Source organism: Chenopodium album, chromosome 17, assembly GCF_948465745.1.
Source record: "Chenopodium album chromosome 17, dcCheAlbu1.1, whole genome shotgun sequence".
NCBI lineage: Eukaryota > Viridiplantae > Streptophyta > Magnoliopsida > Caryophyllales > Amaranthaceae > Chenopodium > Chenopodium album.
In genome coordinates, this window is record NC_137850.1 from 21,182,798 (window position 1) to 21,254,886 (window position 72,089).

Consider the following 72,089-nt stretch of genomic DNA (forward strand, 5'->3'; position numbering starts at 1 on the left):
AGGGTTAGTGTTTATGAAGAGAGAAGAGTAAGTGTTCGTGAGGTAGGATGTAGGGAAATGAGGGAAAAAGAAAAGAAATAAGAAGAAGAATCCACGGCTGGGCTCGTGCGCTCTTGCGCACCCGGGCTGCGTGCCCACGCAGGTAGGCTGTGCCAGGCTGATGCGCGCCCCCGTTAACTGGCCTCTCCTCTTGGTGAGCTCGATTGTGGGCTCAAGCTTCAATACAACCCCGGGATTATTGAACCCATTAAACATTCCAGATTCAAAACGCCTTGACAGTGGGTTCAACATCCCAAATTAGTGAGAGCACCATAATGAACTCCCCAAGATCAAACTTCCTTCACTTTATAATAACTTCTTTTTCCATCTTAAACCAATGATTTAACTCTTACCTTCACAATTACCTTACCCATATGGCTCATAATTCGAGAACATCGAGCACACTCTCATCATGACACATATAACACCGCATCATAATGCTTATGCTCGCTCAAAGGAATCCAATTCCTATGAAAACACCCTACAAGTTCAAACACAAAACAAGTGAAAGAAAGGAAAACAAGATAAAAATATAGAAAGATAAAATAAAGAGAGAAATGTTAGAAGTCCGGGTTGCTTCCCGAAAAGCGCTTGATTTAGGTCCTAAGCTCGATCCTTCCTCTAAATAACGAAAGGTCAAAGAAAACCACTTTGTTCAAAGTGGTTGGGAGATCAAAATTCATGCCAATCTTTGGCAAATCCACTTCATAAAACGCATCTTCATGTTTGATAGACACTGGATCAAGCTTGTTTTCCTTCAACTTCATTTTCTTTTTCATGGGAATTCCCTTCTTCTTCTTTGACTTCCTACTCACCTTACTGGACGGTTTCACACCATCAACACATAGAGAGTCATCTTGAACATCCTTTGATGAGAGCTCAAACCATGAAGGTATTTCAATTATTTCCTCATCTTCAAGATTTGATGATTCCTTGACATCTTTGCTTTCAACTTTGTTACAACCATCATCACAAACTTCAGAAACATCATTAGAAGAAGGAACAACCATACAAACATTATTATTTGAGGGGAATCGACACACCTAATGCCTTTCACATATGACAAAAGTTAATGTATAAACTTAAGCTTAAAGCTCGACTTATCATCACCAACACGCAATGTTATAAGACCATCCCTCACATCAATCAAAGCTCCCGAAGTGGCTAAGAAAAGTCTCCCTAAAATGATAAGTATATTGTCATCTTCCGCTATTTCTAGAATAATGAAATCAACGGGGATAGTGAAATCTCCTATGTTAAGGGGAGCATCTTCAATCCTTTCCTTGGAGTGTCATGTCGGTTGAAAAGAGCTCTCCTAGCTTAAGTTTCTTGAAAATGGAGTAGGGCATAATGCTAATGCTAGCCCTAAGGTCACAAAGAGCATTTTGGAAAAGATTGTTGTTGATTTTGCAAGGGATAGAGAAATTTCCGGGATCTTTCATATTAGGAGGTAAATTATTATGAATCAAGGCACTACAACACTCCCCAACATCCACCGATTCCACTTCATTACACACTCTTTTTCCACTCAATATCTCCTTAAGAAATTTTGAATAATTGGGCATTTGAGTCAAAGAATCGGTAAAAGGGATGGAAAGATGAATCTCCTTAAGCATAGCTAGAAATCTACCAAATTGATCATCAATTTTGCTCCTCAAGAACTTTTGAGGGTATGGAACCTTGGGTTTGATCACATCCTCTTGCAAATTTTCTCGAATCTTCACTTTCTCCTTGGCATCCTTATTCTCTGTCTTTGACACATCATGCTCTTACTCCTTACACGAATCACTCACCTTTTCACCTTCCTCACTCTTCCTAGAAATGCTTTCTTCAAGGACCTTACCACTCCTAGTTGTGATAGAATAGACCGGTTTCTTAGGATCAATCCCTTGATAGGGTAAAGAGGAAGGACTAGCACTCTCCTTCAAGGTATTTGCTAATTGAGTGATTTGTGTCTCAAGCATTTTACTATGCGTCATCATCTCATTGAACATTTTGTCACTCACCGCCATGTATGTGTTCAAGATTTTAATTTGATTCTCAATGATTTCCTTCAAAGTAGCTCTAGAAGATGAAGGTTGGGCATAGGAATTATCACCATTACCTTGAGTTTTTGATTCAAAACCGGGTGGGGGTCCCCTTCTATTGTTGTTTAGAAAATTACCCCTATTTTATTTTCTCCAATTATCCCAGCCTTGATTTTGGTCATAGTTTTGGTGATGGTTACCATAACCTTGATTTTGGTTTTTGTTTCCATACCCTTAACCTTGATTTTTACCACTATAAACTTGATTGTGATAGTTGCCTCAGAAATTTTGATTTCCTTGGTTTCTACAACCTCCATTTGGGTTATAATTATCGAAGTTCCCTTGTTGGTGAAAGTTCCTATTCCCATTGTTCCTTTGGCCATCAAATCTTGGCCCATTGTTGTTGTTTGAAATAAAATTCACATGTTCACTCTCATTATTATCAACATCATTACAACTATCAATAAAGGCATGAGGACAATTGGAAGCATCATGTTCATATGACCCACAAATATCTTAAATTAGACAACCATTTGGCATATTATTTGAAATAGAAAGAGGAGTAGAGTTGGAAGATGTACCTTTCCCCTTATTGTGGGAGTGAAGAATTGGTGCTTGTGATGAAGCACTCTCAAGCTTTGCTTTGATCGAGGTCATCTCCTTCCCCAAATTTGAAATTTGTGAGGACAAATTGTTGATGGCATTAAGGTGGTCAATTGAGTACACCGTAGAACCGGTTTTGCTTGTTGGCTCCCTCTCACCTTCTTGCCAGTCCATGTAATGCCTTACTACATCTTCAATTATGTCCACCACCTCCTCTTTCGTCTTGTTTATGACAGGTCCTCCGGCTCCGGCATCAAGGCAAGATTTTCCTTGAGGGTTTAGGCTGCCATAGAAAATTTGGATCCAGCGAATTCAAACATCCTAAATCCACTAGATAGTTCTCTTCATCACCCAATAGTAGCACAGAGTACTTTTGCACCAAATCTCCAGCCATTGCCGGAGAAAAATCGCCTACAGCGGAGTGATGGCTTTTCTCTCGAAGGAGGAAAACCTTTTCTTTCAAGGGAGGTATAATCACCTCTTAGCTAAGTTTAACCATGCTTTAAAAATGGAAAAAGTAAATAATCTATTTAATTAATCTTATTAGTGTTACATACCCGTGCGTTATTTAATAACATATCGCGTTTTGCAATGTGTGCTATAGAATTATCGCTCTTTTATATTATTTATGAATTAATCCCAACAAACCCTAGTGACACAATATTTTATATTTTACTCCATTTAGTTACTTATCTTCCTAAAATCATGTATTGGTCAAATCGATGTACTTAATAAATACGAAGGGAGTGTCAAAGATCCATTCTTTATTTCAAGACTTGGTTTTTTTTCAAAAACATCATATAAGGATGAGGCATTAGAACACATCAAATTGATGATTTTATATAGAAAATGACATATATTGAAAAATACGACATGTTTAAATTCCAAAAAGTTAAATAATTTTTAATTTTTAAGATTCTTTTTTGGATAAATACTTTGATAGAAATTACAAATCACTTTCTCTGTTCCTTTAATATTGCAGCATGAAAAAGGGCATAGATTTTAAGAAGAAGAGAAAGATAGAGAGGAATAAATATAGGAATCCATGTGATGAGGAGATAGGAAGAAAGAGAAAAACATGTGCAAATAGGAAAACGTTGCAATATTTGTGAAACTTTTTAAAATTGTAATTGTTGCAATATTTGTGGAACGAAAGAAATATAAATTACATATTCTTCACTGCATCTTTGAGAATAAGGTCATGCGCTCAACCTAATCTTGATCAGCCTTCAAACTTGACAATATTCGAACTTAGAACCGGATAATTTTATTTGTCAAATGAGGCAGAGGTATCTAATATCACCCGAGCCATCCTATTAGAGTAAAATTTTAAGATATTTATTTCAACTACTATTGCAAGTACTTTCTTTGTTTTTAAATGTTTCTCTTATTTGATATCATTATAATCAAAATATCTTATGCTACGCATTACAAAACTTAAAACAATTGCATATTTGCAAAATAAAAATCAAGGCAAATCTAATAAGGTTTAAAATGACTATCTTTTGAAGCATATGAAACTTATTATGTTACTAGATTTCATTTCCCTTACAATCTCTCAAGATTTCAAATGGGACAAAAAAAATAAAATGGTGGAAGTCGTAAATTTATAGGATAAACTTTTAACTTTCCATATTTACTAATATAGTAAATTTATACTACGCATTATATATGCTATTACTTAGTTACCAACACTAAGTTAGTACGGCTAACGCGCGCAATGCATATGCCATAGTTGGTCATGTTCGAGAGATCTCTTTTGGTTTTGCCTTATGTCACAAACTTAATTAGTTGTTGGTAACATTAATGAGGAAAAGTATATAAATAAATATTTTAGGGGTATAATGTCTACACACTATCTTAAAAATTCAAATAAAAAAAAAGTGTTATGGTAAAAATACCCCTTCAATTAGACCAATGAAAGCCTGACACGTGTCCGCCAACTTAGTCTAGTCAAGCCAACCAGGGCAGGACACGTGGAAAGTAAGACCATTCCAAATAGGCCATGAGTCTGTCTTACCTAATTACTCCGTCAACAAATATAATTAAGGTAATTAGGGTAAAACACTAATTAAAGTGCATCTCCATGCACTATATAAACCCATCATTAATGATGCTAGTACTAGGAGGGGCATATTCGGTATCTCTACTTTCTTGTGGGACATCCAAAAAACCCTAAAACAAGAGACAATTAACATTAATGAGGGAAAGTAAGTAAATAAACATTTTAGATGGTGTGACAATCTAATCACTATTCATAAGAGTCGCCTCAAACTTTTAATAAGGCAAGGATGTGTATTCACATGAGTACAAAATTACAAACTATTCCTTCTGTTCCTAAATAATTGCCACGTTTAATTTTTTCAGTATTCATATATTAACTTTAATCATCATCTTATTAGTGACATATAAAAACAAATTTTATAGCACGAATTTTTATATGTTGCTAACAAAACCAGGTAATTAGCCATCACATGATTACTCTGTTAATATTATAGGAGTGACTTTGCTAGTGTTATTAAGGTTACTCCGCCAGTTTTATAGGAGTTATAGGGGGCTAAGGGCTACTTAATCAATGTTATAGGGGTTATTCTATACTTTTGCAAGTGGCCACATAAGTGTGGCCAGCCGCACAGACATGTGTGCTAAGTTTGTCTTAAAAAAATAAGACATGTGTCACTTATTTGGAAAGAAGGGAATAATTTTTTTTTTCTTTAATCAAAATTTTGTATTTTAACACCCCGAAAAAGGCCAAAATTGGTTTTTAATACCTCTAACACCAGGAAATTTTTTAAAAAATTGGATTTTACCACCATTAACGATCTCCGTCCAAAATATCCATTAAGTAGGGTCCATAGTGACACGTGAAACCATGCCATAACCATGTCATTGGTTTGAAGAAAAAAAGAAAAATACAAAAAAGAAAAAATTAAAAAAAAAAGAATTCCTAAAAACTACCTAGCCACCCAGCTCCACCATCTTCTTCTTCAACCTTACCCAACATAGCTGCCGACGCATTCACTCCACCTCCCTTTACTCAACCCACCTAAACCTTCCCCCGACCCTAAACCAACCCAACACCTCTAGACGCCCAAACCGCAACCCTCCGTCCCTAAAATCGGCCACGAATTCGGCCACTAATGGCTGAAATCGACCGGTTTTGGGGCTAATCGACCAATTTCGACCATTAATGGCCGAATTCATTGCTGTTTTTTTTTTTGGAAGGACGACTACGGATTGGTGGTTTTGGGTCTAGGGATGGGGGAAAGGGAAGGGGAGGGTTCAGCTGGGTCAAGTTTAGGCTGAGGTAGGGGATCTGCCGGCGGTTGACCGAGGGGCGGCGATTGTGATCGGTCGAAGTGGAGAAGAGGGTGGCAGTGGTGAGGCTGGGTAGTTTTAGGTTTTTTATAAATATTTTTCTTCTTTTGGCCAATAACAAAGCGACGCCTGGCTTTATGGCCCCACTTAACAGATTTTCGGACAAAATCTATTAAGTGGTGGTAAGATCAAATTTTTAAAATTTTTTTTGGTGTAAAACTAATTTTTTTTTTTTCAAGGGTGTTAAAAACCATTTTCAGTCTTTTTTTCAGTATTAAAATACAAAATTCCCTTGATTTTATGTTATAAAAGAGGGAGTAGTTAACAATTAATAATAAAAGTCACGACAATTGTCTTTTAAGAAATAAGTAATGATTCAAAAAAATTTGCGTGGACCTGGTCCATAATAATATTATTGTGAACTCAAGGTCTATACGTACGCAATTTACATTGTATTGAACGCCATAATAACCCTTATTTTAACATAGTAACCTTATTTTTAACTTAGTAACCTTGAATAAAACTTGTGTGACATTTAATATTATTGTGAACCTGATGTATGACATTATGTTAAACATAGTGACCCTACTTTTAACATAGTAACCTTTATTATTTATATTGAACATTATATAAAAAAAATTCATTAAAAAAAACTAACCTCTTATAACTTTTATAATATCGCAATGATATTTATTTCCATAAAATAACCTTTATATTAATACAGTCACTTTTTATTTTTTATTTATTTTTAATTAAACAACTATAGTGTCTCTAATATTAGTGTCCACAATAAATAATTAGTGTGGACAAAGTCCATTTAAGAGTTTGTAATTATTTAGATGTCAAATTTAGCCTCTTATCTTACAAATTAGTTAAGGCAAGTTTGGTGTAATAATAATAAGACAACACAATAGAGTGTAAAAGAAAATGATAGCTAAACTATATTATTGCGCATCAAAGAAAAACAAAGTCAATCACTCCCAAATCTTATTGCTTTTTTAAATTCATTTAGAAAAACTTTTTCCTTTCTTATTTCTTTGACAACTATGGTAGAGAGGAGAATTTTTGCACATGAAGGCAAGTGCTTGATGATGAAACAATGAACCGTTTGTAACAATTTATGCTTTATTTTTCAAGGAACCAATTTTTTGCTAATCGTTAAAAAAAAAAAAAAAAAAAAAAAAGGATTCATGAAAGACTAAGGTCTTGTTTTTTTGAATAAAACTGAATTTTTATTCTTCTTTTTATTAATAATTATATAATAATAATAAATAATAATAATAATAATTTCTCCATTTTTGTAAATATCTCAAGCACATACTACAAAATATTAAATATAAATTACATATTTGAAACCTAAAACTCAAGACGAATTAAGCAATACTTTACTTGACTATATTTTTAAATTATAAAAATTTGTGCCCATGCAAATACAAAATTTTTAAAAAAAATAAAATATGATAAATTTAAATTAAAATTAATCAAATTCAAAGAAACGAGCTAATAAATTTATTGTTTAATTTATAATAGTGATGATTTATTTATGAAATTTAGAATTTATAATAGGAAAATTTAAAAATAACCACCTTTAAAAATTCATTGTTCGAAATTAACTACCTGTACCAAATCCCATCAATCGAATCACTTTTTCAAGAAATACGAGAACTTTTGATTGAAAAATCAAAATCAATTGTATTTTTTCATACCCTTCGCTCAATGAGTAAGTGGATCAGATTCTACACGATTAAAGCAATTGGATCCGAAAATAGAGGAATTCTAGTTGTTACTTATTATTTAGTTTTAACAACCTTTAAAAAAGAAAAAAAAATATATATCTTTGACCACCACATAATGGTTTTTGTTTCATCGCATGCAAAACGAGGCATTTGTTGTTTTTTTTCTTATACAATTTTGAGCTTGGTTTGGATTCTTTAGGGCCAAAATGGCCCCTAAAACCTTAATCGATCAATATTTCGGCTAAAAACAATAATGACATACAAATCAAAATATTTTTTAGCAAGCAAAATGAGGCATTTGTATTGTTATTTTGACGATTCTGACCTCACTTTGAACCTCTGGAGCTAAAATGCCTCCCAAACCTTAAAGGTAGGCCTCAGTGACGGAATCGTTATGTGGTGGTGAAATCTTTAATTTTTTCTTTTTAAAGGTGGTTAAAGAAAAAGAAAAGTAAGGTGATTTTTTACAAATACTGATTTGTTAAAGGTGATTATTTTCAAATTATATATTCTTTTTAATATTACCAAAAACAAAAAACCAACTTTTTATATTTATTTTTGACTCTTATTTATTCTTTTCGTAAGTTGAAATATTTGATAAAATAATATTTTTTGCATTTGTGTTTAGTTAACTTTTCTCTCTTTGTCATAATTATTTTTTTATTTGTTTTACATGACTACTGATTTATTGTTGGTTACCTACTTACCTTATTGTACGTAGACACCTAAAAATGTTTGCTCGACTGAAACTCGATGACGAGTAAAACCTTTCATCACCATTTGGTTTGAGTAGAGTATTTAAAGAAAGGAGCACTTGATTCTTGTTTATAATTCCATGCCATTTTCATATTCTATCAGTTCATAAACCATTCTAGCCGTTTCAATAGCCCTAACACTTTTCTTAGACCAAAATCCACATATCTTAGCACATTTTCCTCTTTTCATAACTACAGCATGAAACTGAGCAAATATGACATTCATGCCCCATAATTTCAATCTAAATCTTACATGGTTGGATATCCCTTAAAATAAGATTTCTAATAATATATCATAAGCTTAATTCAGAGAAATAGCGAAAAAGATATGATCGAAATACCAAACTCTATCCAAGACCGACACCCTTACACTGTTTTGAAAATATCATTGGATTTAAATAAGATATTAACCGGATTCTACTTGTGTTGAAAGGTAGACTTCCATAGATTTCCAATGATATATTATATGCCTTAATTCGAGTTCGGGATTAAAAGTTATTATAAAAACCACAAAAATTGGAATTATGTCACGTCGTGACAGAAATCCCCAAAAGTGGCGGTGGTTGACCTGGCGCGTTGGTTTTGTGGTGTTGGTGATGCAATTTTTATCTTTTTCCACTTTATTCCTATAAAATCGTAGTCTTTTGAGGGTTACGAGCACCGCTTTTGGCTCATCTTCTCCCTAATGTTCTTGTTTTCTTAATCTTCCATCCCTCTAAACCTTTCAAAATTCCTCTTTCAAGTGGTGTATTGGCGATCCACGACGTGAAAGGTTGATTATGAAACCTGAAGGTTTCAATCTAAACTCAATTTAATCTATTTTCTTTTAATTTAGTTTATTTGATTTATATATTCTTATTGAAGTTTACTAACGATTTAGTCATATGATATAGTTGCAAGGTTTCTCAATCAAAGTTAGTAGATTTAATAATTCTTTCTTTTATTAATTATAAAATATTTAATCTTGCTAGCATCATGTTTAAGATTGTTATTAATAATTATTAGTATCATGTTTAGGCGCTATATTAATATTGTTAGTATCATGCCTTGGATTTTATTAATGATTATTTAGTATCATGTTTAGGATGCTGTAATTTGTTCCTTTAATTATTATCAAGTTGCTTCCTATATTTTTACATGATTATTTAGTTAATTTGATTTTTCTATTGTGTTGATCACTAATATTACATGTTTAATTAGGAATATGTAATTGAAAATCATGGCTAATAAGATAATTTGGACAACCGGTTTAGGTTCATAGCTAGTAATCTTGTTGCTTAATCGAAGTGATCACAATAATTAGACTTATGTGTGCATTAAATATTCATCCAATTTATTAATTAATTAGTTTGGAGTAAATTGAATATTATTTGTATGTTTTCTGAGTTGCGATTAATACATGTCGCTATAAGAATCAAGTAGAGGCCAATACGAGCGGCATTGGGTTCATAACTCAATCCATACCATCATTCCCGAATATACACTTATGGTTCAAGACCACTATAAAGTTAGTAATCTCATGGATTATAAATGGGGTGTAACCTTCATGGATTGACTTATTATTGCTTTCAGTTTGTCCCTTTTCATGGTTGTCTTTAATGATCCATGAACAGTTTACAAGTTACTTAAAAACTTGTTGGCAACTCCCTACTTTATTTTTTGTCCCTATCGTTATATGTTATATCCAACTTCTGATTATTGTCAAGCGTATTCACCTATGCTCCACGTATGCGCAATTCGAGAAACGCCTACAATTTGGCAACTCCGATTCACTAGGGAGGATTCTTGATTACTTATCGATTTGAGTGACGGTATTTAATTACGATGAGTGGATGAGACTCAAAAAATTCTTATCATGTAACTTTTTTTAGATTAACAGGAATTATGATCAAAGTTAATTTTTGACCCAAATTTTAATCTAGCAAATAATGACAAGGCTTTTGGTAAGAGGGACAGGGATAAGAAAACTAAGTAGATGTAATAAGGATAGGAAATTGAGAGGTGCGATAAGAATAAAAATGATATTATCCTTTATTTGGTATGTATTGGGAATTAAATTAGGAAAAAATAATTAAACTACTTAAGTACCTTTATTAACTTTTCTCCTCCCCTCACTACTAGTGAACAAGCGATTTCCGATGGTATAATTCCGTCGGAAATACCCGATTTTCTGTCGGAAGCAGTTGTTGGAAACATTTTTTGTAGGAAAAAGGCCTTTAATTTCGTCGGAACCATTTTTTTGACATAATTTCAGGTGTCGGAGGAGATTTCCTAGCCTGGAAAGTCCGTCGGAATTTCCAACGGAAGTTCCGTCGAAAAATGCTATATATCCCCATTCCTCATATCACCTCTCCCTAGTTATTATTTTAGAGGGATAACTAGGGTTTTTTTCCATCTTTATTCCGACCCCTTTATTATCCTCATCCCTCTAAACAAATAAACAAAAAAAAAAAAAAAAAAAACACTCTAATTTGATCCATCTCATTCCCTACTTCCCCTCTTTTTTCCTCTAAACAAACAAGACATTAAGGAGAAGAACGGAGGAGTATACATATGGCAAGTAGTGTTGTATATGTGTGCCTAAACACATGGTGTGATCACATTTGTTTATAAAAGTAACTCTTATTCATTAATATGATCGAATAATCTCAAATATTATTTTGTCAATGAGAGTAAACCCAATTTATTATACGAGTAACATCTATACTTTATATACTCCCTCCGCTTCAGATTACTCGCAACAAAGTACAAGTTTGCGAAAACCTAGGCAAAAGATCTTAAGTGTAGTTATTGAAAAATAAGGGCATTTACTTAACTATTAATCCAACCCCCCCCCCCCCAAAAAAAAAAAAAAAAAAAAAAAACAAACAAATTTAACAATAACTAAAATAAATAACCCACCACCACCAAGCCACCACCCGCCACCAGCACTGCCACCACCCCCCACCACCACCACCACCGACACCACTAACACCACCACCACCAACCCAGCGAACCCACGAAAACCACGACCACGACCACCACCACCACCGAAACCACTAACACCACCACCACTAACCCAGCAAACCTCACTCACGCACAAACCCACAAAACCCTCAGATTTGGAAAAACCTTGAGAATGGTGTTGGATGAGGAGAGAGAAAAATAATGGGAATGAGGAAGAAGATGAAATTTGATGATGAAAGAAGAGAGTGAAAAATAATGGGGATGAGGAAGAAGATGAAGGATGATGAAGGTGGTTGAAGGAAGAAGGTGGCTGGGAATTGGGATGATAGATGAATTTAGATGGAAGAGGATTGATTTTGGTGGAAATAGTTAAGTTAATTAATGTTACAGTTTAAGTTAATAAGATAAAATAAGTTTTTTTTAATTAGGGTGTTTAAAAAAAGTAAGGGTAATTTTGTAAAATTATACAAAAAAACTTACTAAAAAAGGAAAGAAAATAAGTTGTTGTGAGTAATGTGAAGCGGCCGTTTTAGGAAACTGTTGCGAGTAATCTGAAGCGGAGGTAGTATTAAAAAAACGTTTCTATAAACATTTATGTGTCACAAAATTTGCATTAGCATTGTGTTACGTCATCATTTAACTAGCATTTTGCCATGTCAACACTAACATTGCAACACTTATTCTACGCTATTATTAACTAGAAAAAAAACATCCCACAAGTTTCAAACTTGAACCTCATGGATATAAAATCATCATTTCTTACCATCTTAAATAATAGTAACTTTATATTCTCAATTGTACACATAAATAAATATATCTTTAACTAATCTAAAAAAAGATTAAAAAAAATAATAATATGTAGTTTGAACAAAATGAATTAAGAACAATTCCAAGAGAATGGAGAGTTACTCTCTTTAAATCCTCTTTTTTACTAACATTATATTTTAAAGTAGCAACCTGGTACAACACTAGAGCCACTATTAGTTAATTAATTTAAAAAGTAACTACATTTATTCATTTAAGCAATCCTTCTTATGTTAATATTAGTGTAACCCCTTATATGTCAGGTAACCCTATTTAATTATTGTGGTAACCCCTATTACTCAATATATTGCTTATATGAAGTGGCCATAGCCACATATAAGAATTTGTGAATTGTGATATATGTAGTACAAAATTTTAATTTTTGTCAATTAATTTGAAACTAGAGTGGTAGATTTTAGGGTGCAAAGAAAATCTAAATACAATGATGTAAAGAGTCTAATAATTCCAATATTTTATCTCAAAACCGGAGTGGTTCTAGAATTCTAGCCTAAGTGTCTGTTCTCTTCATCTTAATTTCAGTTCAGTTCATTTTAGTTCAGTTCCTAATTTCCTTCTCTCATAAACAATTCATTTCAGTTCACTTCAATTCAGTTCAACTCCAATCAGTTTAGTTCACTTCAACTCAATAAATTAGAACAGGACCTAAGAATTTCATGGCAAAGCTTGTCGACATCCATAAAAGACCGAGATCAAGTTAATGAAGGGACCAAAATATATATTGTTGACCGGATCAAGTAATTAGTTGATTATCCGAACACTATTTTAGCTAGAGTGATAAACTGAAAACATGGAAGTACACAATGACACAAGAAGCCATGATTCACGATTCAAAATCTATTGGGCCTCAATAATAACCATAATGTAGAGTGCATGCAGCTTAATTTAAATAAAGGTTAATCATAATTAAAGGTTAATTTGTCACAAAAGCATGATTTAAGCATAATCAACATGAAGTGTCTTAGAGGACATGACAACCTTTAATCCTTAAGATATGTGTTGGTAAAAAGCCGCAACTGTCGGAGAAGAAGAATTAATATTAATCATGCATGTTGTATAATATAAGGTCACATGACACACTTAATAATTGCTCTCTAAAATAATACCAAAAATTGCAAGGAAATGACACGAGTGGCCATTAAAGCTAGAAAAGATCCATAGAATCATCAAGTCAATGTGATATTATCTTTGAATAATTCTAAATATCTAATAATGCAAAACAGTTACATGACCTATGGAAGTTGGGGTGTCGTTATTGCATAGAGAACATGATATGGAATGAGTGGTTAAATGATTATATCTTTCTTCCGAAATGAATTCTTTTATACAATTATTAAGTATCTACTCCAATCGTTTTATAATAATTGACATAGTTAAATTTAACAATTATGTCAATGGATGGAGTTTAACCATTGATACATATAATTAAACATTAATGCAATAATACGGCATGGTAACCTTAGCTTAATCCCTTTAAAGATAACTTTTAATTAGTTTGTTATGAGTTTGATTGTACTTCATAATCTAATTTTTAATGAATATATGTTATGAAGGCTAATATGATTACAGAATACATTATAAGTGTTTTTTAATGATCAATTTTTTGTAGGAAAATAGTAACTTTTGTAATATATAAAGGAAACTTTAAGGAAAATTGAAAACTAATAATCTTACCTTTATCTTTTCTACTCAAAACAATCCTACTTTTTCGAATTCCCAGAACAATCCCACTTTTGACCCTCATCTGCTCAAAATGAGCCTTTTAACCTACAAATTGTTTAACAGGTTAATTTTATTTTTTTTTTTACTTTTTTTTATTTTTTTCAATCTCTCATCTCCCACCTTAGTTACCCACCATAACCACCACCACCCTTCCATAAGCACCGCCACAGATCACCACCTAACCCCACCACCTTCTTTCTCTCTCCTAACCTCAACCACCCCACCACAACTAACCACGACCCCAACACCCCTGAAACCTGACGGCCCAACCACCCCCACAAAACCCCCTAACACCAACCACCCTAACCCTAAGTCAGCAACTAGCCCACCACGGGCCATCCTAACACATCTTACAATAAGTTAATGAAACTCCATCTTAATCAAGAATTTGTGAAAACCCATATTCATATATATTTAAAAACATTTTACATGTTACTAACTGTTTTTTGTACATTACTCAAAAGCTATATTCAAATTAACTTTATTAATAGTGAAAAAAAAAGGAAAAAAAAACACTTTAATAATCCCCACTTTGACGATTTACTTCTAATAATTCCAACTAAGGTTTATTTTTTTAATAATCCTAACTATGCTATGTGTTTTCCTCAAATTGTCCTAATGACCGGTAACTTGCTGAAAGAGTGTTTTTTTTTTTTTTTTGGGTTGTAATAGTCACGTGTCAACACGTGATTAACCCAAATTATAAAAAAATAATAAAAAAAACCCTAAAATCGTCCAACAAGTCAGCCAGTGTAACTCCCAAACCTTAACCTCCATCAGATTCCGGCCGGCCACCCCCATTCACCACCAAAACCGGTCAGTCGGCCCTCTACCACCCATTTAACTCACCTCAGACCTCCGAAACCACCAACACAGCCCACTCCGACCCCAAAAACCACCAACATACTACTTGAATCTGCCGCCAAAGCCCTCAAAACCCTAACTATTCCCCTAAACTTGTCGAAAACCGGTCAGCAGCCCCTAACAACCACTGAAACTTGCTAGCCGACTCTCTATGACCTCATGTGACCTATCCCCGACCCCCAAAACCACCTACCCAGCCATCCCGATCTCCAAAACCACCAACAAGTCCAACGATACCAGCCAGGCTAGGTTTTGGGGATCAAGGTGGTTGGGGCAGGTGGTTTTGGGGGTCGGGGCTAGGTCAATTGGGTTCGTAGAAGGCCAGCCGGCCGGTTTCGGTGGTTAGGGGGGTGGCTGGCCGGTTTCTGGCGAGGTTAGGGGTTCGAGGTGGGAGAAGGTGGCTGGGAATTTTTGGGGTTTTTTTTTTCTTCATTTTTTCATTTTTATATTTTTTTTTAATTTTGAACCAATCACGTGTTGACACGTGTCATGGTTACTTGTAATAACAAGTCGTTAACTTGGTGTTGACCGGTTGGGACCATTAGAAGTAAACACATAATATAGTTGGGATTATTGAAAAATAAACCTTAGTTAGGAATATTAGAAGTAAATTGCCCATAGTTGGGATTATTATAGTGTATTTTTCAAAAAAAAAAAAAAAAAGTCAGTGTATTATGAAACGAATAGAGTAATATTTTACATATTTATTTTAATTGGTGTGTCTTGATGCGGGAGCAATAGACCACTATGGGTATTCTTGAAAATTCATGGAATTTTAAGAAAGCCTACACTATCTTTTAGTTATTATTAATTATTAGGATTTTTGCCTATGGATTTTTACCTTTCACTTGAAAGGATTTTTCCTATTTTTAGGATTTAAGAGTTTTAGCCATTAGGATATTTATTTATTTAATTTATTTATGTTGGGATAGATTTTGTAGTTGGTTAAAATATGATTAGTAGATATATTAGGATTAGGATTCTTAATATTTTATCTTATTTTAGGATAAAATTATTAGTTTTCTATCTTATCATTGTACGATTTGTCACCCTATAAATATGGGTGTATATCAATAATAGTTTAAGAATGAGAGAGATTTGTTATGGGAATTAATCCTTTGAGCGTTGCTCGTTTGATTGTTAATCAAAAACATCACTTGTTGCGACTTGTGATCATCTTCTAGTTGCGACTAGGAAGAGAACCTCTATTCCTGCGAAAATTAGAGTACTATCCTTTAAATTTTCGTGTAATTTCTTTAGTCCTTATTAAAATCCGAAGATCCAATGTTATTATAGCTTGCGAGCCTTGTGAGAGTCTTGAGAGATCCACACCATCTTGTGTACAGCTGGCCACATCATGTGACTGTGGCCGCTTGTAAACAAAAATTTAACCCATATAACACTGATCGAATAGCCTCTATAATAATACTGACCAAGTAACATTTATAACACTCCCTTTGTCCCATTTTACTTGCAACATTTTGACTGGACACGCTTGTCGATGCATATATTTGATCCTCCATATATTTTAGGGAAATTCTCAACGGCGACCCTCAAGTTTTGTAACACTGAAATGGTGACCTCCCTTTTTTTTTATTTCATAAAATGACCCCAATTAAGAATTTGTTTTCACGTATAACCTTATTTCATTAAATGGTTAATTTTAATTAACTATAGTTAGGTTTTTTTTATAAAAAAGAAAAACTTACAAAATAAAAAAGAAAACAAAACCACCAAGGCACCAACAAACCACCCACATCACCACCTCCAAACTTGCCAGCCACCATCACCACTCCCCCCTTCACTTCCGACGCCGACCTATCCTCCCTGCCAGCGCCAAAGCTTCCCTTCCGTCCGACAGCGACGCTGTCCCAACCCCACGATGCTCTCTCTCTCTCCTCTCGCTCTTCTCCTACCACCGCAACTTCCCTCTCTTTCTTCTCCGCCTAGATCGAACCCAAACCACCGTGGTTAGGGTTTCGACTGAGGTGCGACGGCTCGGGTTAGGGTTTCGAACCACCACCACCTTTATCGAAACCCTAAATAGATGGTTTGGGTTGTGGATTTGGGTTCGATCTGGGCAGAGGTGAAAGAGAGTGAGGAGCGGCGTGCCTGGGAGTGACCTAGATCGTGGGTCAAAGAAGAGAGATAGGGAGGGTCTTGGGTCTGGTACGGGTGTCGGGTTAGGGTGAGGGGCTAGTGGCGGCGACTGGGTAAGACTGAGGTGGTGGCAGCGGCTAGGAGAGCGTGATGGTGAAGGTGGCTGGTGAAGGTGGCTTGGAGGTGGCTAGTGAAGGTGGTTTAATTTTTTTTAATTTCGTTTTTTTTTTCCAAAAAAAAAAAAATAATCTAACCATGGTTTAGGTTTTTTTAACCAAATAAGATTCATTAATATCATAACTAGGATAAATTTCTTAAAGAAGGTCATTTTGTATAATTGAAAAATAAGAGGTTATCATTTCAATGTTACAGAAGTTAAGGGTCGCCGTTGAGAATTTTCCTATATTTTATTATATATTTATAAAAGTTATAAAAAGTTTATATTAAGAGACTATACATTTAAATAGACCCAAGTCACCCAACATCTTACATGACTACATTGGCTTTCATATAATAGCTAAAAAAGATGGTCAAAGTGAGATGTGTGAATAATGCAAAAAGTCAAAATGTTGCGATTAATTTGAGACGAAAAGAGTACTACTGACCGAGTAGCCCTTGAGTAACCCGTATAATACTGGTGAAGTAATCCTTGTACCACTAAACGAGTAACCCATATAATACTAGCGAAGTAACCCCCATGATAGATGATCACAACATGTGACCAACCACATATAAAAATTTGTGTATTTAAAATTATATCTACCTATTTTCATGATCTTCAGCCAAGAGTAAGCTTATTCATTCAAACATCAAAGAATAAAATGGCATTTCGTCTTGAGTTGGGGGTGTATATGAGAACATGAACATTGGTACATTTAAAAAGTTATATATCCTTTGTCTACTGCTATAATCTCTTAACAAGATACGGTCAAGGGACCAACTAATAAAAACTTGTAACCATAGAGATGGTGAGCTCTTCAAAAGAGTACTACAAGACACACTAGTTGAGACATAATCTTTCCAAACAACTCATGCAAGTGTCGAGAAATGAGTACCCACTATCTGGGAGTGACAATACTACCAATATAAAAGATTATTTGTTTTTTCTTAAAAAGGAAAAAGAAATAGAAAATTGGAAAAAACAGAAAAAGGGGTAAAAACTGGCCACTCACTACACAACGCGCGAAATCCCTAAAATCCACTCAAGAGGAGCCGACCATCAGAAATCAGTCAAGACAAAGTATACTAAGGCCCCGTTATTTAGAGATGTTGTGCTCTGCTAAGCCCTGCTCTGCTCAAAAGAAATCTGCTCTGCTCTGTTCTGCCCTGCTCTGCTCTATTTTCAAATAATAATTAATAATAACAATAATAATTAATATTCAATAATAATAATTAATATTGTATTGATGATAATAATAATTAATTATTTTAAATAATTATAATAATTGTTAATATTAAAAATAATTATAATAATTATTAATATTAATAATAATTAATATTTATTAGTCATAATAATAATTATCAATAATAATATTTAATAATTCAAACTATTAAGAATTAATATTTAATAATATTATTAATTAATAATTTCCAATAATTATAACAATTGTTTCAAAAAAAATAAATAATAATAATAACAATTAATAATAATTTCTTTTTATAAACATTTGATATTAGAATCACAATGTATAGAAACATTTTATGTGAGTATTGATTGTTAGTTCATTGAGTTAAATTATTTTTCAAATCTTTCCATACAATTTAAGAATTAAAAAAAAGAGGTTGTTTTCAAGTAGTACGTTGTATATCATTATTATTTTGAGGGTTAAAAATATATGATTAAGACATATTTATAAGTAAAATCATTATTATTCATTAAATCATTTTATTTTAAAGAGAAATTCTCAATGGTAGCCCTCAACTATGGCTTATTTCCAATGGTAGCCAATTTTTTTTTATTCTCAATGGTAGCATTGTACTTTTTAAAAGTTACAACCGTAACCTTAATTATGTTTTTCTATTAAATCTAACTTTATTTTAAATCAAGGTTAATTAAAAAAAAAAGTAAATAAATAAAACCACCCTTCCCCTCAACTACCCAGCCACTCTTCCCCCTCACTGCCTAGCCACCCCCTCCCTCCACTGCCAAACCACTTTCCCCCTCCCCCTCCACGACTCCACCACCCACCGGTGATAGATTCTCCCTACACCCGACACCCCACACATCCTATTTTGGTGTTTCCCCTACCCCCTCTTTACATGGTTCAATTTGTTCTTCCTCTTCTTCTCCATCGCCCGTCGTCATTAAATTTGCACCATATGCGTCAATGTGGTCGCCAAAGTTAGGGATTGGAGGGAGAATAAACCGGAATTTTATTTGAATTCGATGTCGAACTTGTGCAAGAAGAATTGGAGATGATTTCTGAATTCTAGGGTTTTAATTGGGGATTTTTTTTTATGTTTGTGATTGAAAGGAATTGGGAATTCATCTACCTCCATTTTTGTTGAATTTTCGAGCAATTAGGGTGCGGCGCGAGGGCTGTGATTGTGGTGTTGGTGTGAAAGCTGTAATTTGCATGGTTGCTGTTGTGGGTTGGAGGCAAGAGAGGTGGCAAATGGTGGTTGCTACGGGCTACTTAGTTGTGTATAGTTGGGTGATCTGGTGGTGCAAAGGTGGAAGTGTTTGGTTGTTGTTTTTGTATATACTGATGTTGTTGTTGTTGTGGGCTGGTTAAGTTGACTTGAAGGGGTGGCCATTGCGTGCGGTGGAAAGAGAAAAGACAGGGGGTGGGTGTACCGTGGACAGTGGAGGATGTTATGGTGGAGGGTTTGTGGGTGGAGCCTTGGAGGTGGTTGCCATGGAAGTTGAATTAAGGGGATGAGAGAGAAAATGGTTAAGAGAGAGAAAAGTGTTGAAAATAGTTAAAGTTAACAGATAGTTAACGGTTTAGAGTTAATAAGGTTACGGTTGCAAGTTTTTAAAAGTAAAGTGCTATCATAAAGAATCCAAAAAAAAAATTGGCTAGCATTGAGAATAAGCAATAGTTGAGGGCTACCATTGAGAATTTCCCTATTTTAAACTTTTTGTGAAATGAATATAAGTAAACTATTGTTTATCTTTATACTATTAACATATGTTAAATACGGTACATATTTATTTATGTTTTCACTCACCTAAATCAATGGTATATGCACATAATAATAATAATAATAATAATAATAATAATAATAATAATAATATTATTATTATTATTATTATTAATGTTGAAATCTACTCTGCTCGGCACGGCTCTACTCTGCTATCCTGAAATCTGTTCTGCTTTGCTGAAATTTAATCTACTCTGCTCTGCCCAAAAGCTCAAATGAACAGGGTCTAAGCTAGTCAACTATGAAACCCATGAGCCAACCATAGTAAAATCACCAAAACTAAGCTACCATTACTAAGAGGAGATCTCGAGATGAATACGGGATCCCATGTGTAGCGAAATTAAGCGTAAAGCTCAGATATATCTCCTTTGAATTTGTAAACTTCTGTAAATATGCCGAATTTGGATATTTGGGGGGTTGAAGACAATGACGCAAATTATTTGTCGATGATAGTTATTGTTGATTTAATATGGTAATTGTTAATTTATATTTTGTTATTGTTGATTTGTATACAATTATCACTGATTTATATACGGTTGTTGGGTATCTGATTAGAGTTTATATGTTTTCTATTTTTGGAATTTTTGTATGTTTGATATAAATGTTATCATTTTAAAAAAAAAATATTTTTAGTTTGTAATTAATGTTATTTTTTTTATGAATGTACTACTAATATTATTGATTTTTATACGTCAAAAAAAGGTTTTTTTTTTTCAGCATAGTAATTACTCTCTAAGGTTTTGCGTGAAATTTCATTTTTTTTTTCCTTAGGTACCATTGCTCAGTTAACACTTTATAAGGCTATTGCCAAATGATTTTAGAATGAAACCTCTTTAGACTTATAAAGTCTGTCTTACTGACGGCAGTAGCCTAGACTTGTATTCAACAATGTATCAAAGCTAGGCTCACTGTTTGAGACCTTTAATGGCTTAAGTACACTAGGCCAACTTATCCACATGAGGGAGAGTTAAATCACCAAACCAAGAAAACTTTTAGCCAAGGGTTGGCTCAGCTCATAATCAAGTCTAATACACCCTCAACCATATATGTGAGTCAACGATGATTTTAACACACCTACTAAAACTATGTTTAGTTCACATTATTTTTGCTTATTAACATCAAAATGTATCACTTGTTAGATTGACACCCCCAATCTCATGCCATGAAGTGTGGAGTGTTTTACTTATTATTAACTCTCATAAAAGTTTCAAAATTCCTTTTCAACATTCATTTGTTTGCAAATAATTCTTAATAGATGACTGATGTGGAGTAAACCCGAATGTTTAGAGCTTTTATGACAATTGTATTCTATCTAAACAAGTTAGTGTCAATTTAACGAGCGATACAAGTTTGTATCAATACAAGTTGGTGTCAATAAATATAACTTTGCCCCTAATTTATCTCCTTAACAAAGGGTAAACTGTAAAAAAAAATTTGTATAAAATGAAGGATATTTTTGTAATTTGCAGTCTAGTCTTCATTTACAGTCATCTTCTTCCTCCTTCCCTCACCCACCTCCATCTTCTTCATCTGCTTCTCCCTTTAATCCCCACTCACCTTCGTCTCCTTCAAACTGCTTTAATGGAGACTTGCCAACATCAACACCAGCATTTCTAGCTTTACCTAAATTAAACGATAACCCTCAAAAATAGGAGAAAATGGTTAACTCTAAAGAGTATGTGAGCTTCTCTCCTCTATTGTTTTCTCCATTAAAGCTAAGCTTTCTCTTCTTGAATTGCTTGTGAGCTTTCGACCTCCATTAATGGTGAAGCAAGAAGCTCAAAAATTCATGCCAAGTTTACAAACAGTAAATTAATTGTTTTTTTTTTTTTGGCACGAATATAGCAATGTAATTACCTAATTGCCACTAAATATAGGTGAAAAACTTATATTTTCTTGTTCTTAGCTATGCATTCTAGATTCCTATTTGTGCGTATTGAATCTCAATAGCACACGGCCATAATTCTACAGTTTCAACATACTTAACAAATATCAAAACCTCAAGTCACAACCAATATGAGAAAGAGGTAACAGTAGCAAAACTTATATGCAAATTTAACAAAACTATAATGATGAGAAAGGATGAACACATATCCATCAATATACAAGTTATGCACTAATCCAGTATGTTCTGGTCAAACCTTTGAACTCATAAACTGGATCTGCAACATCCACAAGCAGTCACACTATCCACAAAATCTTGGCGATAGTGTGAAATGTACTTGGTATATAGAATTAACGACAAGATAGGAAATAAAAAATTACAAGTATAACAGAAAATGAAATGTACTTGGTATATAGAACAAGAGATGCAACTCCAAGAGGATAAACAAAAGTGTCGATGGTGCTAGAAGAAGCAACGTGTAGAGTGTGTTCAATGGCTGTCTTGGAGTTCCAAAAGACTCAAGAAGGATAGAGAAATACGAGAGCCATCTGTACCCCCAAATATGGGGATATTGGTTAGCTCTCTATAGAGAGCCACTTGAGGATGACTCTTCGCCAAGAGCAATTTAATTTTCTTTATAAAGCTAGTTCTCTATCTCATTGCATGAGACATTGAGACATGTTCCTGGCTCTCTAATTGTTTATTAGATAACCTTAAGTGTATCTAAATGGAAAGACAGAGAGCCCTTTGAAGAGCCATGTATCAATGTACATGCTAAAAGTGACACTGCAAAATCATTAATACTACGTAGTTTGTTTGGACTTTGGAAGAACAACGTTGAAGGAAATAGGAGGGAAAGGAAAGAATTTCCTTCCAAATCCTTTCCAGCTTTGGTAGAATTCAGCTCGACAAAGAGGGAAGGAAGATGGAAATATTTCTAAAACAATGCCAGATTAAAAAGGAGAAAAATAATCTCAATATGCATTGGTTACAAAGGTACTGTCAGCCTGAATGATTAATGCAGTTCAAAGACATTAATGGGAGAACAGTTACAGCAGTAGAGATTTTTAGGCTAAAGGTAGATGCCCTCTATTTCCCCAGAACTAAAACCCTATTTGGATGGTAATCTTGCAGAATTCAAACTAGCACCAGGGAAAATTGATACGCTCACCCAAACACAACTTCTACCAATATAAAGTGGGGCTGATTGAGAAAGACATGAAAGTGACCATCAAAAGAAAAGATGAAAACAAGAGCATACAAATTTACTGAACACTATAAGACTTATCACATGATTTAACACATGATTTAACACATGTTTTATGTCACTTCTTAGGCACATAGCGAGGGTCAACAACAAGATGAGACGGATCAGCAGAGTTTCTCAAAAGAGGACGCCTAGAAGCAGCATACGACTCCTCATCACTATCATAATATCTCTCTCTGTGTGGGCCCAGAGCTTTTAGCACAACAGAAAGAAGGAATGATAGTCCCTGGATATAATAGTTCAAAATCAGTAATTGGCAGGGAGAGAATACAACAGGAAAGCCAATAAATTTTTTTTTTTCTTTGGGGGGAGGCGGAGGGATGACCACCGTAGGTATGAGAAATATATTTCAAATTCAAATCCTTCGAACAAATTGGGAAAGTACGAAACCAGAGGAGTTTTTAGTCACAAAGACAAGGAGTGCAACTGTGCAAGGGATACATTTTGTGATAAACATATTTAACACTTTAGGATCTTCGTTTCAGTAGCTGTAAAAATAGTTAATAAAGACACAATTTATGTACATGATCCATATTTTTGTTTCAACACGAACTTTTGACAACCTTATCATCCTTAATCATGTCAAATTCAATGCATTGAAAAACAATCATTTGTTATTTTTCCAGCTCAATTCCTTCTGTTCCCTAATAAAAGTAAAATGGTCAGAAGAAATTTCATTTCCCAAGTCTCCTACTCTCCTTGCCATCCCGATTGCTATTGAAATATGATTGTATGGAGTAAGGAAAAAAACTGACAAGTCAAAGAGCTCCTTTACTTCTAAAACTCATTGCAGTTTCTTTCTCAATAAAGGAAATTAAGTTTCTAACCTTTCATGACAATTGGAATGAGAAGAGAAAATGCTTACTTTGTACAGTAAATCTCAAGGTTCAAATTGAACTAAGACAGAACCACAGCTATTTCCTATGCTGATGGTTTGTCAATGTTTAGTCGGGGTGATTTGTGTCTACTTGTTTACTGCTACAAGGGGTTCAGCTATTTTCTGACAACTGGTTTGATAGCTAATAAACAGAAATCTGCCTTGTATTATGTACAGACGTGTGTTGATGATGTGCAAAACAAAGTGATGTATTGGCTTCAGCCCTGATTGTCTTCCATTTTAGGTATTTATGTATTTCTATGAACACAAAGCAATAAAAAATGGCCAACTGTGAATGGCTAAGTGAGAAAATAACAGCAAATATCAGAATTTGGAAGACTAGTGATCTTTAATTTTTTTGGGAATCTTCAAGCAATATTTATTGTTTTAACGAGCATGAACATTTATTCGTCACGTATGTTCCTACACTTCCTTGTCCCTAAACTTTTCAGCAAGTGAATGGTAATTGCAGGAGTTTCCTGTGACAAGGTATAATCGTGAAACTAAAGCTGGGATTAAAAACTAGGACAGGGTTTGCTACACAAAGAAGAGTGGACTGTGGTCAGGATATGGTATATTGGAATAAAGTTGCAGTTGGGAAGCTAGTTTAGCATATCTTCTTCCCTAGTTTGGTCTGTAGGGTGTTACAAGCACATATGCAAGTTAAGCAGTATAGTGTAACAGGATATGCAGATGTGGGATTTTACAAAGGCTTACTCCATGAGTAAAACTTATAAAAAATAGTGAATAATACTGTATGATAGCTTGGGCTGGAATAGAGTTACTATACCGAAACACAGATTCATTTTCTGGCTAGCAATTCTTAGGGATATTGTAGAACGGTGAAAGATTTCAATGATTAGTATAGCACAACTGATCTATTTGCTTTGGGATCACTGTGAAACATGTCTGCACCTATTCTTTTAAGTGCAGATATATAGTAAGACATGCCCGCAGCAATTTAGGTGTTGGTGCGAGTGAAGTGACAAAAACAGCAAATCAACCAGACTTGCAAGAGACTGACAACAACAAAAACAACAACAACAAAGCCTAAATCCCTAAAGTATTTGGCGCAGCTAACATTAACCATCATGCGAAACTGTCCTTAAGAATTGGAGTAGGCAAAATCAGTTGAGAAAGTAAACAAAGTAGAGTGCGAAAAAGAATGTAGGGCAAGTTAGATTAGAGGGGTAAAAAAAAAGAAACAAGTAGTGATAACGAAAATAAATTTAAAGAGTAATTAAATGGAAAGAGAACAAATGTAAAGGTTTGGAAAAAATAAAGAGGAAAAAGTAACTATAAGTGATGTCTTCCAAAAAAAACAAGGAAAATTTGTCACGAACCATCTTTTAAAACACTTTATTTGTGAAAAACCACCTGATATATATATATATATATATATTGACATAAGCTTAAACAACACACTACATAAAAAAATTAAAAGTAAGACTAGAGTTTGCAATCGTGGCAAGGTTGTGAGCCTTCTGGACCACGTCCCGCTGCACTTTGTGAACGCTGCACCAATCAAAGTCTGGCTGACGGATTCGATCCACCGTCCATCTAAGAGTAATATCCCGACCCTTTAAATCCCCAAGCGAGTAAACCAAAGAAGATGAATCGGAATAATAGTAACAGCACGTAGCACCCGTTTGATAGCCCATTGAAGCCCCTCCAAGCAAGCATTCATTTCCGCGTGTAATGCTGATTGTGCCAACCCATGGGAAGCTCCACCCAATGACCCCTGTTCCTCGTACTCCCCAAACTGTACTACCCAAACTCTTGTGCCTATTCCAAGAACCATCGACTAGAATAACCGTGGACCTCAACCCTTCACCCGTGTCTTGTACAACAGCTCGTAGAAACCAGGGAGGGTGGTCCGTGATCTGTTCCGGCGGGTGTAAGGATCCCAGCATAGCATATTATCTGTCCTAGTAGAAAAAATAAAAATGCCCTGTTGGCGAAGACCCTCGCAAATAATGGCTAGTATAGAAATACTGAGTGTACCTGGGACATTAAAGACCCTATTATTCCTTGATATCCACAACCCCCACAGAGTTGCAATAAAAAAAAGGTGGTTTTATGACCATGGTAACCATCCTAGCATATGAAAAGCTAGATATAGTACAAGATCCAATCTTCAAAGGATTGGTCTGCATTAGATTGTGAGTGAATTCGTAAAATTCCACCACTCCAAGCATCTTGAGCAAAAGTGCAAAATTTGAACAAGTGTTGTAAATCCTTCTCCTGAGACCCACAAAGGCTGCACTGAATATTTAATCTCCAACCCTCTACCTCTTCTACCCATATTACACTGTGTTGCAATTCCATTCCTCAGTAGTTTCCACATTCCACATAAACAGTTTCCATTTTGGCATAATATCAAGTGACTGTAGAAGTTATAACAATTTACGAATTGCTAACTCAAGCAATAATAAGGATATATGAAGGAAATACAAATATGGGTTACAACCCAGAATATAAAATAAACTTCTTCTGAATATATATAATTTCAAAATATAAACTTCCTCTTATGTCTCCTTAATATCTCTCAAATATTCTTCCTTTTCTTTTTCCTTCTTCTGCTTGCTTTCAACAAAAACAATAACTATAGATATATAACATGTCCTTTTTCTAAACAATGAAAGGATGTCATTAGTTCTAATTCTAAACCACCTCTTAAATAAACAAATTCTAAAATCCACATTCTAATAATAAATCTTCCATAATTAAAGTTTGTGAATTACAACAGTGACCACAGTATTTATTATATATTCATAATATTGTCGTGCGTATGTGGTGCAATAGACGGTTGAAGGAACGCATACCCCGTTTTGACTGTATAACAACCACACTTTTGGCAACCCCAATACAAATAGTCATCAGCATCTTGGTCCGGTAATTCCAAACTAGCAATCAACGAAGCATCTTTCTACACAAAAGCAGTATGTAGTCTAGAAAGATTCCAACTGCTACTGGGGAGATGAAATGACTCACCTTCTAGTTCTTTGCCTGTTCCAAAGTGACTCCATAATGAAATTCAGGAACCTTGCCTGCTATCCACCTATTCTTCCAAGCCAGCACCAAACTCCCATTTCCTATCTTCTAACTACAACCCTAAGAGTATTCCTCGCATTCCCCAAGAGTAGTTCCTATTCTGCACCCTAGCCGGCAACCGGCAACTCCCTTAGTGAGCTGCACACACCTTTGAAAGCAAAAGCGGGGTTCTGCGATAATCTCCATGCCTGCTTCATCAATAACACTTTATTAAAACACCCCAAACTTCGAATCCCCACCCAACGAGTCAATTTTATTAGCAATATAAACAGGCATCTTAAAACAGTTTAGAATATGGGATGCTATTTCTATGAGGACTAAGTTGATAAGAACTATCTTCTGACTGTGATAGGCAAATCGCATTCCACCCCGAAATCCTTTTCTTAATATTGCCAACTATAAATTAAAAGAGCGTACCCTTCCGCACAACTAAGTCAATAAGGGCACCCAAATATGACTCAAATTGGGTAACCTGAGTCATTCCCAAAATACTTTTGAAGGAATTCTACACTGTGGTAGGAGTATTTGGGCTAACCTTGAAATGAGACTTACCAAGGTGAAGTTGCTGGCCTGAAATATATATATATATATATATATATATATATATATATATATATATATATATATATATATATTGTAAGAACACAACTTAGGCCTTTTTCGTAATTGGCTGTTTAACTTGGCTTGTTTGACTAGCTGTTAGTATTGATTGTTTGTAGTGGTTGTTTGACCATTTGTTGTATAGCTATAACTATGCAAAATTACCTTAAAGGATATTATTATTTGTTCTTATTCATTTATTATCAGTATTATTAATTACTAAGTACAAGTTATTAATTTTTAATTATTAATTACTAATAAAAAATACTAACTATTGACTATTAATTACTAATTATTAATTACTAACTACTAGTTATTAAGTACTAATTACTAATTACTAATTATTAATTAATGATTATTAATTATATATTACTAATTACTAACTGTTAATTACTAACTATTAATTATTGATTATTACTTCCTCCGTTTTTAAATACTTGCTCCACTTTCCTTTTTCGGCCGTTTTTAAATACTTGCTCCATTTCCTTATTTGAAAAGTTTTTACAATATTTAATTCATTTCTTTCACCTAGTGGACCCAACATAAATCATATTTTATTAATATTCTCTCTCCTCCAATTCTCTCCATTACTTTTGCTTTTTACAATTTTTTATTCTTCCACCTACCCCACTACCTCCATATTTTATTACTTTCTCCAATTTCTCCTAAAAAACTCCGCGCATGGAGAAATGGAGCAAGTATTTAAAAACGGAAGGAGTAATTACTAATTATTAATTATTTATTACTAATGACTAATTATTAATTGTTAATTATTAATTATTAATTACTAGTTACTAACTATTAGTTATTAATAACTAATTACTAATTTTTATTATTAATTACTAATTATTAATTACTAATTGTTAATTATTAATATTGGTTATTACTAATTAGTAATTAGTAATTATTAATAATTAATTATTAATTACTAATTATTAATTATTAATAATTAATTATTAATTACTAATTATTAATTATTAATATTGATTATTAGTTATTAATTAGTAAATAGTAATTTTTTTTTAAGGAATAGTAAATAGTAATTACTAATTATTGATTATTAGTTATTAATTTTTAATTATTAATTATTAATTACTAAGTATTAAGTAAGGTTAAAGAAGTAATTTGTTTAATGAAAAGTCAAAAGCCAAAAACAAAAAGCTAGTAAGACTAGCTTTTTGTTTTTGACGGAAAAGTCTAGCTGAAAAACTATTTACCAAACATGTATTTTGGCTGTTTCATCAAAAAAAAAAGCCAAAAGCCAATTAAAAAGCCGGCCAAAAGCCATTTATCAAACGCCTTAATTTAATTTATTTTTTTTCCAAGATCACACCTTAGGCCAGATTCCGGCATTGACTCTGTTTTTGAGGGTTGACCACCTCACGTGAGGGTCACATGCTACCACAAAACAACCTCCCTTTAATTTTTACCCTTTTTTCCTTCCAATTAACCTTTCTCTCTCCTCTCGTCTTCCTCTGCCCTCACAATCCTATCATTTTGTTACTCTTTAAGTCACCTAACTGGTGTATCACTCGATCTCTATTTTACATGACCAAACCACTTAAGCAATTCTCCCTCACCTATACTCAATAGACGTAAGTAGAGTTACCTATTTATGATACTCTCAAATACGCGTAAATTGTAATACGTTTGAGGTAATTTTGTAATACTCTTTTTTAGGGAATAGTATGTTATAAACAATACACTCTAATTAATATAAAAGGTCTTCTTTTGCTTGAACGCCTTAATTCCATAAGTGGAGTCGGCTACATGAAACAACCTCAGGTTTTCCTACTCTCAATCATTGTGGTTCATGTCAAGCGATGTGACAAAGTTTTACACAGACTATCAGTGGCGTACCGAAACCGTCCTTTATCAGCTTAGGAAAATTGGTATGAAAGACTTAAATTGGGTGTTCATTGGGGGGGGGGGGGGGGTATTAGGTAACCTTGTAAAAGAAACAAACAGGAAAGCAAAAGAAGGAACTCCCTCCCCCTCCTCCCCCCTAATAGCCTCTATGGTGTTTGGTTGAAGTAATAGAGACAAATAAACAAAGCCCAAAGAAGGAACCCCCTCCCCCTCCTCCCCCCTAATAGCCTCTATGGTGTTTGGTTGAAGTAATAGAGACAAATAAACAAAGCCCACCCTTAATGATTTATTCTTACTCTCCACCACCCCTACTTGTTAAATTCTATCTCCTTGAGAAATCAACTTACGCCAACAGAAGTATTAATACAAAATACGTTAGCGAGGAAGGGGAGTATTAGGTGACCCTCATGTAACCCCCCGCTCAATAAATATAGCCCAACCTTCTTCCTAATTCATGGTACTAAATCTCGGCCGCATCACTTGTAAAGAAATTCGAGCTCACTACGACCTACTTCCTCCGTTTTTTAATAGTTGCAACACACCCTTTTTCATGGTATTTAAGAAAAGTGGACCATGAGATTATAATAAGGGTAATAATACAATTAAAATGAAAGAGGGAGATTGTTAAGAGTATAATTTAGTGGATCATGAGATTATAATAAGGGTAATAATACAATTTTTGACATAAAATACTTTCCAATTATAGTGTGTTGCAACTATTGTGACATTTCCATTTTAGGGAAGTGTTGCAACTATACAGAAACGGAGGAAGTATATTTTAGGCCGCAACAGCCGCATTCCACTTTCAGTTCCGCAAAAGTAGTTACGTGTACCACAATCACAACTGCATCTTAGATTAAAACCATGTCCTGATTACGTCATTCCTTAACCAATCCTTTCTAGGATTTCCACACATCCATTGCAACATATGCATCAGCTTAATATTCAACTAATGAATATAACAACAGATTCACAAATACTCAATTCAGGAAAACAGTCTTGCGCCACGAAGGCTACTTGTATGTATATCAGACATGAAGAGCTAGAAGTAATGCTTATTGGAATGCTAATATTCATGCAGTAGAGCATACTGTTAAGATTGTAAAAAGTCTTAGAAAGTTGACAGCTTGAAATACAATAGGGCAAATAGTGAGTAGTATAGACGAGGGGATTGATCCTGTATGTTTAACTTGTATAGCATAAGTGTTATAACGGTTGTTTTTTACATTTCTGACCTACGGGATGACTCTGAAAGTTTTTTTTTTTTTGGGTTCTTTTTACAAGATGAATTTATACTGAAAGTTGTGATGGGTCATTGTAATCAATAAAATTCATATACTTACACTCCTCCCCCAATTCCAAAAAAAAATGAGGGGCGAAGGGAATGAGAAGAGAGGGAGCGCTGCATCTCAATATCTTGATTTGAGAAACACCACAGTTCATTATCAAAGGTTATATAACCTAATTTCTTGCGACATCCTCTGTACCCCTTCCCGCCCTTCTTCAGAATTCACTTCAACAACATTTTGCCATCCTTCTTGGGAATAAGACCTTTGTCAAAACGAGGACAAAAGAGACCACAACAGGTAATTATTGAGATACATCATTACTGGCAAAGGTAATGATTGCAATCAGACTTGTGTCAATACATGCAAAAGGTTAAACCCAGTTTAAAATATTCTTAACACATTATCTTTTCGAAATCTCTGAAAATTATTACCATAACAATCAACTCGATAAATGAAACTTCAAGCATCCCTATTCTAATGACGAGGAAATTCCTGAATCAAGACACTAGAATATGTCAAATCTTAACTGTATATACTAATACTTTAAGGAGAAAATAAAAATTGACACGTTAAAAGGTAATTTCCTAGAACAACTCAGATAAGCAGATTACAATTTACCGCTGCTTGCCATTATTTGTCTTTAAGCATCTACATATAGAAAGAAGTCATCTTGATTCATGCATAGCAAGAGGCAACCAATAACAAAGAGGGAGTATTAATGAATGACGGATACAGAATGATAAAAGAGAGAGAGAGAGAGAGAGAGAGAGAGAGAGAGAGACCTGTACTGCCAGAATTGACAAGCCAATCCATTTGCAGAAATCAAAATTTTGCCCAATGAAAACTTTCAATTCATGCAAATTTCCAGTTGCATCTTTTGGGAAGTCCTGTTACATAGAGATATTGAAGTACTTTCAGTATTTAATGCAACAATTTATGTAGATCAATATAGAAAAGGAAGGGTTTGAGATAAACACCTGCTCCCATTTACGGTTCAGGAACACATCTGCAGTTATAACACCTTCCAGCACAAGTAGTAAGAACATAAACATAATGTACTACGGTATTTTAAGGCATACAATGATCCATGACATACAATTTCACCATGAAAAAAAAAAATACGTTGTATTATATATTATAAACAGTCAATGTCACAGACAAAAAAATAATGCTTCAATAGTTAACCATAGCACAAGAAATTTCACAACATTTCACTTCACCACACATGACATAAATCATTACATAATTTGCACAAACATCAGCAATGCGATGATTTGGTAATCACAAAGAGTCAGATCCCTATTCATCATCAATAGTAAATTAAAATTAATAAACTAAAGTACAAAAGATCCTTGCTAAACAGAAATGAAATAGATAACCCCAATTTCAGGAAAAAGAATAGCTGATTCACCAAACAGAAATATAAGACACCAGCTCATTGATATAAAATTGTGTCAATAACCTCACGATAAAGCACCTATGGAAAAACAAGTAGAAAAAAAAATGGTGCATAAAGGTTAATTTCTTCTGTAGTGAAGAATATTGACACTAAAAAGGCTCTCAAGACAACAATAAGTGGTCAAAAGTAGGATTAAGCAATTTCAGTAAAAAGAAGACCCAATTGATCTTAAGAGTCAGTTAAACAGCTTACAGTGTAGATGGTATGGGATTCTAAACATTACCATGATTAACCCTTAATGTTGCCAAAAATGAATGTTATCCGAAAAAAATCTTTAACAATATGTAGTCTGTTAGTTATTAGTCTGTTACAGCCTTTCTATGAAAATAAATGCGCAATACCTCAAGTATATAGTTCTCAGTTCAGAATCCAACTACTGTTAGGAGGCAATAATTCGATACAATAAATTACCATTTAAGCAAACCACAGAGTAATTTCAGCAGGAAAAGAAAAGAGAAAGCTAGAAAATCCACTGCTCAAACTCATTAAATATAAATCAATATATATATTAGGATACTAGATATAAGCAACACCCATTCAAAGTCTCTGCAGCAATATGACCAGAGCATGCAACCACACAAAAGGTAACCCCAAGTCCCAGAAAGGTATAGATGAACCTGCAAAAAGTACGATAAATAAAAGGCATAAGTTTCACACTGCGAAATAAAAACACGATGCAAAAAAGGCATAACTAATTAGCATACAATCACATTAAGTCACTAGTAGATAGTGTGATCAATGTTTTAGTAAATCCTTGTTAATCCAGTATCATAGAACACGAAGACATCAACCGGTAGATAACGTGATCAATGTTCTGGCTAATCCCCATTAATCCAATATCATCAACAAGTAGAGATCAATTGATATGCATTCTCTTGGTCTATTTCAAAGCATTGCCACACTTCACTACTTCATAGCAACTTTTACATCCATGTTGCCAAATTCTAATATAAGTCTATGTTATTATACAACTTTGTCATATTTTATTCAGCTTTTCGAACTTGGCATACAAAATGTTCAAAAGAACAGCTAATCAAAATAAGCAATAAAAACCCAAAATATACTTGAAATATAGGGAGCGAGCATCTATCATGTACCCGGTACACCTAGACCTACATATCGATATCGTAAGTTAATGTTGACCCAAGAAAATATATGAGGACATTTATACTTCATAAAAATGCATCCCACAAAATGCAGAAATGTTTAAAAGGAATTGAAAGAGAAATAACCATGGAACTGGATAGTCCGAATCATCGAACGGAGATTGACCCGTTTGCCTCTGCCAAACCCGTATCATCCATAGACTATAAATAACCATAGCAATCCCAGCCATTCCGACAATTGCATTAAACATTTTCATCAATGATTGGAAAAAACTTCTGATTAAGCTTCCCATATCTTTTGCGCTAATTCTGAAAAGTGAAAACCCTAACTCTGCAATTAATTAGGAAAATTATGAATAAGTATCTTACAATTGATAAATAGATTTATCTTGTAGAGAAAACCTGAATCTCAATGTCAAGGATGAGCCTGAAATAGCTCGGAATAGTACTAAAGAAAAAGAGAAGTAATGTTAAAAGTTGGCATTTACTCTCATTTCCTGCTAATTATTGGGGAAGCGCCGTGCAACGGCTAAACAGGTGACCTCGCATTCTGGCAATCCAAAGTTCCATACCCACACCTGATGACCCAACTCGAATGATCTAACCCATGACCCAAAATTGAACCCAAAAACATCGACACGTAAGTGACCCAAAACCCAAACTTGACCCAACCCGATCCTAACCCGACACCCGAACTGATCTAACCTGAAATTGACCCGAAGTGTTTGGCCCAAACAAACCCGATAACCGAAATTGACCCGAACAGACCTGATATTCGACATGCCCTCAATTTAAGTTACTCTATAATTGAACTAAAAATGTCTGAAATAACTGAAATTGTTCATCTTCAACCGTAGTCAAGCTCATAAACCAAATTGATAATTCTTATTAAGTTATTATACAATAACAAAATATAAAATTATTGGTTTGAACTTGATCCACAAATGGAACAACCTGAACATCACCGGACCTGATTTTGACCCGACCGGAATATGACTCGAACATACTTGACCCAAAAATGGTCTGACCCGAACATACCCGATCCGAAATTGATCCAACCCAAACTCAACCCGATACTTGTCCCGAATCATTCTCAAAACCCGAAATGACCCGATTCGACCCGTATCCGACCCGAAATTACCCAACTCATACTCGACCCGAATGACCCATTTGCCAGGTCTAACCAGGCTAACAGTCTAACATGTGGATGTGGCACATCATTTTCAATTCTAGTTGATAGTTGGGTTGGATTAATAGGATAGCGGGTCGAGATGGATTAGTTAGAAACAAGTTTATTTAGATGGCAGGTTTATTTGGGCCGGATGTGAAAATTAGTGATTAAATTCAGCTATTTATTCGCGTGTTATTTTTCTAAACGAGTTGAGTCATATTCAAGTAGTGTTGTACATTTGTAGGTGATCAAGTTAAATCCGCTTTGGGTTAAAACAATATGGGTTGAATACGGGTTTAGTCGGGATGAAGAAGATTCAACTTCATACGGGGTTAGGTCTTAAATGAGTTGGGTTAATGGGGGTTGAGTTGAAATTGTTCATTTCGCTAGTGAATCGGGTCAAATCATCTGTACCGATTGGATTGTACATGGATTTAATCTAGTTACAGACTTACAGTTGTATATTATGTCAAATCTTATATATATTGGTCGGGTCATCTCAAGTATTGGCTTAGGCATTGTTCACTTTACCTTTTTTTTTTAACCGAAATTATTTTTTTTAAAAAAAATTTAATTGAAATTGAACTATTTTTGCAAAATTTAAATTATTTTTACCGAAATTATATTATTTTTACAAATTCACTACTATATATTTTTTCTAGAATTACTCATTTTTGTTGGTTAAAAATTAATTTTACTAAATCTCTATTATTTTTACTAGTTACTAAAAAAATAGGTGCTTTGATACAATAAATTGCAAAAAAACTGAGCCATTTTAATTCTGTAAAAGATAGCTTAGAATGTCACTTAGTTTCATAGAAGAATAGACCATATTTATTGACAAAAATTCATATGAAAGCATTACAAATCATGGCTAAAAAAGCAATACAATAGTTATCTGATGAACCTACTCTTGAGAGGCAACAGTCATATATGTGGAGGTGTCCTGACTATCAGAAGTAGCTGATGCAAAGCCAGTAGTTTCAGTTGTATACTGACTTGATGAGAATTCACTGAGAAATATAGGACTTTCTGCATTATTCCCAAACATTCGGAGAGATCGTGGGATTCTAGGCATATCAACATCCAAAAATCCTTCGAGAACCTGTATAGCCTGTCCCATTGATGGCCTCTCACTCTCCTCATCTTGGATGCACCAGCATGCAAGTTTGCAAATTCGTAACACTTCATCCTTTTCAGCATCTCCTTCTAACCTCGGGTCTAGAATGCTCAAAATATCTTCTCCTTCAGTTAGTTTTTCCATAGCCCAAGTCGGGAAGAAATCAAACCTTCCTTCACTTGCAAGTTGAATGTTTCTTCTGCCTGAAATAAGCTCAAAGAGCATCATCCCATAGCTAAAAACATCAGCTTTTGCTGTTATTGCGTCTCCTAAGATCCATTCTGGCGCTAAGTAGCCTCTTGTACCTCTGATTGTCGTCAGAACACGACTAAACTCCCTTCCTACTAGCTTTGCCAACCCAAAATCTGCAACTTTTGGACAAAACTCAGCATCCAACAGAATATTTTCTGGCTTAATGTCACAGTGTATAATACAATCCCTGCATTTTTCATGTAGATAAGCCAATCCCCTTGCTGTTCCGGTAGCTATTTGATATCTCATTCTCCAGCTCAGAATCTGCGAGCTTTCACTTTTGAAAAGATGAGTGTTCAGTGATCCATTAGGCATATATTCGTAAACCAATAACCTCTGAGAGCCTTCTGAGCAAAACCCACAAAGACGAACAAGATTAACGTGCTGTATTGTCCCAATTGCACTTACTTCTGCTCTAAATTGCTTCTCCCCTTGAGTATGATTGACACTTTCAAGTTTCTTTGCAGCTACAACTGTTGAGTCTGGCAAAATTCCTTTAAACACAGATCCAAAGCCTCCACTTCCGAGTTTCTGAGAGAAATTCTTGGTGGCAGATTGCAGATCTCTATACGCAAATCGTGCCAATGAGTGCTGCATATTTTTTGTAGCTATGAGCAAGCGCTGTCTCTTTCTCCAATAAACAGCATAAACCAGGCCAAATAGTGCTACCAACCCCATACCTAAGCCTACTAAAATACCAATGACTATTTTCTTACTCCTGCTTGTTTGGACATCTACATCTGAGGCTGCAAGCCTAATATGAAGATTTTTACCACTATTGTAAGAAAGTTGTCTCATGTTCAAGAGGTCCATAAACCAAATGAAACAACAATTATCATCGAATGCATAAGCAGTACAAGAGCAATTTCTTAAACAAATTGATTCACATTCTGTGACATTAGAAGCTGAGACAGAATGTGGATGTTCCGGTAATACTTTATTAGGACTTACCAAGAACTTGTCTCCATTTTGGCTACCATCACATGATAATTTTGTCTTCCGAGCACACCCACCAGAATAATCATTCAAATTCCACTCAGTTGCTGAATTTGGCTCAAAACCTTGCAAACAATGACAATATGGCAGAGATGATTGGTTACAAATAGCGAAAGTACCACAATACGAATATACATCACACTGCTGTCCGGGCTGTGACCAAAACAAAACCCATTGCTGGGAATTTTCCAGCCATGTAAGCTTCTTAAGCTGTCCTGAAACATCCATGACTAACCTTGTTACAATGGAAGGGTTATGAACAGAATAAGTTATGTAACTCTCATTCTCATTATCAACATAACTGAAGCTATACAGCTGTGTTTTCAGAAACCTGAGTTCCGGAACTAAGCTAAAAATCCTCTGTTCAGGATCCCACAGGCCACTAGTCCAATATTGCTCAGTTCTGTTCCACATCATAATAAACTGATTAGCATTAGGATCGCGCTCTACAGTAAAAAGACCTTTCCCAGGATCCTCCAAGTTCTTCCAAGATGTAAGAACTTGACTCGACTTTGAAAGTTTATTCAGTCCTAGCTTACCATCAGGCATAAGTGTATCAGTTGGATGATCAAAACTCTGCCAAAGAGAAGAACTTGAATTAGACCCGTCCCTTATAACAAGATTCCCATTATCTAGCAGGACAGCCTCTACAGGTTTAGAGCTGTTGTACTTCAAGTTTGTGGACCAGATTGGTGCCTTAAACCCTTCAGTAACAAGAACAATGTTACCATCACTCGAGATTCTTAGATTCGATGTATACTTGTCAGAAACCGGCTTATCTCTATTAGCAACCCAAATAACAGCTTTTCCAGGAATTTTGTTATACCATATGGCTATGTAATAGTTGGAAGTGTTATCTGGTTTGTGGAAGCCTAGCTCGAACAACCCTGTCGCAGAAACAATCGTTTGATCCCCGGTTAGATACCCGTTTCCAGCGATAGTGTCAGCTCCATAACATGAAAGAATAAGTAGATAGAAAACAGAAAAGACAATTAGTAATATGTTTTCAACATTCATGGTTGAATAACAAGTTTTACACTAAATGACTGAAGTTTATCAGTACAGTAGAGGCATTTTGTTCATACTGCAACTTCAGTCACTTACATAAGTGTAAAATGTTTCTCAAAGGGATTCTATATTTGCATGATTTTATTGTTGTGAATAAGACTTGAAAAGGTGATCATGTGATAGGGTCTAACAATGTACCTAATCAAACACTAATTTGGTTTAGCTGATCTTTTCGACCGCGTTAAGCTGTGATTACTTGCCTTTAAAAGTGTGTTATTAGCATATAATATTTGTGATTTTTGACTTACATAGCACAAAGTATTACCTAATCTTCCATAGATTGGATGTAAGTTTGACTACCTGAATATCTTGGCTGGACAAAAGGAGACCCCTGCCGCCCTGCGTAACCTTTTTTATATTGTAAGATGTGTGAAAAGGCATTAAAAAAGCACTACAGGAATTAAGCATAGTTTTTTTTTTTTAGTTTTGAATAATAAGTACACACTTCCGAGGGACGACTGACCTATCGGGAATTCCATATTAATATTCATGATTGACAAACTTTGTCAATCTAAGGGCATTTATGGTATTTCATCCTATTAATTTGAGGATATGATTGTAAAATCCACCTACTCAATTGGATTACTTCCCTTGACTATGCATCCACGTACGCATAGGCTTGCATAGTTGGACTACAAGGGTTATAACACCATGCCGTTAGTCAATGATAGTTTGAAAAAATTAAATGTTGCGATTTTGTTTTAGTAATGGGCACACACATGACATAATTTGATTTGGGACAAATTAGGCATTTGATTTAATGAAAACATCCATTAAGTAAAATTGAATTCAATATTATAGTGTAAATTTAGGAGTATTGTAGTTTAATTTGTGAATTGTGCACAACACAATTGACTTATATCTTGACGAAATGAAATATTATGTATGTGTTATGCAGGATGTTTCTCAGATCCTTGGTACACGATATTTGCTTATGAAATAAGTCTTTGAGGATACGACCTCCCAAATGTAGATGGTGATTTGAAAAAATAATCAAGCAATTGACTAACAAAAAAAAAAAAGAAAAAACACTTTGAATGTTTTGGTTTTTGTTTTGACCTGTTGGGCATTTGATATGCGATAATTTAGCAAGTGAAACTGAAAATTCTACAATGTCATTCTTTAAAAATGACACCATAATTTGCTGATGTGGCAAAATATAATTGGCCTATATTTTGTATTTTTATTTTGAATTATTTTTAATGTCCACAATGTATTAAAATTGTATTCTTTTTTGTATTATTTTTAATACATGTATTTTTTAAGAAATACATAATTATAAATTATGAAAATGTATTTTTATAATATAAATTAATTTTCAAATTTATAATTATAATTAGAAATCATCCTGATAAAAATTGTTCATCATCATCGTTCATCGTCATCATTGTTCGATCGTCATCGTTCGATCATATGGTTCATCATTGTTCGATCTTTGTTGGTCTGTGTTCATCATTGGTCGATCGTCATCGTTCATCATTGTTCGATCATATCGTTCATCATTGTTCTTCAACCATGTCATAGATTAGCCCCCTATTCCCAAATTCATTGCTAGTTGTTGATAAATTTGCAAATCCCAACTAAAATCGTGATAAAAATTCGAAAACAAATTGTGTGTGTTGCATTTTGCTTTTTTTTTTGGCAGTTTTTGATTTTAGGTTTTCGTTTGTAAAAAAATCTCAATAACAATCTCATTTATAAGTATTTGCAAAAGAAAAATTCCGCTTTAAATGGTTTGAAAATATGATTTATGTAGACTCAAATTGTGCAAATTTGTCAAAGAACAAGGAGGATCAAGTTTGTAGAAGATAAAGTGGGTCGAATTTTTTTACATACCGCAACGCCTGTTTGATCTTATAAATGTAATTAAGTTTTCTCGAAGTTGTTTGTGGGTTAGGTAATGACTTAAACTATGTTTGGTCATTACATAGGATTTGATAAAGAACAATATATAGCTAATAACAAAAAAAAAAAAAAAAAAAAAGAAATAAAAAGGTGAATAAAAGCTAATGACAAAAAAAAAAAAAAAATGGTGAACAGTAAAAGCTAATTTTTGAATTTTTTTGGTAAACTCTTATGCGTGAAGGTTTTTTGATTTTTTTAAAAATATTCTCTTAAATGTCATTAACGAATTTTTTTGAGAGAGAATATTCCTCTATAAAATTGCTAAATAAATGGGCAAATCATATAACAAAGCTATATTTGTATAATTTTGTAAACAAAGAAATAAATATATGATATATAAAAATGGCAAAAAAACGGATACGACATGTAATTGAACAATGATAAAAAGGATGGGTCATAAAATTATGGATGTAGATGTATACGGGCATACAACATGTAATTTAAGAAAGTTATCATTATTTAATATAAAGCTAAAAAAAAAAAGTGAGTAAAAGCAAATTAGGAATTTCCCAATATTATAACAACTAATTTATATGCCCAAGATTTCAAAAATACTTTTTCCAAAATATAATAAGATAATTATCCCATAAATATTTTTTGCTCAAATGATTTAGTAAAAATTCCAAAAATATTTTTTCCAAAATAAAATAAGATAATGATCCCAAAAACATTTTTTTGCTAAAATTATATGATAAAAATTCCATAAATCATTTTTTTGTAATACGATTAGCATACAAGTAGATTCCAACTACAAAATTAAAACTAAAATTTTAAGGTAATGACCTGACTAAATACAGATGATTACCTAACCACAAACAGAGTACAAAAATTGTAAAACAAGATTCCGGATCAAACAGTGCGGAAGAAGAAGAAAAAAAAACAACTTGGACTCTAAATCGATGAGCAAACCCTCGTTATCCATTCATCGTTTAAAAAAAAATGAAAGATCTGAATTTTACATCATCATAATACACGTTCCTAATGCTTTTTTCAATCTCAAAACTATCAAATAATGTGATTTTTACATTAATCAATATTATCAATCGAACCCTAAAACAAAATTTGTAAATGAATTTGGACGGGATTTTGGACGGAATTTTGGTCTGCGTTGCGAATAGATTATACAAGATTATGGGAGTGGTTAATTACTATCATGAATGAAGAACAATGATGAACAATGATGAATTTTTTAATTTCTAAATTTAAATTATAATTTAATTTTTGGAAATAATTTTAATAAGAGTAAAATAGATTTTAAAGATCTATAATTATATATTCTTTTAAAAAATACATATATTTACAATTATGCATACATGTATAGTATATTTAGGCTTTTAATAAAAAAATCAATAATGGACCAATCATAACATGACACATCATCATGTTATAGTGTTTGTAGGCGTCATTTGAAGGAGCTTGTTTAAAGGGAGTCCCGTTATGCAAGAACAATTGCATAACGAGGGGTAAGAGTGTAATTGCACTTAATTTATATTTTGATTTTAGAGTAGTACCATTGAGTGATCAATAGTATCATTGGGTAATAAAATAGTACCATTGAATATTTCAGTGGTACTATATATGCATTCAGTGGTACTAACTACGTGCAAATATAGTATCACTAAATAACTAATGATTTTATATAAACTTTCAGTGGTACAATTAGAAGTGGTCCCACACATCTTTCTCTTTCTTCCTTTCTTTGTTTTCCATATGTGACTTTTAATATTTTAGTATTTGTTATGCATTTGCAAATGCATAACAACACTACATTAGCACTTCCTCTCATTCAAAGCGCGCCTACGTAAGCATGTTGTGAATATGCTTGATGTTTTGGGTGTTTTTGTCCCATCGGGAGAGTTACAGCTCGAGGACTGATCCGTTTGCACCTGTACCTGCAAAACAACGGAGACTCCGGGTGGTAGGAGCTTCGCCTCCGACGATCAAGTTAGTACTTGAATGTGGGTAGGAAAAGGTGCGGAAAATGAAAAGTGAGATCTTCCCGGATTCCGAGATCTGGTGCTTCTCTAATGTAAGAGAATGTAGGGTCTGCTGTAATAATTAATTCCTGCCCCGAAAATGGGGGAATCTCCCTATTTATAGGGTCATGGGGAAACGTGCCCCTGATTAGGTCACTCTGACCTAACTCTGGTGGACTGCGCCGTATTACGGCTTTCTCGGGATTTGGGCCTTGAAGGTCGCTTTTTTCTCCCAAACTCTAGGAGGGACACGTGTCAAATAGAGACTGGTCCAATTCGGACCAACCAAAGTATGACACGTGTGAGGACTTGATTGGCCCACGTGGCATGGGTAAAATTACTCGAAACATTTGCCCCTAACAAATGTGACGTGACGTGCCACGTGGCATCTGTGACACATGTCACTCAGCCATAGGAAATAGTTTTTTTTTTTAACTGTGAAAATGTAACCTTTCACATTTCGGGGAAATTACCAGGATGCCCCTGTTTTTTACCCCTCTGTAAATCCACAATTTACCACCCTCATTTTGGACGTTTCCAAAACATTCTAGAGAGAGAAAATCACCAATCCTAGAGAGAGAAAATCTGTCGTCTGCCCGCGTGCACAAGTGTTGTTCATTTTCCGCCTGCATCAGCCGGTTTACGACCGCCTGTGCCCCAAGCAAGTAAAGTTGACTTCAGCAGCATCTCAGTCGGTCATCACCGTTTGCCCCCCTTTTAGAGATAAACGTAAGGTACCACCTCTACTCCCTTCAGCTCATTTACATTTGCTTCAATTCATTCAATAAATGGACTCATCACCAAAACCCCATGGCACGACCTAGGTTAGTAGTCAGCCGGTCTCCTGGTACGGCTGAGTCTAGGACTGGGAGTGCCGGCTCTGGGTGCATGGAGCAATTTTATACTCCTCAACCGACCATCTATGTGTTTGTGCAGGACACGATGGCTAGAACTAAATAGACAGCCACCAGACGGCGTTGAAGAGACGGTACTTTGGAAGTGCCGTCTGATGAAGTAACCCCGGTTGAGGGGTCAGAGAGCTATGAAGGCTTAGGGGAATGTTCCCCGTCTGGGATTCCTAGAACCCCAAGTGACACAATCCTATACGATGAGGGCAGAGACAGAGAGGGAGCCGTCTCCCAGATGGACCTTGATGAAGCTGGCCCCGAAGATAGAGACGGGGAAGAGTCTGCATCGGGGTTAGCCGGCGACACGGGAGACGATGAAAGCTCCGCCTCAGGGTCTAGCTCTGAGGATGATAGTGATGCCCCTCTTTCCCCGCTTGAGGATAGCGAGGCCGAAAAGAGGAAAAAATGGGAAGCAAAGAATGATCCCTTTCAGATCCATATCTCCGCTAAAGACAGGCGGGCAATGCTAAGAGGCATTCAAAGTTTTGTACAGAAACGACCTCTAGGAAATGGATATACTATCCAGGTGCCGCCTGAGCTAGGCACCATCTCCTGGAAAGATGACCAGGAGAACGCCAACGCCTACTTTGGATGCTATGAGGCGGCATTCCTGGCAGGCCTCCGGTTCCCGCTTCACCATGCTGTGAGAGCCATACTCAGGGGTTATGGCCTGGTAAACACAATCCCTTCAAATCTCCGACCGAGCTGGGATGGCCGTTGCGAGTGAAATCTCACTCTCAACAGACTTCTTCGTCCGATAGCCGGCATCAAGTTGGTGCCGCCTATATAACTCACTCACCCCCTTTCACATATGGTGCAGATCAATCCCCCCGATGGCCGGATGTCCAGGCGCATGCCCGGTCCATGCTGGCAGGCGTTCCCAAGAAGGAGAAGGATGTCATCTCGGGCATTGAGACGTTCAATGTTGAACGTATCACTGCACTCCTGTCTGAGGTATACCTTATTCCCCATTGCTGGAACTATGTATAATTTATCTCGCATGAATGACACCGTTTGTGTGTACTGGCCATGCTTAGGGTTGATGGACTCAAACGGCCATATGCCCGGAAGAGGGAGGAGGTAAAGAGAGCCACTAGATCAGCTAATATGCTCAGGGTTGATGGACTCAAACGGCCATGCTCAAGATGTTGCTGAATATCAATGTACAATTAATGAACTTGAAACTAAAGCCGAGTTGACGCAACAGGCGGAACAGATCAAGGGTCTTCAAAAAGCCCTGGATGAGGCTAAGGAAGAGGCTAACACGGCTGAAACCAGCCTCAAGAAGGTGGAGGAAGACCTCAAGGCCTTGCAGGGTGCCTCCCAGGAGAATGTAAAGCTTAAGGCGGAGGTTGAGAGGCTGAAGAAGGATGCGGAGCGAGTCCAAATGAATATCAAGGCAACAATCGAGGCGGAGCAAGACCGCCTGATTGCCGAAAATGAAGCGGACTCCGACGCCCGGATGAAGATTGCTAGGAAGCTCTCTACCCCAACAAGGACTATGGTTTGTGGGCTCTGGCTTTTCAATATGCTGAAAATGTAGTGTATTTAAGAGAGAAGGGGGAGCCGGAGCCCGAGTCCTTCGAGGCCTGGGCAAACGCTGAGCTTGAGGAACCTGCCAAGGAGCTCCCCAAAGAAGGTGAAGCCATTGAGCTTCAATCTGATGGGGAGAATCCCAAAGAGGAGAACCAGGCGGCCCAGCCTTGAATTTCCTGCGGCAGTATGCCAAATTTATGCTTTTCTGGCCTGCGTGCCGAGTACTTGTGTATTTTTACCGACAGAGGAGTCGGGTGACAATTTTTATTTTGTCCCGGATGCTTTCCTGTAAATATTAATATCCGGTTTTTACCGGCTTGAATAAAATTTGCCGACTGAGTCGGTTTGATGAATTTGTTATTTCGTTTCAATTTTCGAAATTTTGCCCAACTTTTTACAGCATGCGACAATTCAGAAAGTATACCGGCTGTGTGGTTGGTTTCAGTACTTTGATTGATTGACTTTGGAATGCTTGATACTTTAAAGAGTATGGAATATTCCTAAGTCAATCAATCACAGTAGTGATTGCCCCAAACCAAGTACACAACCGTCAACGACAGCCGTTTTACCCAACCGGGCATTCGTATATAACTTCTTTGTGAGCCAGACGGGATATCGCCGCCTGATAGTTAGTGGAGCAAGGAACATATTGTCCACCTGCCTGATGGACCCCAGACAGCTTAATAGCCATTTGGGATACCTGCAATCCATTGCACCCGATTCGTCTGCCCCATTGGGGTGACTGGTACAATTTCGTTAAACAGCGTAATCGAGAACTTCAGTAATTAACCGGCTGATGTCACTTGACATCCGGTGTTAAGCTTAATCATTCTTTTAGACTGTTTTGGTCAGACAGCTATGAGTTGACCAATTTGGTCGTTCAATCTCTGTCGTCTGCATATTCTTGTATAGCAAACGATAGGATGCCCTCTGCGACGATAACACCCAGAGGGGCGTCTCCAGACGCCATACACAAATAGGAGAAGACGAATTTATAAAATAAGTTTGCATCCGGCCATTGGCCTCGGTTTGAATGTTATTTTAGCCACTAAGTCTCTTAACTTAGCTTGGTTTACTTATTATAGGGGCCGTCTGTGCATTACACTGGTTGGTCCACCAATTTTTAAATATTAGATTAGCCGCTAGGTTTTTAACTAGCTCATTTATTCAATAGACCGTCTGTGTTTTCAACAGGCGATAGCATTATGGTTACGCATGTATATATACAAAGCAATTAACATTGAAAACAACAGGCAACTTTACATTTATAGGCTTTTTATTTACAAAAATTTACAAGTCTTAGAAGTAGTACTTTTTTAAGTTATCTACATTCCAAGTTCTAGGTAGCCGCCTGCCGTCTGGAGTTTCCAAGCGGTAGGTGCCGTTTCTTACTTCTTCATAGATCCGGTAGGGACCTTCCCAATTAGGAGTTAGCTTTCCATGCTCATTGGCCCTACCGGTTGCCTCCATTTTTCATAACACAAAGTCCCCAACTTTCAAGGGCCGTTTGTGCACTTTCTTGTTGTAGGCATGAGTCATTCTCAGACTGTAACACCCCAATAATTCTCCCTTTTTCAAACCACTTACTTTAAATAAAATAGTGGAGAACCATTGACGTGCTACCGCCACGTGTTAAAACGTTAAGGCTTTATCAAAGTATCGCAGCGGAAAAATCAAACTTAAGTATTTAAAATAACACAATTTAGAAAACGAATAAGTCAAAGCTTACAAATTGGAACCATATAAGGCCCTTATTTAAAACCAAACCAATATTAAAAATCCAAAACATAAACGAAATAGCAAAGCATAAATAAGTTCAACACAAGAATCGAATACTCTCAATCACACCAATCCCTTGACAATGCGTTTGTCAAATCCCTTAACTTCACATCATCAAGCTAACCTGTGCATACTGCTCCCCAATAATACAAGTGTAATAATTGGATCATCACAGGGTCATTGAAAGGCGAAGGCCATGACCAAAAGAAAACACACACAAAAGCACGCAATCAGCAAAGCTGAGTACATACAAGCTACAACGTACCAAACCTAGCATGATCAATTAATTAAAGTAATTAAACATACAACACGAATTCATTAATCAAGTCTCCACACTTAGACAATTCAATTGACTCAACATACTTACTAACCAATTCCAAACACTTGACTCATCATATTCAATTTAATAAATTTAATTTAGTTTGGAGTAAGCAATAGACCAGGTTGTCCAATCCAGGTCCCAAATGACCATTTGAAATAAAAGTTTAGCGCGATGCAAGAATGGGCGCGACTCCATTCTCACAAAGTTAGTCTAGGATCCCATCTAACTTTCATTATAAAATAAAATGTAAATACCAAAAGAGAAGAGGACATGTTGATCAAACAAGCCTCGAAAAGCCACGGGCTACCACCGTGTACCCCAACCCATAATTGTCAATACTCTAGAAGTGCACGCTTTCCAGAGTTTTATTGCTCATCCATGTTTCACTTTACGTGATTACAATTTTAATTAATAGCCGACTCAATCAAGAAGACCATACATAACAATCATACATCAATTCGTTTTTAATCTTATTTAAGACAATGGTGATCACATCACAAATTAACCTTTAATTCCATTAAACTTCCAAATTATCCAAAATTGTTGAACATAGTCAACTCACCTAGCCATTTCGGCTTAATCCACCTTTACTCAACATACTAACAAGTTATGATTGAGTAATAAATAAATAATAATAACCTTGTGGAATAATTAATAAATTCATTCCACTTAAACCATTCAATTCCAATCCTTTAATAAACCAAATGTGGTTAACAAACCAATCCAATAAAATTATGCTTGTATCAACATTCCATACAAACATTTTATCCAATATAATTCAACATGTTTGCATCCATAATTCCATACAAACATAATCAATTCACCAAAACATGTTTCATAAACATAAGCACATGAATTAAATCAATGTGTAACCAAACAATTTCCATCCAAGTGTTCCCTAATCATGAAACTAAGTTCTTTCCTTTTGGTACCTAAACATGATACTACTTATAACGAAGTAGACATGTACGTACCTCGTACAAACAATCCTTTGAGCCACTTTTAATCACTTAAAATTCTCCTAGGGAATAATCACTTCCTAGAAAACAACCAACAATTAATATTACTATCCCAAGTAATTTCCAACAATATAATATGATGAAAAACTTATTAAAATAAAAAAACACATATTTATATGCTTAATTAACTTTAAACATAATTAATTTTATTAATCAAACTCAAGGATAAAATTTTAAGCATAAAAAAAAACTTCGTTAAAAATGAAAAACTGCCCGAAAATCATATTTAGAGGCAGAATTTGGCCACGAGAGGGTGGTGCTCACTACCAATGATAGTGAGTCTTTCTTAAAACATCGTTTCCACATGGAAAACACTACTTTTTTGTCAAAATCGGATGAGTTCAGAACCTAACCGGGATTAAAACGGGATTAATATTAACGAACCGAAATCTAAACATTAAAACACGAATTTACGTGTTCAAAATAATCTGGAAACTAATTAGTAATATAATCACCAAAATTTCAAAACATCATTACTATAAAAGCCCTAAATCAATTGTTCATAAAAACCCTAAAATCATGATTTTCAATAAATTGAAACCCTAGGTTTATAATTCATAAAATATGAAATTTATAACATAAATATAATCTGAAATTTATAATCTTTATACCATTAAAATATAATTTAATACTAAAAATATAATCTTTATACTAAAATCAAAACCCAAAACAATTAAAATAACATTAAGCAAAATAATGAAACAAAGGAGGATGAAAATAAGACTAACCTTTTTGTGTGGGAAATTTTGGGGATGTATGGGGTATTTATAGGAGAGAGAGTGGTGTAGGGTTAGTTTTAAGATTGGGCCTCATAAAATTAATGGGCCAATTAAGAAAAGAAAGTGGGTTTGGTTTGTTTGCTGGATATAAATTAGTGAAGAAAGGTTCATAAAAAGTTCTTTGTAATAAAATCGTTCATCAAACCCAAAAATAATTTGAAACTTTTGAAATTAAATCCGAAAAAAATACAAATAAATATTATGAATAAAATATAATTTCATTAATAATATATTTAAAAATACGGGGGATTACAATCTACCCCTCTTAAAAGAAGTTTCGTCCCGAAACTTAGCACAAAATCCCATAAATTGCAAAACTTTTGCATAAAGCCATTTCAAAAATTACAAAATTATATCCCAATTGTGTCATAATATCGACACTAATACTTTATCACCATTCCAATTTACGCACTTCACTAGATGCGTAAACAAATAAAATCGCTATGAAAAGCATGAAAACACCATAAAATAGCATAAAATAGGGTAAAAAGCGTGAAATTATACGCATTCTACCCCCCTTAAAGAACAGGAGTTACGCCCTCGTAACTCACCTCATTAAATAATTTAAGTTATCTCTTATGTATCTTGGTGTACCTCACAACCTTACCAGTAGGCAAACTAATAAGTAAGTCAATAGGTGGCTCTAGAATCAAACAAAGCTTAAGCAGAAATAGAATAAATAGAAAAGTTACCAGTGTCAAAAGACCTTTCAGCTTCTGTTTTGCTCATCACAAACAAACGACCTTGAGTGACATTCTTTCCTTGATTCTCGGAGTTGTTGTTGTGAACATTTCCGTTCTTTCCATTCCCATTATGGCCATTCGAATTCCCTCCTTGGTTGCTTGTTGAAGTCAACTTGTTCCCATTCCCTTGTTGCTTTAATTTGGAGAAACACTCAAACTCCCTATGGCCCTTCTTATTACAGTATCTACACACAACCAAGTTCCCATCACAATCCTTTCCAGGATGATCCTTGCCATATCTCTTGCAGTTGTAATGCCTCTCAGCTTCGCCATTAGTTCTAGATGACCCTCCATTGTTCTGAACATTCCTATTCTGGAAATTCTCATTCCTTGGCTTCTTGGTGTTGCCTTGGTCACTCGAATTCCCAAAATCATTACGCTTTTCTCCAACACTTCCATTCTCAGGTGCACTCCTGGCATTCAGACAGTACAAGTGCGCTGCTCTCCCATAAACCTTATCTAGAGTCTTAAATGTCTTTCCAGCCAAGTTCTTCTGCAATTGTTTAGTCAAACCTTGCTCAAATCTTTGAGCCTTCAACTCCTCAGTAGGCACTACTTCAGGGGCAAACCTTGCCAAGTTCATAAACTTGTTATAGTACTCAGTAATCGACATATTGTTCATTTGGAGATTGATGAACTCCTGAGCCTTTTGTTTCCTTAAGAATGGTGGATAGAATTTCTCCCTAAGTTTGGTTTTGAAAGTCTCCCACCCAAAATTAGCCTCAGCACGAAGCACATCTCCATTATCCCTCCACCAAATATCTGCCTCTTCCTTCAAATACATGGCAGCTTGGTCTACTCTCATATTCTCAGGGCAATTCAAAGCAGCAAAAATCTTATCAAACTCCCTAATCCAATTCTCTAGAAAAGTTGGGTCTCCACCTCCCTCAAAGTATGGTGGCTTGACTTGAGCAAGTTTCTTAAACATCTCACCCGCGGGATCAGGATTATCATTGCGGTTTTGGTTCAAGTTCTCAGCTAGTAGCCTAATAGCAGCAGCTAAAGCATCGTTGTTAGCCATCCTCCTTCTCTGCCTAGAAAAGTAATACACTCTTAGGCCGACATCAACACGAAAGAACTCTACTTGTTCAATAAATCACATTCACAATCATCAAATATATATATTAAGGTAGAAAGGTGGACACGACCACACAATCGCCCCTAATAAGTCACTTTTAAAGGAAATGATTATTTAATTATAATCATTCCTACGCACGCGAAAAATAAAATAAAATAATTCCTTTGATTCAATTCCGTCAAAAATTCATGCATCAAGTGTATAGAATCATTAAATAAATACATATTAGTAGACACATAGTTACATGCTTCACACAAACAACTCATTTAAACATTTCACATTGCATAAAGAATCTCATTCCATTCTACATTACATGTTTTAATCTTAAACATGATACTAAGTGATCACTCAAGTTTGCACCATTACATAAACATACACAATTAAATAACTTGCATGATCACTTCATACAATAATAAAAGCATAAAGTAATTAATTACAATGCATAAAGAAATAAATAATCTATTCTATACGCCCTTTCTAATGCTACCCAAATCTCATCGATAAGCAAAATAAACACACAAGTTAGGAATAAAAATAAATAATTAAATTCATTTTATTTCAAAATAACAAAAATACTTTGAAAATATATAAAACAAATAAATAAACTTTTTTTTATTAAATGCCGAAATAAATATATTAGAATAGAATAATTTTTGAAAATCTAAGTTAACTTTAAATAAGGTAGTCGAATAAACTCATTAGATTTAAAACGTTAGGCGCCTAAAAACTTTAAATTAATTTTAGTGGTAATTAAATCGAACCTAAGCTCCCAGATACCACTTTGTAACACCCCAATAATTCTCCCTTTTTCAAACCACTTACTTTAAATAAAATAGTGGAGAACCATTGACGTGCTACCGCCACGTGTTAAAACGTTAAGGCTTTATCAAAGTATCGCAGCGGAAAAATCAAACTTAAGTATTTAAAATAACACAATTTAGAAAACGAATAAGTCAAAGCTTACAAATTGGAACCATATAAGGCCCTTATTTAAAACCAAACCAATATTAAAAATCCAAAACATAAACGAAATAGCAAAGCATAAATAAGTTCAACACAAGAATCGAATACTCTCAATCACACCAATCCCTTGACAATGCGTTTGTCAAATCCCTTAACTTCACATCATCAAGCTAACCTGTGCATACTGCTCCCCAATAATACAAGTGTAATAATTGGATCATCACAGGGTCATTGAAAGGCGAAGGCCATGACCAAAAGAAAACACACACAAAAGCACGCAATCAGCAAAGCTGAGTACATACAAGCTACAACGTACCAAACCTAGCATGATCAATTAATTAAAGTAATTAAACATACAACACGAATTCATTAATCAAGTCTCCACACTTAGACAATTCAATTGACTCAACATACTTACTAACCAATTCCAAACACTTGACTCATCATATTCAATTTAATAAATTTAATTTAGTTTGGAGTAAGCAATAGACCAGGTTGTCCAATCCAGGTCCCAAATGACCATTTGAAATAAAAGTTTAGCGCGATGCAAGAATGGGCGCGACTCCATTCTCACAAAGTTAGTCTAGGATCCCATCTAACTTTCATTATAAAATAAAATGTAAATACCAAAAGAGAAGAGGACATGTTGATCAAACAAGCCTCGAAAAGCCACGGGCTACCACCGTGTACCCCAACCCATAATTGTCAATACTCTAGAAGTGCACGCTTTCCAGAGTTTTATTGCTCATCCATGTTTCACTTTACGTGATTACAATTTTAATTAATAGCCGACTCAATCAAGAAGACCATACATAACAATCATACATCAATTCGTTTTTAATCTTATTTAAGACAATGGTGATCACATCACAAATTAACCTTTAATTCCATTAAACTTCCAAATTATCCAAAATTGTTGAACATAGTCAACTCACCTAGCCATTTCGGCTTAATCCACCTTTACTCAACATACTAACAAGTTATGATTGAGTAATAAATAAATAATAATAACCTTGTGGAATAATTAATAAATTCATTCCACTTAAACCATTCAATTCCAATCCTTTAATAAACCAAATGTGGTTAACAAACCAATCCAATAAAATTATGCTTGTATCAACATTCCATACAAACATTTTATCCAATATAATTCAACATGTTTGCATCCATAATTCCATACAAACATAATCAATTCACCAAAACATGTTTCATAAACATAAGCACATGAATTAAATCAATGTGTAACCAAACAATTTCCATCCAAGTGTTCCCTAATCATGAAACTAAGTTCTTTCCTTTTGGTACCTAAACATGATACTACTTATAACGAAGTAGACATGTACGTACCTCGTACAAACAATCCTTTGAGCCACTTTTAATCACTTAAAATTCTCCTAGGGAATAATCACTTCCTAGAAAACAACCAACAATTAATATTACTATCCCAAGTAATTTCCAACAATATAATATGATGAAAAACTTATTAAAATAAAAAAACACATATTTATATGCTTAATTAACTTTAAACATAATTAATTTTATTAATCAAACTCAAGGATAAAATTTTAAGCATAAAAAAAAACTTCGTTAAAAATGAAAAACTGCCCGAAAATCATATTTAGAGGCAGAATTTGGCCACGAGAGGGTGGTGCTCACTACCAATGATAGTGAGTCTTTCTTAAAACATCGTTTCCACATGGAAAACACTACTTTTTTGTCAAAATCGGATGAGTTCAGAACCTAACCGGGATTAAAACGGGATTAATATTAACGAACCGAAATCTAAACATTAAAACACGAATTTACGTGTTCAAAATAATCTGGAAACTAATTAGTAATATAATCACCAAAATTTCAAAACATCATTACTATAAAAGCCCTAAATCAATTGTTCATAAAAACCCTAAAATCATGATTTTCAATAAATTGAAACCCTAGGTTTATAATTCATAAAATATGAAATTTATAACATAAATATAATCTGAAATTTATAATCTTTATACCATTAAAATATAATTTAATACTAAAAATATAATCTTTATACTAAAATCAAAACCCAAAACAATTAAAATAACATTAAGCAAAATAATGAAACAAAGGAGGATGAAAATAAGACTAACCTTTTTGTGTGGGAAATTTTGGGGATGTATGGGGTATTTATAGGAGAGAGAGTGGTGTAGGGTTAGTTTTAAGATTGGGCCTCATAAAATTAATGGGCCAATTAAGAAAAGAAAGTGGGTTTGGTTTGTTTGCTGGATATAAATTAGTGAAGAAAGGTTCATAAAAAGTTCTTTGTAATAAAATCGTTCATCAAACCCAAAAATAATTTGAAACTTTTGAAATTAAATCCGAAAAAAATACAAATAAATATTATGAATAAAATATAATTTCATTAATAATATATTTAAAAATACGGGGGATTACAATCTACCCCTCTTAAAAGAAGTTTCGTCCCGAAACTTAGCACAAAATCCCATAAATTGCAAAACTTTTGCATAAAGCCATTTCAAAAATTACAAAATTATATCCCAATTGTGTCATAATATCGACACTAATACTTTATCACCATTCCAATTTACGCACTTCACTAGATGCGTAAACAAATAAAATCGCTATGAAAAGCATGAAAACACCATAAAATAGCATAAAATAGGGTAAAAAGCGTGAAATTATACGCATTCTACCCCCCTTAAAGAACAGGAGTTACGCCCTCGTAACTCACCTCATTAAATAATTTAAGTTATCTCTTATGTATCTTGGTGTACCTCACAACCTTACCAGTAGGCAAACTAATAAGTAAGTCAATAGGTGGCTCTAGAATCAAACAAAGCTTAAGCAGAAATAGAATAAATAGAAAAGTTACCAGTGTCAAAAGACCTTTCAGCTTCTGTTTTGCTCATCACAAACAAACGACCTTGAGTGACATTCTTTCCTTGATTCTCGGAGTTGTTGTTGTGAACATTTCCGTTCTTTCCATTCCCATTATGGCCATTCGAATTCCCTCCTTGGTTGCTTGTTGAAGTCAACTTGTTCCCATTCCCTTGTTGCTTTAATTTGGAGAAACACTCAAACTCCCTATGGCCCTTCTTATTACAGTATCTACACACAACCAAGTTCCCATCACAATCCTTTCCAGGATGATCCTTGCCATATCTCTTGCAGTTGTAATGCCTCTCAGCTTCGCCATTAGTTCTAGATGACCCTCCATTGTTCTGAACATTCCTATTCTGGAAATTCTCATTCCTTGGCTTCTTGGTGTTGCCTTGGTCACTCGAATTCCCAAAATCATTACGCTTTTCTCCAACACTTCCATTCTCAGGTGCACTCCTGGCATTCAGACAGTACAAGTGCGCTGCTCTCCCATAAACCTTATCTAGAGTCTTAAATGTCTTTCCAGCCAAGTTCTTCTGCAATTGTTTAGTCAAACCTTGCTCAAATCTTTGAGCCTTCAACTCCTCAGTAGGCACTACTTCAGGGGCAAACCTTGCCAAGTTCATAAACTTGTTATAGTACTCAGTAATCGACATATTGTTCATTTGGAGATTGATGAACTCCTGAGCCTTTTGTTTCCTTAAGAATGGTGGATAGAATTTCTCCCTAAGTTTGGTTTTGAAAGTCTCCCACCCAAAATTAGCCTCAGCACGAAGCACATCTCCATTATCCCTCCACCAAATATCTGCCTCTTCCTTCAAATACATGGCAGCTTGGTCTACTCTCATATTCTCAGGGCAATTCAAAGCAGCAAAAATCTTATCAAACTCCCTAATCCAATTCTCTAGAAAAGTTGGGTCTCCACCTCCCTCAAAGTATGGTGGCTTGACTTGAGCAAGTTTCTTAAACATCTCACCCGCGGGATCAGGATTATCATTGCGGTTTTGGTTCAAGTTCTCAGCTAGTAGCCTAATAGCAGCAGCTAAAGCATCGTTGTTAGCCATCCTCCTTCTCTGCCTAGAAAAGTAATACACTCTTAGGCCGACATCAACACGAAAGAACTCTACTTGTTCAATAAATCACATTCACAATCATCAAATATATATATTAAGGTAGAAAGGTGGACACGACCACACAATCGCCCCTAATAAGTCACTTTTAAAGGAAATGATTATTTAATTATAATCATTCCTACGCACGCGAAAAATAAAATAAAATAATTCCTTTGATTCAATTCCGTCAAAAATTCATGCATCAAGTGTATAGAATCATTAAATAAATACATATTAGTAGACACATAGTTACATGCTTCACACAAACAACTCATTTAAACATTTCACATTGCATAAAGAATCTCATTCCATTCTACATTACATGTTTTAATCTTAAACATGATACTAAGTGATCACTCAAGTTTGCACCATTACATAAACATACACAATTAAATAACTTGCATGATCACTTCATACAATAATAAAAGCATAAAGTAATTAATTACAATGCATAAAGAAATAAATAATCTATTCTATACGCCCTTTCTAATGCTACCCAAATCTCATCGATAAGCAAAATAAACACACAAGTTAGGAATAAAAATAAATAATTAAATTCATTTTATTTCAAAATAACAAAAATACTTTGAAAATATATAAAACAAATAAATAAACTTTTTTTTATTAAATGCCGAAATAAATATATTAGAATAGAATAATTTTTGAAAATCTAAGTTAACTTTAAATAAGGTAGTCGAATAAACTCATTAGATTTAAAACGTTAGGCGCCTAAAAACTTTAAATTAATTTTAGTGGTAATTAAATCGAACCTAAGCTCCCAGATACCACTTTGTAACACCCCAATAATTCTCCCTTTTTCAAACCACTTACTTTAAATAAAATAGTGGAGAACCATTGACGTGCTACCGCCACGTGTTAAAACGTTAAGGCTTTATCAAAGTATCGCAGCGGAAAAATCAAACTTAAGTATTTAAAATAACACAATTTAGAAAACGAATAAGTCAAAGCTTACAAATTGGAACCATATAAGGCCCTTATTTAAAACCAAACCAATATTAAAAATCCAAAACATAAACGAAATAGCAAAGCATAAATAAGTTCAACACAAGAATCGAATACTCTCAATCACACCAATCCCTTGACAATGCGTTTGTCAAATCCCTTAACTTCACATCATCAAGCTAACCTGTGCATACTGCTCCCCAATAATACAAGTGTAATAATTGGATCATCACAGGGTCATTGAAAGGCGAAGGCCATGACCAAAAGAAAACACACACAAAAGCACGCAATCAGCAAAGCTGAGTACATACAAGCTACAACGTACCAAACCTAGCATGATCAATTAATTAAAGTAATTAAACATACAACACGAATTCATTAATCAAGTCTCCACACTTAGACAATTCAATTGACTCAACATACTTACTAACCAATTCCAAACACTTGACTCATCATATTCAATTTAATAAATTTAATTTAGTTTGGAGTAAGCAATAGACCAGGTTGTCCAATCCAGGTCCCAAATGACCATTTGAAATAAAAGTTTAGCGCGATGCAAGAATGGGCGCGACTCCATTCTCACAAAGTTAGTCTAGGATCCCATCTAACTTTCATTATAAAATAAAATGTAAATACCAAAAGAGAAGAGGACATGTTGATCAAACAAGCCTCGAAAAGCCACGGGCTACCACCGTGTACCCCAACCCATAATTGTCAATACTCTAGAAGTGCACGCTTTCCAGAGTTTTATTGCTCATCCATGTTTCACTTTACGTGATTACAATTTTAATTAATAGCCGACTCAATCAAGAAGACCATACATAACAATCATACATCAATTCGTTTTTAATCTTATTTAAGACAATGGTGATCACATCACAAATTAACCTTTAATTCCATTAAACTTCCAAATTATCCAAAATTGTTGAACATAGTCAACTCACCTAGCCATTTCGGCTTAATCCACCTTTACTCAACATACTAACAAGTTATGATTGAGTAATAAATAAATAATAATAACCTTGTGGAATAATTAATAAATTCATTCCACTTAAACCATTCAATTCCAATCCTTTAATAAACCAAATGTGGTTAACAAACCAATCCAATAAAATTATGCTTGTATCAACATTCCATACAAACATTTTATCCAATATAATTCAACATGTTTGCATCCATAATTCCATACAAACATAATCAATTCACCAAAACATGTTTCATAAACATAAGCACATGAATTAAATCAATGTGTAACCAAACAATTTCCATCCAAGTGTTCCCTAATCATGAAACTAAGTTCTTTCCTTTTGGTACCTAAACATGATACTACTTATAACGAAGTAGACATGTACGTACCTCGTACAAACAATCCTTTGAGCCACTTTTAATCACTTAAAATTCTCCTAGGGAATAATCACTTCCTAGAAAACAACCAACAATTAATATTACTATCCCAAGTAATTTCCAACAATATAATATGATGAAAAACTTATTAAAATAAAAAAACACATATTTATATGCTTAATTAACTTTAAACATAATTAATTTTATTAATCAAACTCAAGGATAAAATTTTAAGCATAAAAAAAAACTTCGTTAAAAATGAAAAACTGCCCGAAAATCATATTTAGAGGCAGAATTTGGCCACGAGAGGGTGGTGCTCACTACCAATGATAGTGAGTCTTTCTTAAAACATCGTTTCCACATGGAAAACACTACTTTTTTGTCAAAATCGGATGAGTTCAGAACCTAACCGGGATTAAAACGGGATTAATATTAACGAACCGAAATCTAAACATTAAAACACGAATTTACGTGTTCAAAATAATCTGGAAACTAATTAGTAATATAATCACCAAAATTTCAAAACATCATTACTATAAAAGCCCTAAATCAATTGTTCATAAAAACCCTAAAATCATGATTTTCAATAAATTGAAACCCTAGGTTTATAATTCATAAAATATGAAATTTATAACATAAATATAATCTGAAATTTATAATCTTTATACCATTAAAATATAATTTAATACTAAAAATATAATCTTTATACTAAAATCAAAACCCAAAACAATTAAAATAACATTAAGCAAAATAATGAAACAAAGGAGGATGAAAATAAGACTAACCTTTTTGTGTGGGAAATTTTGGGGATGTATGGGGTATTTATAGGAGAGAGAGTGGTGTAGGGTTAGTTTTAAGATTGGGCCTCATAAAATTAATGGGCCAATTAAGAAAAGAAAGTGGGTTTGGTTTGTTTGCTGGATATAAATTAGTGAAGAAAGGTTCATAAAAAGTTCTTTGTAATAAAATCGTTCATCAAACCCAAAAATAATTTGAAACTTTTGAAATTAAATCCGAAAAAAATACAAATAAATATTATGAATAAAATATAATTTCATTAATAATATATTTAAAAATACGGGGGATTACACAGACGGTAAATCTCATGATGCAAGGCAGCATTGCCCCTGCGCTCCGAGAGTGAGTCTAATGCTAGCCGCATGACCTCCCAGTTTGCCTCTTCATCATTTAGCATGACTCGTAGAGTCGGCTCATAATGCTCGATGGGCAAGACGGCTTCAGCACCGTAAACCATGAGAAATGGGGTTATACTGGTTTCCCCTTTTTTAGTTGTCCGGATGGCCCATAGGACATGAATCAACTCTTCAGCCCACAAACCACCGGCTCTTTTAATTTTCTTCTTAATACCGTCTGAGATGAGTTTGTTGAAGGCTTCAACTTGGCCGTTTGCTTGTGGTCGGCCGACTGATGCAAAACAATGTGAGATCCCTTGATCTTCCAACCAAGTTTTGAGCTGAGAAGTCTCACATTGAGGTCCACTATCAAATACCATAGACATAGGTACCCTGAACCAGGTGATAATGTTCTTCCAGATGAAGGAAATGACATCTTTTGTCTTGATGCCTTTGACCGCCTCTACTTCCACCCACTTGGTGAAATAGTCCACAGCAACAAAAATATAGTGTTTTCCGCCTGGTGCAGGCGTATACGGACCTAGAATGTCCAAGCCCCATTTAGCAAACGGGACTGGGCTGTGGATTGCCGTCAGATCAGTAGCCGGGCGATGGATGAGCTTGCCAAATCTTTGACACTTGTTACACTTTTTAACAAATTCCATGGCATCTGACTCTAGAGTGGGCCAGAAATAATGCCGCCTTGCTCTAACGGCTAGGGATCTGCCGCCTGAGTGAGAGGCGCAGTATCCCGCATGCAACTCTTCGAGAACTTCTTTCCCCTTTTTCGGGGTAACACACTTCAGTAAGGGCTTCAGAAAACCCGCCTTGAAGAGCTCTCCTTCTCTTATCTCAAAGTTTGCTGCACGCTTTTTCAGCACGGCTGCCTCCTGGGGTGAATCAGGGAGCGTGCCGTCTGCGAGATACGCCCGGATGCCATCCATCCAAGTAGAACTTCGGTCCAGAATTCCAATGGGCTCGTCATCAGATATGCTTCGCTTTTCCATTACTTCCTAAAAGACTGACCGAGGTATATCGCAGGAGGCGGAGGATGCCAACTTAGACATAGCATCCGCCTGGTTGTTTTCGGACCGGGGCACTTGACTTAAATGAAATTGTTCAAGTGTCCCTACTTCAGCCTTGACTGCTTGCAAATATTTGATCATAGCCGGATGGGTGGCTTCATACTCACCATGGTATTGGCTAACGACCAAGTGAGAATCAGAGCAGGCGTCAATTTTTGTTGCCCCTGCCGCCTTACACATGCGGATACCGGCTAGCAGGGCTTCATATTCCGCGTCATTGTTTGAGGCCTGGAACTTGAACCATAGTGCATACTCATATTTGTCCCCTTTCGGGGATTCACAGATTATGCCTGCACCACAGCCGTTCATAGTAGAGCTCCCGTCTACATGCACCTTCCAAACCTGATCAAGTTTATCCGGAGCAACCAGCCTTGTCATTTCGACAATGAAGTCAGCAAACGCCTGACCCTTCACTGCCTTTCTTGGTTCGTAGGTGATTTCAAGACTTTGCATTTCAATGGCCCATTTGAGCATTCTTCCGGATAAATCCTGGGTTGTCATTGGCCGTTTGAGGGGCTAATCTGTGTAGATCACCACCGGATGTGCTAAGAAGTATGGTTTCAACTTCTTAACAGCCATGTAAAGAGCGAGGCCAAATTTTTCAACCATGGGGTACGGAGTTCGGCAGTTCTGAGCACATGGCTAATGAAATAGACTGGGAGCTGATTGTCATCCCTCTCAGCAAGGAGAACAACACTGAGGGCATGATCTAAGACGGCTAGGTACATGAAGAGCGTCTCCTTTGGCAGAGGGCTAACAAGCCTTGGCAGGGAGTGTAAATGTTCTTTCAATTTCTAAAAGGCCGCCTCAGCATCATCTCCCCATTCAAATCTAGTCTTCTTCCTGATTGCCTGGAAGAAGTAAAGACATTTGTCACCTGATCGGCTGAGGAATCTCCCAAGCGTAGCCAGGCAACCGGTGAGCCTTTGAGCTTCCTTGACAGAGCGAGGTGACTTCATGTCAATCACCGCCTGTATCTTCTTGGGGTTAGCCTCTATCCCCCTTTGGTCAATCAGGAATCCAAGAAACTTCCCAGACTCAAGGCCAAAAACACACTTTTTGGGATTTAACATGACCTTATGCCGCCTGAGTGTGGTGAAGGTTTCTCGGAGATCAGCAAGGTGATCCGTCTGTACCTTGGATTTGACTATCATGTCATCAATGTACGCCTCTACATTCCTTCCAATCTGATTAATGAAGACTGTATTAATCATCCGTTGGAAAGTAGCCGACGCGTTCTTCAAGCCAAACGGTATCACAGTATAACGGAATAACCCCTGATCAGTGACGAAGGCTGCTTCTCTTGATCTTTTTTCCACAGGGGTATCTGATGGAAGCCGGAGTAGGCATCCATAAAACTCGTCAAGGCATGCCCGGCTGTGGAGTCGATAAGGCTGTCGATCTTTGGAAGTGGGTAACAGTCCTTTGGACATACCTTGTTCAAGTCAGTGTAGTCAACACACATGCGCCAAGTTCCATTCGGCTTCTTAACAAGCACCACGTTCGCAACCCAATCAGGGAAGTTACATGGCTGAATGAACCCGGCGTCTAACAACTTCTTGACCTCGGCAGCTGCCGCCTGACTCCTTTCCTCGCCGTGATTTCTTTTCTTTTGCCGGATGGGCTTCTTTTTTGGATCCACGACGAGTCTGTGGACAGCGAGATCCGGGCTGATGCCTGGCATCCCTTCCACTTCAAAGGCAGAAATATCTTTGAATTGCTTCAGCAGAATCTGCACCAAGCTTTTCAAAGGCAGCCGTCCCCACCTTAACAGTCTGCTCTGGACGGCTGTCGTCCAGAGGAATATCAATGTGCTCACCAGCCAGTTGGGGACGGAGATCATCTGACCGTTCCCCGGTCAGTGATTGCTATTTCTTCTCCTTCTTCACCTCCACCAGCTGTTTAGTTTTTCTTTTCTTTGCGGCTGCTGGAGGGGGTGAATCAGGGTCCTTGACGTCGTCAAGGTCTATTGGCTCCTTCGGTTGACCGGCTGCAAGCAGCAGTCGGCTTGACGTCTGAGAGATAGCACTCCCTTGCCGTCTTCTGATCCCCATTGAGGGAGCCAACAGAGCCATTATCCTTTTCATACTTGAGGAGCATGAGGGCTGGGATGATGACGGCCTTGCACTCGTTCAGAGTGGGTCAGCCAAGAATGATGTTGTAGGCAGTCAGCTCTTTAACCACCAGGAATCGGACAACCATGTGCCGCCCTTGTCCCTTCTCCCCTAGCCGGATGGGAATGTCAATTTGTCCGACTGGGTGCACGACTCCTCCCCCAAATCCAACTAGTGGGTGAGAGACGTCGCGCAGACCGTCCCGCTTGTAGTTAAGCCGGGACAGACACTTGTAGCTGATGAGATCAGAGGAGCTACCCGTGTCTATGAGGATCTGACCAACCAGCTGGTTGGCGACCTTGCATTCAATGACGACTGGGTCGTCATGCGGTCGGCGAACTTTGCCCCAGTCCTTCTCAGTGATGAGGACGTCTGGGAATGTTCCACTTGAGGACGCCTGTCCATCATCAACCGAGTGAATCATCCTCTTCAGATGATCCTTGGTGCTCCTGATGGTCGGGCCACCGCATGCGAATCCGCCTACTATAGTGTAGACCGGATCCTTATCGGTATCCGAGCTACTAGTAGGCTGGACAGTTTTTGACGACTGCCCCGGATTCGTCTTAGAAGCCGCTTTGGACTTCAAGACATAGGACTTCAGCAAGCCCTTGTCAGCCAGACAGTCCAACGTCCGCTTGAGGCTATAGTAGTCGTTGGTGTCATGGTCCACCTCCTGATGGAAGTGACAGTATTTATTCTTGTTACGTGACTGAACAGAACTCTTCATGGGATTCAACTTCTCAATGGTCAGCCGGTCCTTCTTCTCTGTAAAGATGGTGTAACAGTCTTTATTGAATTCATACCGTGAGACATACGGTTTGAATTCCTTCTTCTTCTTTTTGGATAGATGATCAGGTTCCTTAACCGCCCAGACTTCTTTTCTCCTTTTGCTCTCTGCAGCTTTTTGAGCCGGCTGAGCAGACCGACTCTCCTTTTGTTTGTCGGACTTCTTTGAGTCCGACTGGTTGCTAGACGAGCAGAGGTCGGTGGCTTGAATAAAGCTCTCTGCCTTTATCAACGCCTCTTGAAGGGTGAAAACCCTCTTTCGGACAAGGTCGAACTTAAAGGTCGACCCGTCCTTCAGACCCTTGAAAAAGTCTGTATAGGCTACCTCGCCAGACAACCCCTGGATTTGAATTCTCACCAGGTTGAACCGCCTGACATAGGAGCGAAACCCTTCTCTATCTCCCTGTCAGATGGTACTCAAGTCAAGACTTGTTTTCTTGGCAGGGATGTTCATTGAGAAGTTGGAGGCAAACAGGAAGGCAAGCTTCCTGAAGCTGTCGATACATCCGGCTGGCAGGTTGCCAAACCATTGTTGGGCAATGCCCTTCAATGTAGCCGGGAAGCACCGGCACCACTTAGCATCCTCCAGCCCCTGCATGTGCATGAGGTTAGAGTAGGCCATGAGGTGGTCCTCCGGGTTGTGGTACCATCATAAGCACCAACCAACACATTCTTAACCTTGGCCGGCTGTGCCGCCTCGGTTATCTCCTTGGTGAACGCAGAAGTTTGTTCACCAAGTTTGAGCAGACGGAGTTTCCAGTCCAAAGGCTGGACGTTATATGCCGCCTGACCCCCAAAGAGGGCCGGCTGCATGAAGTGAGGAGAATACGGACCATAGACCATAGGGGGTACATACGGTGCATTCCCAATCATTTGAGGGCCAGAATGGACGGTGTTACCGCCTGTATGGCTCTCATGCAAGAATTGAATATTCCCTGCAGATGTGTTTTTGAAGCCGTCTGGAAAACTCGAAGTAGAGGCTGACTCAGACAGCTGCTGACTTCTTCTGCGCTCGATAATTTGTCGAGCGTCAGGGGTAGAATTTTTGTTACCCACCGGTTGTTTCTCCCGGCTGGGCTTTCTTGGACCCTTTTGGGGTAGAAGGATCTTGGACCAATCAAGGGTTGCGGCTGCCTTGTCCTTTGGATGTGGAGTTGGGTGCCTGTCCCTCACTGGCTTCTTCCTCGCAGTTCGAGGAGACTTCTTGGTCGGCTGTCTCTTGCTAGAGCCAGCCGTTTTCTTTTCGATCAGATCCTTGATCTCACCCTTGAAACTCGTCATGAATTTCATGAGCTCGTCTCTGGTGACTGGAGCCTGACCTCTTACCGACTGGGTTTCCCCTTCCGGCTGACCAACGGGCCTACTGGTACCCGCCTGGCTTTCACCGCGTTCCAGTGTCTCTCTGGGATAGATGCGCTTAGTGATGAGAGAGCCATCTTTGGCTATGTACGTTTCAACCTGAGGATCATTATCCTCATCATCTGTAAAGACCTCCGCCTGGACAACCTTGGGGTCAGGAGGCGGTATAGACTCTTGAACCATCCTTGAGGTACTCTCCCCACAGACGGCGCCAAATGTTTTGGGTGTTTTTGTCCCTCGGGAGAGTTACAGCTCGAGGACTAATCTGTTTGCGCCTGTACCTGCAAAACAACAGAGACTTCGGGTGGTAGGAGCTCCGCCTCCGACGATCAAGTTAGTACTTGAATGTGGGTAGGAAAAGGTGCGAAAAATGAAAAGTGAGATCTTCCCGGATTCCGAGATCTGGTGCTTCTCTGATGTAAGAGAATGTAGGGTCTGCTGTAATAATTAATTCGTGCCCCGAAAATGGGGGAATCTCCCTATTTATAGGGTCATGGGGAAACGTGCCCCTGATTAGGTCACTCTGACCTAGCTCTGCTGGGCTGCGCCGTATTACGACTTTCTCGGGATTTGGGCCCTTGAAGGCCGCTTTTTTCTCCCAAACTCTAGGAGGGACACGTGTCAAATGGAGACAGGTCCAATTCGGACCAACAAAGTATGACACGTGTCAGGACTTGATTGGCCCACCGTGGCATGGGTAAAATTACCCAAAACACTTGACACTCAATAGGAAGTGGAAATTGACATATACTATTAGGGACAAAGCAAAGTAGGGAGCCGCAAACAAGTTTTTAAGGAGCTTGTAAACCATTCATTGATCATTTAAGGCAACCACGATAAGGGACAACAATGGGCAACAACGATTGACCCGTGATGGTTACACCACATTCATAATCCATGAGATTACTAACTCCATATGGTTCGGAACCACGAAAGGAGGATCAGGGATGATTGTACGAAGTGAGTCATGGAGTCACATTCGCGCGTATTGAGCCTCTACTCGATTCTTATTATGAAAAGTATTTCCTGCGATCTCAAAGGCATGCAAACAAATATTCGATTCGCTCCAAACTATTATTAGGCTAAATTAGTTGAATATTAATGCACACATAATTCTAAAATATTAGTGGTCACTTGATTAAGCAACAAGATTAAAAACCTAAAACGGTTGTCTAAATTATCTTATTAAGCGTGATTTTCAATTGAATATTCCCTTTAAATATGCAATATAGTGATCAACAATAAACAATAGAATTAACATAAATATTGAATGCATTTTAACCATCAACGTTTCAAATCAAATCATAGTAATAACCCTAACACTAGTAGAAAATATCAATAGGGCACCGAGTAATGCCCACCGATTTTTAAAAATCGGTGGGAAAAAAATGGGCGGGATTAGGGGCAAGCATATTGCCATTGGTTCCATGTAAACCGGTGGAAATTTAATATAAGGCCACCGGTTCAAATCGGTGTCAATTTAAAAAAAAAATAAAAAAGCCGCCTTTTCTTTCCTTCTCTTTTCCCTTTCCTTCATTATTTTCATTTTCGTGCCCTTTGAATTTTTCGAGCTTCCGCCAATTCTCCCGAAACCCTCCACCACGTACTGCTGCAATGCCGGCCATCCTCCCAACACCAACGAGCACGAGCAACCCTCCAGCCCAAGGTTCGCCCACTCCACAGTACAGCCACCGTGCCAAGCCGCCGCCGCCCGGGGTTCCTCCCTCACCGACCACCGTCCTTTGCCCTCCATCTCACCTCCCCTTCCACCTCCACGTAAGGTTAATATTAATTTTTTTGGCAGTTTTTGTACAATTATTTTAAAATATCTACTTATATTATTTTCTTTTGCATTTTGAACTATTGTTAGGCAAATTAAAGTTAAGGTTTGAATATATTTTTACCCTAATTTTTTTGAATTTTAGGTTGTTTTATTGGGAAATTTTGAATAAATTAGAGATTAGCTAGTAACCTTGTTACTTAGTTGAATTTTGGTATGTTTTAATGGATAATTTTAGGTTGTTTTAATGTGTAATTCTGAATTAATTAGAGATTAGTAACCTTGTTACTTAATTAGTTTAATTTTGGTATGTTTTAATGGGTAATTTTAGGTTTTTTAATGTGTAATTTTGAATTAATTAGAGATTAGTAACCTTGTTACTTAATTAGTTGAATTTTGGTATGTTTTAATGTGTAATTTTAGGTTGTTTTAGTAGGGAATTTTGAATAAATTAGAGATTAGTGACCTTTTAGTTGAATTTTGGTATGTTTTATTGAGTAATTTTGAACAAATTAGTTAATAAATAGTTTAGCAATTGTTAGTTTGATGAATGATGTGTTTTAGCTTAGCAATGTATGTAGCTACTAATTAATTACTAACTTTTGTGTGTAATTGTTTTTTTTTATAGATTCGTATGTGAAGCACGAGTTTAGCTTGAAAACTACATATGTAGCTCAAGTGGGAAGTTAAAAAGTGTACATCCATTGTACTTGCTATATTGGTATGAGAAAGAAATAAATCATTTTATAAGAAATGTAGAACATGGGTAAAGTAGAAGTCATATAGGCCATATTTGGGTCATTTTGGATAAAATGCGTCTTAAAACTTAATAAAATGCTATTTTGATGTGATTTCAAGCCTTAGACACCTAAGACTAGGTAATATTGACATGCTATGAGAAAGAAATAGTTCATTTGATAAGAAATGTAGGAAATGGGCAAAGTAGAAGTCATATAGGCCATATTTGGGCCCATTTTGGATAAAATGCATCCTAAAACTTAGTAAAATGCTCTTTTGATGTCATTTCAAGCCTTAGACACCCAAGAATAGGTAATATTGACATGTTATGAGAAAAAAATAGTTCATACATAATGTTTAACCTAAGTAATTAATTATAACATAATTTTTATGTTTCCAAGTTTTGCAAGGTACATAAGGAAGGTCCGTTGACAAGCAAGGAGCTTAATGAAGTTCGAGACATGTTGGCGTCTTTCATCACCTTTAATAAGCAAGGAGCTGCCCTGGGTTGCTGCAGGGGAGCAGCTGCTGCAGCCAGGGCAACTGCTGCCTTGGCTGCTACGGCCAGGGCAGCTCCTGCCTCGACTGCTAGGCCTAAGAAGCTGCTACTTGGGCTGTTGTAGCCTCGGCAGGTCCTGCCTTGGCTACGGCGGCCTCGGCAGCTGCTTCTTGATGTTTTTTTTTTCTTTTTTTTAACGCTCACTCGTGATTGTTTGATCAGATTTCGAATCAAAGCCAAACTTTAAAGAGAAGGCGGGTGGAGAAGCCTAAAAGCATTGATCAACCTACAAAGAAGATGAGTGAACAACGGTCCAAGAGTGAACAAGTCTCGAAGAAGAACTCTTCGAGAGGTTCACCCATGCAACCTACTCCACTTTTTAAAGACATTGTACTTCAATTGCTCTCTAAGGATTTAGCATTTCTACACAATCGTGTTAGTCATTTGGTCGATCCCATTGAAGTTGCACTTCCTAAGGCAATGTTCCACTATGACGAGGATGCAGTAGCATGGATTAACAAAGAAGATGTGAACGAATTTCTACGTGGTTCAATGCTTTACATTTCCCTCAATAAAACATTCATGAGGTACTTCAATGCCACTTAAATTATGTTATTCAGATTAGTGGTGATTATCCTTCATATTTCCATTAATTTTTCAATGTTCATGCACGCAGAGCACTACTGGAGCACTTAAGTGACACTGATTTCCTTGTAAAGTTGGGTGGTTATGCCCCGAGCAGATATCCACTACTAGAATCTTAGGCAACCACCTTGACGTGATGTATTATGTTGAACATAGTATCAAGGAATCAGTGCGTGTGGGAGACAAGTTCATATTCGCCCCATGTTATGATGAGTATGTCTAACCATGTCAAATTCAATCGTTTCCCCTTATTATATGTTAACTCCTAATTATTGATTTGTTTGTGTATTGTGAATTTTTGTAGGTTGCACTGGACCCTTATGGTGATTTGTTTTTCCAATAACACAATCTTTCACTTTGATTCAGCTCGATCAACAAAGAAGTTGCTCGTGAAGGCTATACTACAAAAGTAAATATAGCTAGTGTTGATTATCATTACCCAACTCATTTAGACGTTAGACAACTAATCAAATTTGAATTTACTTTCCTACAGTGTTATGAAGAAGCTACATTGTCGTGATCCTCAGGGACCTACATGGAAATCACCGATTGTAATGCCACATGATATTGTGATTATCTTAATAAACATTGCGTAAATTATTGCTAATATGCTATGCATGTTTGACTCATGTGATTTGTTCCTATGGTAGTGCGCACAACAAGATAATGGAGTTGATTGTGGCCTGTATGTGATGAGATTCATGCTTGACATAGTGACTCATTGTACGGATAGTCTACAGCTTGATGAGGTACATCCTAAAAATTTGTAAAATGCTCTTTTGATGTGATTTCAAGCCTTAGACACCTAAGACCAGGTAATAATGACATGTAATGAGAAACAAATATTTCATTTGGTTAAAAATGTAGAAAATGGGCAAATTAGAAGTCATATAGGCCATATTTGGGCCATTTTGAGTAAAATGCGTATTAAAACTTAATAAAATGCTCTTTTGATGTGATTTCAAGTCTTAGACACCTACAAATAGGTAACATTGACATGTTATGAGAAAGAAATAGGTCATTTGATAAGAAATGGAGGAAATGGGCAAAGTAGAACTCATATAGGCCATATTTGGGCCATTTTTGATAAAATGCATCTTAAAACTTAGTCAAATGTTCTTTCGATGTGATTTTAATCCTTAGACGCCTTTAACTAGGTAAAATTGACATGTTATGAGAAAGAAATAGGTCATTTGATAAGAAATGTAGAAAATGGGCAAATTAGAAGTCATATAGGCCATATTTGGGCCATTTTGAGTAAAATACGTCTTAAAACTTAATAAAATGCTCTTTTGATGTGATTTAAAGTCTTAGACACCTAAAACTAAGTAAAATTGACATGTTATGAGAAAGAAATACGTCATTTGATAAGAAATGTAGGAAATGGGCAAAGTAGAAGTCATATAGGCCATATTTGGGCCATTTTTGATAAAATGCGTCTTAAAACTTAGTCAAATGTTATTTTGATGTGATTTCAAGCCTTAGACACCTATAAATAGGTAACATTGACAACTTATGAGAAAGAAATAGGTCATTTGATAAGAAATGTAGAAAGTGGGCAAATTAGAAGTCATATAGGCCATATTTGGGCCATTTTGAGTAAAATGCATCTTAAAATTTAATAAAATGCACTTTTGATGTGATTTCAAGCCTTAGACACCTACAACTAGGTAAAATTGAAATGTTGTGAGAAAGAAATAGGTCATTTGATAAGAAATGTAGAAAATGGGCAAATTAGAAGTCATATAGGCCATATTTGGGCCATTTTTGATAAAATGCGTCTTAAAACTTAATAAAATGCTCTTTTGATGTGATTTCAAGCCTTAGACACCTAAGACTAGGTAATAATGACATGTTATGAGAAAGAAATAGTTCATACATAATGTTTAACCTAAGTAATTAATTATAACATAATTTTTATGTATTCCAAGTTTTGCAAGGTACAAAAGGAAGGTCCGTTGACAAGCAAGGAGCTTAATGAAGTTCGAGACATGTTGGCATCTTTAATCACCTTTAATTTGTAAATGTCACTTCTATTTGAATTTATATTTTTTCAACTTTTTAACTACATTATTAAATAATTAATATTGTTTGTATATATGTATATGACACTTTTTATTTATTGTATTGCATTTGGGATTATTAATATCTATATAATATGTATTATTTTTCTTATTTCAATTTAGAAATTATTCTTATCATAATTATTATTAATTATAATTAATTATAGTTAATTATAATTATTAACAATAATTGTATAGTGGCAGAATTAATATCAATGTTAATGGCAGAAAAATTACAGGTTTTTTTTTTTTAATATTATTATTACTATAATTGCAGGAAATAAAAAAAAATAAATAAATGTAATGGCACCGGTTAACCGGTGCCAATTAAATTTAGCACCAAAAAAAAAAAATGCCCGGGAAGTTTTTTGCCACCGGTTAACCGGTGGCAATACATTTTATTTCCACCGGTTAACTGGTGGCAATATGTGTTTTTGCCGCCGGTTATGAACCGATGGCTTTTCGATGATGAATTGCCACCCCTCAAATGCTCAACGGTTCAAATCCGGTGGCATTGAGGGGTTTTGAACCGGTGGCAATCTTCTTTTTTCTACTAGTGTAATCATGATACTAGCAATAAAGAATAAAAATAAGAGTAAGCAATTAAATTAATTAATTACTCACGTTCCGCGTGCTTCTTTAAATTGGTACACTATGAATAAATTGTTAGTAAATTCAATAAAAATATAAATCAAATTAAAATTAAATTATATAAAAGTAGAGTTGATTTGGGGCCAAACCCTTTCAGTCGGCTCTACCTTTCACGCCTTGGTTTATGTATAGAATTTCGGGTGTTGTATGGACTCCTTTGTGTGCTTAGGGAAGGAATAGTGTAATTAGAAAAATAGTTTTAGGGCTTAAAATATGAGAGAGAAGAGAGAATGATTTTTTGGGTGTATAATAGAGGAAGAGAGAATGATTTTTGTATTGGGTTTCGGAAAGTCCGACTTTCCGCGGAACAAAACCCGACCCCAAGACCTGCTCACAATTAATATAACTAAATGACATAAATAACAAGAAAGAGAGAAAAGACCATCTTACCCTTGATGCGTGCTTCGCTCACACCACGGAGCTATTACTTAAAAAGCCGAGTCTTGCAAGTGCAAAGACCTCCTACGGTATCCACCCGCAACTCAACCCGATCGGTCTCTTACTCGGAGTTTAGCCGAGTCAGACCAAAATACTACTCGAGTATTATATGAAATTAAAGGTTTTCTCCAAGTGGAGATGCCTTTTTGAGTTCCTAGTCAAGTGATTTTCTCTAATTCCCAAGGTGGGTATTTACAGAGAATGTCACATGAGAATTCCACTCTCCCATCAATGTGGGAGAGTTGGTAAAATCAATTTTCTTATTTTATTTTTAAATAAAAAATAAAAAGAAATCTCAAACAAATAATTAATCAACAAGTGGCAATCATAGAGGGAAAGGGTAGGTGAGGACCACAAGGGGTGGGGACAATAGGCTTCCTCCCCAAGCTTCCCCAACTGCCACTCACAAGGCACACAGACCAATCAAGTTGTGCCATGTGGCGCGCCCAGCCTTGGGTGCCAAGGCAGCCTAGCTGGCGCCTAGGCCCTTGGCTGGGCTGCTTGGCTGGTCGCTCGCAAGCGCGGCCCAGCAAGCGTGCCTTACTTACTAGAAGGTCGCTGCTGGGCGTTGCTTGCTAGGCGCGCCAGCAGCAGCATGCTGGGCTCACACCAGCCCGCACATGCGCGCAGCAAGCCACGAATGCAATGCGGGTTGCTGTTGCTGCTTGCGCGTGGCTGGTGCTGCTAGCATTGCGCCAGCTAGCTAACTATCCATGTGCACCCAACACTTTACCCTTAGTGCGGTGCACATGCTAGCACCATTACCCCTAGCATTCGATTTGCTCGGGGCATTCCGATGCTAGGGATATTTTAGTAATTGTTTATTAATTATAGATTTTACCGTCTCGTCTTTTATTAATTCGATTAGACTTGCGACGCTCAGTCTCGACGCTCCTAGCTCGATTTTCAACGTCTAAATATATAACACTCGAGCGACTCATTAATTTCTTCCAGATTGATTCGTCGTATTGGATCGTCAGTTGCTTGGGTGTGACCCGAAGGGTTCAGTCAAGATTAAGCTTAATATAGGATTAATATTACTAATCGGAAGCGGCCTCCAACTAGGCATTCCGATCACTTGACCTTACTAAATAATTAGCTTTCTAATAATTTCGAACCCTCTATCGAATTAATACACTTGTTCGAAGGACACCATTCCTATCAATCTCCCACTTGTCCTTCCGGACAAGTGCGGTTTTTGTGTACAGCCTATTTCCTATGTCACTTAATGTCTCTTCATGAACTATAACGTAAGATCATTCGTCATCCTTATTACGTCCAGAAGTGTTTCTCGAAATTCGAGTTCGACTCTTAATAAGCAGATGATTTATAAAAAATCCATCTGAGCATGGCAATACATTTTACAGTCTCGCTCTTCGAGAGGCCTTGTAAACAACAAAGACATGTT

At 36.0% G+C, this 72,089-nt stretch overlaps 2 protein-coding genes and 1 pseudogene across 3 annotated transcripts; all 3 read right to left on the minus strand.

Annotated features, from left to right (window-relative positions):
- Positions 1 to 22,917: 22,917 nt before the first annotated feature.
- On the minus strand, positions 22,918 to 33,930 carry LOC145587670 (Tetraspanin family protein). 2 transcript variants are annotated; one of them, XM_081644382.1, is made up of 5 exons: positions 33,612 to 33,926; positions 32,897 to 32,996; positions 31,898 to 31,978; positions 31,703 to 31,807; positions 22,918 to 23,457 (listed from the first exon to the last, which is right to left on the minus strand). In XM_081644382.1, the coding sequence occupies exons 1-5, from the start codon at positions 33,776 to 33,778 to the stop codon at positions 23,290 to 23,292; spliced, it is 621 nt and encodes a 206-aa protein (XP_081500508.1). In that variant the 5' UTR covers positions 33,779 to 33,926; the 3' UTR covers positions 22,918 to 23,289. The 2 variants fall into 2 exon arrangements, with proteins under 2 accessions (XP_081500508.1, XP_081500509.1); XM_081644383.1 differs by lacking the exon at positions 22,918 to 23,457 and adding an exon at positions 25,388 to 27,350 and having other exon boundaries at positions 33,612 to 33,930.
- A 1,633-nt stretch (positions 33,931 to 35,563) lies between these two features.
- On the minus strand, positions 35,564 to 37,252 carry LOC145588730 (G-type lectin S-receptor-like serine/threonine-protein kinase At2g19130 pseudogene; annotated as a pseudogene).
- Positions 37,253 to 37,325: 73 nt separating this feature from the next.
- Positions 37,326 to 38,041, minus strand: LOC145587671 (G-type lectin S-receptor-like serine/threonine-protein kinase At2g19130). Its single transcript, XM_081644384.1, has 2 exons — positions 37,564 to 38,041; positions 37,326 to 37,427 (listed from the first exon to the last, which is right to left on the minus strand). Exons 1-2 carry the CDS (start codon positions 38,039 to 38,041, stop codon positions 37,369 to 37,371), a joined length of 537 nt encoding a protein of 178 aa, XP_081500510.1. The 3' UTR covers positions 37,326 to 37,368.
- Between the last annotated feature and the right edge of the window lie 34,048 nt (positions 38,042 to 72,089).

Excerpts from the sequence above, each read along its gene's own strand:
- LOC145587671 (XM_081644384.1), bottom strand. The coding sequence starts at position 38,041 with ATGAATGTTGAAAACATATTACTAATTGTCTTTTCTGTTTTCTATCTA. Across the intron at positions 37,428-37,563 it reads TGATACACTTATGCCTGATG|AACTGAGCAATATTGGACTA; the intron begins GTAAGCTAGGAC and ends GATGTGGAACAG.
- LOC145587670 (XM_081644382.1), bottom strand. The coding sequence starts at position 33,778 with ATGGGAAGCTTAATCAGAAGTTTTTTCCAATCATTGATGAAAATGTTT. Across the intron at positions 31,979-32,896 it reads ATGGGTGTTGCTTATATCTA|TACATTATGTTTATGTTCTT; the intron begins GTATCCTAATAT and ends AAAATACCGTAG. Across the intron at positions 31,808-31,897 it reads TGAACCGTAAATGGGAGCAG|GACTTCCCAAAAGATGCAAC; the intron begins GTGTTTATCTCA and ends TCTATGTAACAG.